Raw genomic sequence first — 72,089 nt, forward strand, 5'->3', positions numbered from 1 at the left:
ATCCAAATGCAACAAAGTTTTCAATATGTAAGAGAAGGTATTTCAGGAATGGGTATCTTTGACTTTCAACGAGGTGCCATCAGACCCAAAAACCACAAAACTGGGCGATTTCCTCATACACTCCAGGCAGCCCCTTTCAACTATATCTCTAACAAAGCAACACCTTATAAATACCATCAATAGACTTTCCAATAAAACTACAATTGGTCCTGACGGTTTTCTCTATTCGTGGTCAAAGTGTGCAGTGCCTTCATTGTGGAGCTCCTTCTGTCAATCTTTAATCAGATATTAAATTCCGGATCAATCCCGACAATATGGAATCACTACAGGGTACAACCCATACCCAAAAGAAGAAACCCTAAGGAACCTAAGGACTTCCGACCGATCTCGGAGGGCTGCACTCTATTAAAAGTGTTTGAGAAAACTATCTTATCAGCACTGATCGAACAATGCTTCTCTCATAAACCCAAACATCTGCATACCGTGATCCCCAAAAGATCTACATATACAAACTTACTAGACACCCTGTTTAAAATTCAAACTGTTCTCAACAGTAAATCTCAGCTGGACGTCATCTTCCTTGATATTTCATCTGCTTATGATAAGCTCTCAATTCCCGCTCTCATCTACATCCTGGAAAAATACTTTGGCCTTACAGGAAGTCTGCTAAAAGCCATCAACCTCATCCTTACGCCAAGACAACTCATCATCAGCCATAAATCCTTCAAACAGGAGCGTGTTATAACGCGGGGAGTACCGCAGGGAGGTGTCCTGTTCGGTTTATGGTTCGCCGCGGCCCTTGAACCTTTCCTCGCAGGGTACACTGATTTCTCATCATATGCAGATGACCTCAAATTATATATAAAATCAAATGACCCTGAAAAAACCCACGTGATAAATCAGCGAGCCGCCGTCCTGATCAACAGCCTTGTAACCTATCTACTGCAGATTGGTCTGGAGCTAAACATATCTAAATCAGCCCAAATCACATTTACAAAAAAGAGAATCAAAAATGACATCACAGCCTATCACAACGGAGTGCAGATAAGGAAAGTGAAGTCTCACACCGACCTCGGCTTGACTTAGGACGAGGGCCTCACTTTTCAAAACCATTTTTCGACCATGAAAACTAAGACTCTTTAGGCGATCTGGGCAATTCGACAAGAGCTGACGGGGTTACTCCACGTCGATGTAGTCGGAGAATACGTCCAGCGGTGCCTACAACCAATCGCACTATATGCATCACCAATCTGGTCTTCTGCACCGACCTCGTACATAAACAGATTCCTGGCAGTCGAGTACTGGGTAATGCGATGGATGAACAGAGTCACGGGCAGCGCATTCACCATCTCCAGGGCTGTTTTATATGCCAACTTAAATATCACTCCCTGGAGAGTTCACATTGCATCTAGGAATATTCTTCTTCTTTCTCGGATGCTTACCGGTGTGATTGACGCCCCCAGTCTTCGAGGACTTGTCTCTACTCCACGTGCTGGACGCAGTATTGACAATCCCTACTTACCGTTGCATTCTACACTATCCAACCTGTGCTGTCTGAAGAACTTCTTTCCGAACAACACAGTCTCCCTTTTCAATACATTGCCAATAGATCCTGTGAAATACTGTGAAGGCAAGCAGTACAGAGTGAAGAGCCTCCCTGAAGCTTACAGCTTGCTTGAACTATAGAAATATGAAGAAGAAGCTTGAATAGGAAGGAATGTCCAAAATATAAAATAGCTGTTGGAGATCTACTTTTAAATGGTACTGTGAATAATTTCCTCTTCTAAAGTTGTCGATAATAAAATTCTGTAAATAATATTGTAAACGTGATTTGTAAATATTGCATTGTAAAAATTGCCACTCTTGCATTTTTGTACACCGTTCTAGCCGGTTGGCTGTGTAAAAGGGGTGAAAGAAATCACTTGCTATTAATAAACGGATTTAATAATAATAATAATACTAATATGTATAGCGGATTTGCCAGCTTTTTGGCTAGGGGACCGGTTTACTCAATAAATGAATGTTCTTAAAATTCTTATAGATGTTTAGAAGTCTGTCGTTAACTTAGAAAAGGGTTGGTGAAAGCAGGTCAGATTTTAAAAAAGTTATTAGAAAGTAGAGGAATCTAGTATTATTAATTACAATAAATTGTTATTTTTTATTCTTCAATTATTTTTTATATGCACATGAAGCGCCAACTTTTATTGTTTCTCTAAATTGGGTGCATTCTACGTTCGATTTTTCTGATAAATGGACACAAAACCTGAGCTTCCGGGAGATAATGCCACATTAACTGCTCCTGGGACAGATTGACTCAGAGACGTTGTAAAAACGTACATAACTTCCTTGCGACATTTATAGGATTCGAAACTCAGCCTTTCCTTCTGGCATGGAGAGTATGGCGATTATATCTGCTGTACTGCAAAGAGGGCTTAATAATATTGCATACGTTGAATGGCTGAAAGATTGTTCACCTGAAAAAGGTTGATTCAATTTATCGGCAGCAGTAATTAACGCAAAGAATTATATTACTTGAAAGAGTATTAAACATCTTTTATTCTCGCTGAACAACTTTTGCACCTCTTCTTGCCTGTGGCGGGTTTCTGTGCTGGCTTCGTTCATCGTACCTGTCATCTGACATATCGGTGATGGCTTGGCTCATGGTACCCGGTCAACTTGACTGCTTTGCATTTATAGGAGCGCGCCACTAGTGGTCAGCTGTGCTGATTGATATTATACGTGCTCTTGTTAAATGAGTTTATAAATATAGTTTTAAGTAGTTTATTTTAATTTATTTTGTGATATTCGGGTATAGTGTCATAAAGTTCATCAGGTGTGACTCAGGTCATCCTCAAGGAAAGGTAATATTTATGCTAAATTTGCAATAATTCTGTTTTGGCATTTATAACATTCTTTGTTCTAACTGTCAATTCCAACTGACTATGCCTTAATATAGTGCTGGTATTTGAAAGTTTTAAGAGCTGCTATTTAAATTCTGAAAGTTATGATGCAGGGGACTTTCATTAGTTGAGAGTTTTTTCACACTGATCACTTACATTCAATTTTGGGACAAAATATCATCTTATCGAAAATATATTGATTTTTTAAAGACCTTGATGCTTAATTAGTTAAGGCATATACAACCATTGTTATATATACACGGTGTCTCAAAAATACACGGCATAACTTCAGGAATGAGTTCCTCATATACAGACAATAAAAATATTTTATATCAACATAGTTCCGGAAATGCTTGGTTTCTGAATTATTAACCGGAATGTATTATCTCCCGCAGGTGATTTCCTTCATCACAAGGTACTGTACTGACAGAATTTGGTGTTTTTCCATTCCGACCACGTACTCAAATCAGGAGCAAGCGGATATATATTTTATGTACGGTTTGACGGACGACAATGCTCTGGAGGCTCGTCGTTTGTACCACGAAAGGTTCCCAGAATGAAGATGTCCAGACTGGAAAAAGTTTGAAGGTATCCATCGCTGCCTTTGTGAACATGGGGCCTTTACACCTCGTGCTGCCGACAGAGGACGACCAAGATCTACGACTCCTGAAGTAGAGGAGGAGATTTTGGATGTTGTGCATGCCACTCCTGGAATCAGCACACATCAGAATACCATTTAAAGCCATTGATGTATTGGACTCCGGTAGCTGATGTGGAAACTCTCCGCAATCGAATTGTGGCAGGTTGTGAGACAATACGCAAGATGCCAGGAATTTGGTGTCGTCTTCGCGAGTCCATGAGACGTCGATTTGAGGCCTGTATTCAGGCAGAAGGTGGGCATTTTGAACAATTACTATAAGGTGATGTGAACAGTTAAGTGTCATAGACAGATCTTCAAAACTCGGAAACCAAGCATTTCCGGAACTATTTTGATATAAAATATTTTTATTGTCTACATATGAGGAACTCATTTCTGAAGTAAGTTATGCCGTGTATTTTTGAGACACCCTGTATAACTGTTTGTCAAATGGAGTCAGAGTCACACAGGGGTGGTCTCATGTGACGAAATTTATGATGTGGAAACAAAGGATGTTGCAGAATTTATGGATTTAAAAAAAAAAAAGGTTGTAGTGTTAGTAGAGACTAATAAGTCAGAAAGTTTCGCACGTAAATTGAGTAAAAATAAGAATTCTGTGCGTAAGGTGGAGTTTCAGGATCAAAATATGTCACAAGGAAAATTGTCAAAGGAATTAAGCAAAGAATCTACTGACGCTTCGATCTCTGGAGGTGCGGGTGAAAAAGTGATGGAATGGGAGAAGGTTCTCTCGGGTAACGCTGTCAAATTGTCAGAGTTGGATAGTAACAAAGATAAGGATGATGAGAGCGCTGCAGATTTAACACCATGTAAATTGTCTGAATATTAATTAATTAATTAATAAATCTTTATCGTGAAGTAAAGTTACAGCACAATATTCCATCACGGCAACGAGCGCCAGGGATTCACATATAGCAGTTAGAGAAAAGCAGAATAAATAGAGCGTACAAATACAAAAGGCTACAAAATACATATTACAAATGCAAAAAAGAAATATAAATACAGCATAAAAACACAGAGCCGAACACATATACAGAAAAACAAATACAACGTGTCAGTGATTCAGGGTTCAAGGGCTTTGATAAAGTTCTGTCTGTCCTGCTTTTTATTTATTATCCTGTCGACGTCCACACAGTTCGGGATGGTGAGCATCTGCTTGGGGAGAAATCTCTCAGTGAGTACAAGCCTGATGTGGTGAGCCACAAGTGCAGGTGCCGACCATAGGCTTGGCTGTGGGATCCTCCAAGAGCAAGCGTTCCAAATATTCGGAGATGATATCTCCGAATATTTGGAATCTGGCCTGTGATAAGTTTGGCTGTGAAGACCAGCCTCTTTTCCACGATCAGGAACTTCATCCTCGGGATGTCGAGTGCTTGTGCCATCATGGTGGTTGTGGCTAGCGGGAGGTAGACGAAGCTTATTATTCGCCCATTTCAATAACCAGTATTCAGCGGTGTACACACGCTTAAAGTTTGTGGGAGCAGCAGAGGCCCATATTTCTGCACCATAGAGAATGGAGGGGTAGATCGTGGAAGTGATGAACCTTTTAGCAGTGAAAGGATGTCGGACGTGTAGCAGCTGCTGCTTTGAGATCCACCGTAGACGAGAAAATTTGGTACTGGTTTTGTCGATCTGGTTGACAAAGGACATCTTTTGATCAAACAGAACGCCGAGGTCTGTGTGCCAGGGTGCGTTTGGTATTCGTACCTCTGTGAGTGACACGTTGAGTAGGGTTGGCACGGATTTAAGGGAGAATGGAACCTGAGCACACTTCTGTGGGTTGATTTTTAGATTGAAGCTTGCCAATACAATTCAAGATCCTTAAGTTGGGAATTGATCCTACTGCTGAGCTGAACGGGGATTTTCGCCAAGGTTAATTTGCTTCAGAAATTTGAGGTCATCGGTATTGCATAAAAGATCATTCATGGAGGCAATAATGGATCCAATTATAGCGTTGAACAGGACACCAGATAGGACACTCCCCCTGTGGTACTCCGGCAGTAATGTCGCAGGATAAGGTGTGTTGTTGCAATTTTAATAAGTATTCTGTGACAGAGCAGAGATTCCAAAACACAGCATATCATCTCGAATATGAAATTTCTCCTTAAGTAGAATGATGAAGGCCGCGATCGACACGGCATAAAAGGCTGCACTTATGTCGAGATATGTGGTTGCCAGCTCAACTCTTTGTTCAAATGCTGAGAGGATGCGTTCTGTGGTGGCCGCCAAGTTAGTGATTGATGATTTTCCTGCGATGGCACAGTGGATTTCCTGTGGTTTCGTCTAGAGGATTTGGTGGGTAATTGTGAGTAGCAAAGCATTTTCGAGAGTTTTCAATCAGATCACTGCGCTGGTGCCTAGTCTCCAGCCACAGCAATTTTCAGAACTTAAGCCTCTCTTGGAAAGAGGATCCCTTCATTCTTCTCACCAATCTTGTTGCCCTTCTCTGTACATGCTCAAGCAAATCTACATCCTTCCTAAAATGAGGCCTCCAGACCTGTACGCAGTACTCAAGGCGTGGCCTGAGCATTGCCTTATACAGATGGACAATCACCTCCTTTTCCCTGCTAGCAAAATTCCTATATATCATTGACAAAACCCGAAGACCTGCCCTGGCAACATGTATGCACTGCTCAAAAAACTTCATATCTGACTGCACAATTACTCCCAGGTCTTTTTCATTTTCTACCAACTTAAGTGTAGTACCACACATTTGGTATGTTTCTCTGGGGTTACTTCTATCCATATGCAGTACTTTGCAATTCTTCTACCCATTTCTAACCATATGCGGTACTTGTCCACTTCTCGGCCCATCTGCCCAAATTATCTAGATCGTGTTGCAGTAGCACACTGCCATTACTGTCATTAACAACCCTGCCAATCTTTGTATCATCTGCAAACTTCGACACTAAGCCTGATATAGCTCCATCAATATCACTGATAAATATACAAAACAATAGAGGATCCAACACCGAACCCTGTGGGACTCCACTAATAACATTAGTCCACGAAGAGCAGCACCCATTAATTACCACCCTCTGTCTTCTTCCACTCAACCATCCTTTTATGCATTGTAGCAACTTACCCTTAATACCATTCTGCTCCAATTTGTACAATAGTCTTCCAGGCGCAACAGTGTCAAAAGCTTTTCTGAAATCCAAATATATGATATCAAAATTATTTTTTGCATCCAGTTCCTTTGTAACCACATCATAATATCCTATCAAATTTGTCAGACAAGACTTTCCCTTAGCAAACCCATGCTGTGTCTGAATTATTGCTGCAGTCTTGTCTAGATGATCCTGCAATACATCTTTAACCAGTGACTCCATTATTTTACCCGGAACAGAAGTTAAACTAACTGGTCTATAATTACTCGTGTCACCCATCGATTTCCCTTTGTGAATCGTGGATACATTTGCACATCTCCATTCCGTGGGAACCTCCCCTGGGTCTAAGGATGCTCTCATAATTATGGCTAAGGGTTTGCTTACTTCCTTTGCTGCCTCCTTCAATATAACTGGATAGATCCTATCCACCCCAAGTGCCTTTCTTATGTTTAACTTCAACAATTTCTTCTCCACTTTGCTTTCAGTTATTACAAAATCATTAAGCACTCTGTTACAATTTTATAACGTTCTGCCATTTTTCTTCCTTAATAACTCCTCATGTGTGAATGTAGATGCAAAATACTCATTCAGTGTGTTTGCTCTCTGAGCAGGATCATCAACAGTCGCACCACCCAAGTCAAGTGGACCAATCAGATTCATCCCCTTCCTTTTAGAGTTTATATAAGTAAAGAAATTTTTGCTGTTTTTCTTAGCATCTTTTGACAAAGATTTCTCGAAATCTGCCTTCGCCTGCCTAACCTCCTTTGTGAGCTGATTACAGACTAGCTTATATCTGCCATAGGTTTCTGAGTCGCTTGATAATTTATATGCATCCCATGCATTTTTCTTCTCTGTCACGAGTCTCATTAGTTAATTTGATAGCCATTTAGGCCTAAACCTTGAACAATATTTCTTAATAGGTATGAAACTTTTAGTAGCATCCACGATTAATTCCTTGAATGCTTCGCACTTAGAATTTACTCTTGGTAACATCGTCAGTTGATCCCACTGTACAGAATTTAAAAACTGTCTGAGACACTGTAATCACCTTTACGGAAGAAAAAACAAAACTCTTTCCATTAGCCCTGATGGTAATTAAATCTTTAAGTAAATCCCACATCAGTACACTGTGATCACTGCCACCTAGTGGTTCTTTTATCTTCAAATTCTTAATTCACGAATGATCACTGCTGATAACCAGATCAAGAGTATTACCCTCTCTGGTTGCCTCTCGAACATGCTGCTGCAGAAAGCAATCTTCCAATAAATACACAAAAATAAAAATTAAAAAATAAATTTTCTGTTTATAATCCGGGACGACCAAACGGTCGGAGGAGTTCACAATATAGATAGAATACAAGAAACAGCACCGCATTCACTAGGCAAGGGCATGAAGTCCGGTCACTCAAAGCACGTGTACTTATGCACCCGCGCGCTTGACCACTTGGCTACGGCGGCCTCGAAGTCTTACTTGTGTGTGAGTGACCAACCCACAAGTTCCAGTCAATATCTGGGAAGTTAAAATCCCCCATTATAAGACATTCCGATTTACTAGTCCACTCGATTTCTCTGTACAATTGTTCATTGTACTCATTCGAGTCATTAGGCCTATAACACACTCCTACTCTTATTTTTGCTTTCGCAGTGCTTATGTCACACCAAACTGACTCAACAGTGCACTGTTCATCTCTATCAACTGGGTGCACTTCTTTTGATTTTATGTTTTTTTTAATTAACAGCATAACTCCTCCTCCCTTCCTGTCCTGTCTATCCTTCCTGTACACATTGTACTCCTCAAATTCCAGTTCTGCATTCCTTATATCTGTGTGACACCACGTCTCTGCTATCACAACAATATCCGCCTTTGATGTCCTGACCAACACTTCAAATTCATAAAATTTATTTACTATACTTCTAGCATTGGTATACATGCAAGTATACATGTACCTGTCCTTATTATTAGTTACCCTAATACATCCCATATACCCACCTGTTTCACGATGACTACCATCAGTCCCTGAAACCCACAGCACCCTCGCCCCAGGTCGCTACTTATTCTAATAGAAGTTGTGCAAGAATCACCTTCACCTCTGCCAGTGGCTACTGTTAATCTGTTAGTCCTTGTATCCTCCCAAGTTAGCAGTTTTCCGACCCACCTAACCTGCCCCGATAGCATCAGCAAATATTCTTGCACCCTTTCTATTTAAATGTATCCCCTCCCTATAGGAGCAGTCTCTCCTCTTAACAAACACACACCACTCTGAAAAATATTCTATCCCTTGAATCTTGCACATTCCCTCCAGGGCCGAATTGATTGACAAGGATCTCATCATGTACTCCCTGCTATTGCGTCTGGGCTGAATTGCAGACACTTTCAAATTTAACCCTAACTCACGACTTTTTTGCAACATTGTCCTGTATTTGTTAAGTAAATCTGCAGATCTGCTACTCTTAATGTCATAATTGCCAACGTGTACGACAATATATTACCTTTTGTACCTTAAAAGATCATATATGCTTTACAACCTCATCAACCTTTGCCCATGGCAGACATACCCTGATCCTGTTCTATCTATCTTTTTTACACAATATATTCCCCGTCTCCCTGACAATAGAGTCAGAGAGACGGGGAAGTAGATAGGTAGTCTTTTTCTTCATGTCACCGAGAGTTATTATGGCGCGGTCCCAGTACATCTTGTAGATTGGAGCTCTCTGGTACACTCTGGAGTTCGTAATTCTAATTGAAGAAAAAAAATCTGACACCCTCCACCGAGGCCGACTAAATCGCCACGTTATGAAAGAGCTTCATTAAAATTCATAACGTCATCTACGGGATTCGAACCCAGGTCGACTTCGATTCTGCCATCTGTGCTACCAACGAAGTTCTATATAAGTCTGGATGATCTCCATTTATCCTGCGGTGATGGACTGGATCGTTTTTCAGAAATCGTCGACATATGTCATTTCTACAGGAGTGAGAGATGACATATGTAGACGATGACACACAATTATCATCTGGCGATGCATTTTCAATAGTTACCAATATTGATTATCTGGTCTTGGAGGGCAAGCAGGAATTCTTCAACCCACATTATTATTATTTTTTTTAAATTTATTTTAACTGATGCAGAAAAGTTTACATCTTTGCGTCATTCGGCCTAACTAATAACCAAGTTAATGTCCACTCTGATCTTACTTGTCAAAGAGTGAAAACCTTCAAGGTCCTATTTTCTTAACATTTCTTTACTCTAATCTAGAAAGTTCTGTTGCTAATTCTATTATACCTCCTTTCTACGAATAACTCGGAAAGTTTTGGCTTTTACTGTTTAAATTGTGATTTCCGAAGTGTATATTTTCTAGCAGTGAAGTAAATTTTCTTGGTACTGTTAAATTTCGAAACTCGAGACGACTTCCAGTACCAACCAGTTGGTACTGTATAGCTAAAAACTTCCGTTTTTAGCTATACAGTACCAACTGGTTGACATTGAGAGGCTTTAACGGTCACTAAGGTTTCTGATTCAGTTTACCTACTAGATAATTATGAGCACACTGCTGCTAGTCCTCATCAAGAGGGCTTCAAATTACACAGTAAATTTTTAATTTTTTTGCTGCGGGGGTGCTACCCTCGTTTTCCCGCTCCACCTATTAAGAACTCTTTCAAGAAGAAAATTTCCCAGGGCGCTACTACCCTGCTCTTTTCCCACCATGACCAAACACTCAACTGTTAACTGACACATATTTTCTGCCACAACAGAACCCTCAACTGTCCACGTTACTAACTCATCTTCGCAAAACACTCCCAAATTCTCAACTCTGTGTCTGTCCCATTTTATAACACGACACAAAAAACTCAACTGCCTGTCCTAACTCATTTTCTCAAAAGCCGACGAAAATCTAAACTTTGTCCTTTCCTAACACATTTCCACACACCCCCATATACTCAACTCGGGGTTCTCATTGTTTCTAACTCATCTTCATAACCACCCACATAAAGCTCAACTGACGGATCTGTCTCTAACTCATTTCTATAACCACCCACATAAAGCTCAACTGACGGATCTCTTTCTTTTCCCCTGTTCACTCCTTTTTGTCATTTCAATCACGTACCGCCCTAGTATGTCAGGTCTGCCCCTTTTTTGTTCTATAACCAATCTTCTCCTTTTCTTCGACTTTCTTTCTGCCTTATTCGTCCTTCGACCTTTCTCAAGCTAATTTTACTATGTACAATGCAACCTCTTATTTTAATAAATTATAATTTTCCCAGATTGTCTGTTCCTTTGAAGCGCGCCGCTACTTTGTGCTTTTAACGAATTTGTTTTACACTATCTTCTAACCTTGCGATCGCCGACAGTCGGACGCCAATTTTAAAATCTCACTTGAGCATTTGACCCCGATTTACCACCTGGCTGGACTCCGGAGGTCCTCGATCAAAAGGAATGTCCGACCGATTGTGTCCTTCTCGTATTGTTCTGTCCTAGCCTAAATTGTTCGCACCTCCTCGTCAGTAGCTAATTGCTACGTTCGGCCAGTAGTCTCCCACGCTAACTTTTACATGTTACTTTGTCTACATTTAATCCCTTTGCCTGTGACCCATTATCTAATTAGTATTTGTGACCAGTACTGTTCCGCTGCCCCATATTGCCATTTCCTAATCTTTATTTTACATTAATCTCACTTTTTTCTAAAATATTAAACATGTAAGATTTTACATCTTACAGATCTAAATAATTCTGAAGATCATTCTAAGAGACAGATTTTGCTGAACTCCTTTGCTAAATCTGTGTCTCCTTCGTTTGCTAAAAAACTAATTATCGTTTCAATAAGGTTTACAAATCTTGTTAGACAGTTCCCTTTAGAAAGCTATCTGACTTCTGTATGTAAAAGAAGACTCACATACTGTTTTTCATTATCCACACAAACGTTTCTAACCAGATGATATCGGTGCACAATGCAATGTATTGCAAGAACTCCAGGACACACTTCATTTAGGTGGGCTATAAAACCTTTGTCTTCCAGCCATGGAGGTAGCACCATCAGTAGCACAGGATACTAAATTTTCCAGTGGTACCTGTTTTTCATCAAACCATGTTTTTACAGCAGCAAAAATGGAAGCTCCATTCATTGCAGCGAGTTTCCAGAAATTTTACAAACAACATCTATTTTTGCAATTTATAATCATCATCGAAATAACGAACATATGCCATCAAAAGGGTTTTATTGCCAATAATTTTAGATTCATATAAATAGAAAATTTTCTCGTTCTTAGTTTATCAATTAGCTGCTCTTCAACGTTAACTGACATCTCATCCATTCGAATTGAATCGTTGCTCAATGGCAATGGTTTTAAAATCCTGACAGCATTTTGATGCAACATTTTTGAATTTACAGTCTCTAATGCGAGTTGTATAACAATCTCAGCAACTGTGTAATCACTACCTGTTTTATAAGATGCAATCGTTCCGTCATCATTTGTTTGTGTGTTCCTCTTAAATAAGGAAGCAACAATGTTACGTTGCTCAAAATTCTGTTTTAAATTTTTAAAATATTCGATATATTTACCAACTTTATCAGGATGTTTCCTTTTTCAGTGAGCTAAAAGTCTTTATGGTATTATAGCCTCGTTTAAAAAAAAAAAAATATTACACATAGACTCCTGAGTCGAATGGACTTTCAGTAAAACAATAAGCTAGATATTCACCCAGATCCTGTCGACACTTCTTCTTTTCAGCACCTGGCATGTTTGTGGTGTGTTGAATAACTACAAAGCATTAAATAATAAAATACAAATCATTTTTCTTTAACTCTTGTAGCCCATGTCCCTCACAAAAGCACTGTGGATCAAAAATAAAAACCTTCCACAAGGAAATAATAAATCAATATAAATTGTCACTTAGAAAGTAGAAAAATAGACTAAAACATTTTCTCATCTCATCCATGCCTCATATAATGACCAATGAAACAAAAACATAAACAAATAAACCACTCCAACCACATCGCCGCCAAGGTCGCAGCTGTCGGAAAGGCGCAAACGCTAAGGAATGCGGAGACATTACCTCTGAAAGCACTTAGGCATACAATGCCTATGAAAAGTAAAGATGATTGAATTAAATCACGCCTACTATCTTCCATTTATCACAATTTCTCACTCACTTCCAAAATAATATATCTATATATTAAAACTAAGTTGTTCCAGGGGAAAAGAAAACCCAATGGGAGAAATTAAATATTGAGCAATAAGATGTTGTCGTGTTGAACTTTGGAGGACAACAAACCATTGCAATACCCATGATTCCCCCCAAACCAATTTTTGTCCCCTTTGAGAAACCCTGATCTATATGAAATGGTCTGTATCCAATCTCCAGCTTAGTTTTATGAGCTCGCTCTATCTCTCACCAGTTTGAATAAGCATTAATGCATTGAAATTCAGCAGAGACTAAGAAAATTTCTTTTTGTCGAAATGACACATTATCCTACTGGTGTCTTTGCCAAATTTGTTGGCTGCAACTTCTGTAAATTCATAATTTCACCATTGTCATTATTCATATAGATCTACGGTATCCTCAACTTGAGAAAAAGTCTCATAAAGTCTAAGATTTCCTGTAACATTTGCAACTGTGACACAGTAAATTCATCCCCTTCCCCAGTGGTAGGCCACCACATGTTCTTAATTGAGTGTGTTCTAATTAAGGCCACACTTGGTCTTCCAACAGAATATTAGAAAAATGCTGAAAACACTCTAGATCTCAAAAAGGGTCCCCAGCTTCTGATAACACATTCCGGCTTTTTCTTAAAATATGAACTTTGAATTTAATTCCTGTTTTGTGTTGATATTTCACGCTGTTTGAAACCACTGGTGTATTTATTTCTACATGGAAATTTGTTCATATACCAGTTCCTAAAATTGGTGATAATCTCTCCTTTCGAATTGTCCTCCTAGTGTACCTATCTGAACATTTCCTAAATTATGGTGAAATTCGTCAAATACCAACTTTTACGCTACCTTGAAACATTCTATCTTAAATTAAATTCTGCCAGTGTCTATATTGGCATGCGTTATTAACCTGTGGACAGATTCGGTGAATGATTCTGCAAAACTCAAGTGGCTCCCTCGATGTCGGAATATAACACGAAAGCTTGCTTCGAAGATATTACCATGAAAGAGAAACTATTCGAATTTCGGTTTATTTTTTTAGATTAAAATGAACTGCTTGAATCTCTCTCTGTTTTTATGAGACAAGTTTTTGTTTTTCTTTTTTTGTAAAATTACTATTGAAAGGATGAAAATGAAGTTTGAGCAGACAATGACATTAGCACTTTTTTTATTTTTCATTCAAAATACATACATCTTTCCTGTTTAAATTGACGAATACATTGCATATGTATTGACTACAACCACGATTGTATTGAATAATTCCTTCTTGATAGATTCACTGTCTTTTAATAACCTGATTTCAGTTATTCACCTAGGAGTATTTGCCGAATCTTTACAACCTGTGTGGATGAAAAGATATCTCTTTTATAATATTGTAATATAAAATGCAGTTCTTCATTAAGAAAAGAAAATAATTTCAAAGGCATATTTCTGAAAGTATTATAATTAAATAAATTCCGTAGAAATGAAATTAATTATCAGTGATGCTTGGAAGAAAGGAAATCGGCGCCAAATACATCAGCATAAGTTTTATAATTTAAGTAACTCTCTCATTTACATTTTTAATTAAGTTAGTTTTGTAGGTTCAGGAAATTCAAAGACATTTGGCTACCTTTTAATATTTATAGTAAACTGTAATTATCCTTTATCCTATATCTGTTGTTTTTGTAATTGGGCAAATGTCTCTTCTGTTGCAAGCTCCTTTACAGTGATTTTCTCGAGGATGCTGCTCAAACCATATAAGCTGTTCTTTCAACTGATTAGATATCATTCTTCTCAAAATGACATCAAAGCGTGTTTAATTTATATTAAAATATATAAGAAGAACGAAGTGCAATTTGCTTAATTTATATATAATGAATATTTTTATTTTCTTTCTGTAATAACCTCAATGAGGGAAGATGAACCTATTGTACACAAAGAACTGCTATGCCTTGTGCAATTCTGTAGAACCTGTACTACTGTGCATGGGCTGAAGGTTAGAAGACAGAAAATACTTTCTGGCATTAGAATTGAATTCCTGAAAATTGCAATTATCAGGAAATACATAAATAGGAAGGATATTCTAGAGAACAGAAGTAGAGAAAAAAACTACTTGTCTCAGTTTGGGGTTTTATAGTGAATGTATTTTGGCTAGTTAAGGTGCGTGTTCGGATTGGGTTCGAAGAGAGCGGTGAAATTCTACCATGAACCAGTTCTTTCGAACTGACTCATTGAAGAATATACAGAAAAGGCATGCTGCATAACTGAACGTTGATGAGACAACGAAAGGGGGGAGATCAATAAGAGAAGGGTAATTAATTAACAAGAATGCTCTCTTCGGATAGAATATATGAGCTTGAGGAAAATTTTGCGGCCACCACTCCAGATGAAGCAATACTCCACCGTAGGGGGTTTGATATTTTCATTGAAGTAGTTGTTAAGGAGATTAGCAAGCGCCCGAACACTAATAATACAAGGAATAACTTCATTTCTTCTAAAATTCCCTACATTTATTTTCCGAGAAATATATCAGTAGGGAATTTTAGAAGAAATGAAGTCATTAGTGGTATTACTGGGGGAAGATGATATAGGAAAGCAAGCTTATAAAGCATCCACCAAAAACAAAACCCTATACACTTTACCCATATATACGCTCCAAGAATTTCTCTAGTTCTTCCTTGAATTTATTCAAACCACCCACTTCCACAATACGAGATGGAAGTTTGATGTATCAACTACGCTCTGGCTAAAGGCAAACTTTCACACAAAAATCCTGCAACCATCCTTTCTCAGTTTGAATTTTGCCCTTCTAGTTCAGCAAGAGGAAAAATGCCATCAACATTTGGCTTACTCAAACCATTCAAGGCTTTAAACATCTGAATCCGATTTCTTCCCACCCCAAGTGCTAGTTTCCAGAATCTGCAGTTTTCAGAACTGAAGCCTTTCTTAATTAGAACACCGATTTTTTTTTTTTAAACTTCACCAATCTGATAGCCCTTCTCTGCATTCCAGCAGATCTACATTCTTCCCAATGCGATGCCTACAGACCTGTATGCATTACTCAAAATGCATTACCTTGTATAAAGGGACAATAACTTCATTATTCCTGCTAGCAAGATTTTTCTATATCATTGACAAAACCTCGTGAACCTGCCAGCCTGTCTGCACTGCTCAGAGAACTTCATATCTGACTGCACAATTACTACCAGGTTGTTTTAATTTGCCACCATCTTGGGTGTAATACCACACATTTAATATGTTAATATGGGTTTACTGTTATCCATGTGCAGTAACTCGAATTTCTAAATGTTAAACTTCAATTGTAACTTCTCAGCCCATCTATCTAATTTTTCTGGAACTTGTTATTGAAACATACCTTCATCACTCTCGTTTACCATCCTGGAAACCTTTGTCTTTGCAAACGAAGACATTAGGTCTGATATACCCTCAAAAATATCAATAATAAATTTTGAAAACAACAATGGGCCCAGAACTCAAACCTAGGAGACTTCAATAACAACATTATTCCTGAAGAGCACTGCCAATTGATAACCACTCTCTGTCTTCTCCCACTGAACCATCATCCCTTTATCCACAGCAGTAACTTGCCCTTGATGCGGCATTTCCTGTTTGTACTGAAGCCCTTTATGTGCAAGAGTATCAGTATGATATAAAAATATTTTTTTCCATCCAGTTCCTCGGTTACCACAACTTAGTATGTAATCAGATTGATCAAATAAGCCGCCCCTTAACAAACCCATCCTCATGCCTGCAGTATAACTGCATTCCTGTCTAGGAGGTCCTGAATTACTTCTTTTACCAGTGACTCCATTATTTTCTCGCGAACAGACATTAAACTAAGAGAGCTGTAATTATTCATATCAACTTTTGATCTCCTCTTTTGAATTGGGGAAACAGTCGCATATCTCCAGTCTATAGGGATCTCCCCTGAATACAAGAACGCTCTCATAACTATGGCTAAGGGTTTGCTTACTTCCCTTGCTGCCTCCCTTATATAATTCCGAAATTTTCCCATTATAATTTTTTTCAGCATGCCTTGCCATTTTCGATGTAGAACTTTTCCATGTGTCTGTGAAATTCTGTTGCAGAGAAGGTAAGAATCTAAAGAATGATGAAATACGGAATCTTGTACGCACCTGTCACTGTAAACGCCATATAGTCTCTGCTCCACACTTCGGATACAGCCAATGAACACTACTGAAATTTCCTTTACATTTAGCTCACTCTTATACACTTATAAAAGGCTTTAAGAATATTTAAAAGAACCCGAGAGGGTGATACTCTTTATATTACCCAGAATGATTAACAGGATATTTTACATTAGGGGAGGACTGACATTAGAGATTACTTAATGAGGAACGATTTCATTTTGGAATACGAACTTCCGCAACTTAATTCACTAGGTGAAAACAGAACTGTTTAAACCAAGAGTATGATATATGGAGAAATGCAACTATGTTCGTTGGTAGAAAACGAAATAATGGTGGAGATTTAATTCGAATTTATTAGCCCTGAGATACACTGCCACCTAACAGTTTGGTATCATTTTTCATTTTTATTAATTTTAAAAGTTTTTATTAAAATAGGACCAACCTGTTTACCAATTTTTATTAAAATATTCTCTATTTGTATAAAAAAAAAAAAAAAAAAAAAAAAAAAACTTAAGTATTTGAGAAATTTCTAGAATATTTAAGAATATTCCCAAAAGGTGTATAGGGCTCTGAATGCTTCAGAACGTTAGAAGATTTCTGATGCGGTGGAATATTGTAAGTTTTTCCTTATGTGTTAAAACATACAGAAGATCCATGATGTGGTAACAATTGTGTAAAATCCCTTATTATTATTTTTTTTTTCCCGTTGTAAATGATTTTTGAATTTATAGAAAACTGAGCGTATTGTCTCAATAATGCAGAAGTTTCCAGTTGATTATAGAATGCTTTTCACTAATATAATTGAGAAGCAAGAGAGGACGACTGCGAATAACAACAGAAGCATAAGATAAGACCATAACACTGATTTCTAAAAGCAATCCACGGTTTACTAAACTATCCGAAATGAGTTCAACAGCAACAGACATTCTCCCGTATTTACATCCACTCTAAAAATTCGTCTTAAACCAGTAAAACGTCGTGGTCGTTCAGCTGTCGGCAAACCCTTATTAAAATCTGAAAATCGAAAGAACCGGTTGGTTTGGGCTAAGAGCCATGAAAATTGGACAATTGATGAGTGTAAAAAAGTACTGCCGAAGAATGAATCCTAATTCCAAACTTTTGTATCCCAAGGTAGAGTTTATAATGAGATAATCAAATGGAAGAAACAATGGTACCATATTGTTTCGTGCCTACAGCCAATCATGGCAGTGGTTCCATTGTGATCTTAGGGCTGCTTCTGTTTTTCTGGAGTGGGTGACATCATCAAAATTGAGAGAATTTTAAGAAAAGAAGACTATAAAAACATTCTTGAACATAATGTAGTATCCTCTAGACTTCGACTTTGTGGGACAAATTTCATATTACAACAAGACAATGGCCGTAAGCAGAACTATAATCTACGCATGGACTCTCTTGCAACTGAATTGTTGAAACAAACTTCCATCTGTTGTTGGGAAAGTTAATAGCTTAAATAAATTCAAGAAAGAACTAGACGAACTGTTGGAGGAAATGGATAGGTGAATTATATTATAAATTATATTTGAATTATAGGATAACCTGGACCATGCAATCCGCGAAGTCTGCCCATTTCACAAAATTTATGGGAACCTTGCGGATTGCTTGGAAAAAATGTTAATGAAGACACAATTATAAAATTAATCTCCAGAATATCACGGATAGTGATAAAATCTCGTGGAGGATATTTCGATGAAAAATTAGTACAGTTGATAATATTAATCATTTCAATAGCTGTGCTGTAAAATTTTTAGTGCTCAATAAAACAAATTAAAATATTTTTAGGGTGTTTTTAATATTAAATCTTACTTACTCATGGCTAATATCAAAAAAATAAAACGAAAATAAAGAAAACTGTTGTCATATACTATGATTCCAAACTTTTATCCACGGGAATGTTTAGGTTAAGTAAAATAGTTCATCTCCATCATGAAGACAAAAAGGATTTCTGCCACAGCCATTACTTAATTTAATAAAATATTTGATAACTGAAAGTGTGAGAAGTGTAAAAGCCAACTGTACGGTCACATAAAAAGAAATTTTACTTACGGAACGTCTATAGCTGAATCATTGAACTGCATTACAATATTTGCGTTGATTAATCCTACTGGTCGATATCCGTATGATACATTTACAAGAATGTTTAATAACATCGGTCCCTGAAACACCAAAACCTTCATTTGTGAAATAAAAAATTCAAATAGTATTTATAATTTTTGTTTTCAAAATCTACAACAACGAAGATAATAATGATCAATGAATCTAAATTTGAAATAAGTACTAACCTCACACCCTTTAGAAAGCACCACTGTTATTAGAAGGGAGCAATTCTCACTTTTGTATTTAGCAGAAGTGTCAATATCGGCATCAATTTCTAGACCATTTTGTGAAACTGTCACTTCCAACTTAACATCGGGATTCTGAAATTTCTCTTCAAGCAATACTAAAGCGGTCAAAAAATGCAAATGTGTGTAAATAAATAAATAAATATACACATTATTAAATGAGTAGTATAGAAAGTAATCATTATTACACTGACATTAAATGACCCTATGTTACACACTAGTCGAGTAACGGAGCTTTAAAAGTAGATATTGACTTTCCAATCGCAGAAATTGTATTTATGGGATAATGCATTTGCGGTAGCAATTGATGCATTACGTCCATAAAATATCGTATTTTTATAATATTATGGGGAAGATTATAGTAAGATAATCCTATTAAGATATATACATACGTATATCTACAGAAAACGCATAGGATTATATAATTAAAAAGTAAGAGATTACCTCAATCTTTTTTTGTGGAATGCTTCAAGCCAATTCTCTCTCATATGTGACGAAAAAAATAAGATGAAAAAAGCGAAATAATTGAGCCCTGTACCTCTGAATTTTTTACTAAGGATTATATAATGTTCAAAGGTTAGTATACAAAAGGATAATATAAATAAAACTTATCGTTGCTTCACCCACAATGTAGGCGACTTCGTCTGGGGTCAACCAGACGAAGATGATAGGTGGAACACGACCAGGGTATGTCTTCCAGGGGCAAAGGTTGATGACGTTGTAGAGCGGATATAATCTTTTAAGGACACAATAGGTGATATAGTTGTACACGTAGGCACTAATGAAATTAAGAGTAGGAGACCGGCTGAATTACTCAACAAGTACAGGTCACTGTTGAAAAAAAGGCGTGAATTTGGGTTGAATTTGAAAGTGTCTGCAATTCTGCCCAGACACGATAGAAGGGAGTATATGATGAGAGCCCTGTCGATCAGTTCGGCCCTGGAAAGATTGTGCAAGGTTCAAGGGGTAGAATTTTTTTCTGCCTGGTCTGTACTTGTTAACAGGAGAGACTGTTTCTACAGGATTGGGATACACTGAAATAGAAAGGGTGCAAGAATATTTGCTGATGCTGTCGAGGCAGTGTTAGGTGGGTCGGAAAACTGCTAGTTGGGGGGGATACAAGGACTAATAGATTAACAGTAGCCACTGGCAGAGGTGGAAGTGATTCTTGCACTGCTTCTATTAGAATGAGCAGAAGCCTGAAAAACAAGATGCAGGATATTTCAGAGACTGCTGGTAGTCATTGCGGTACAAGTAAACACATGGGTTGTGTTAGGGTAGCTAGGAACAGAAACAGGTGCATGTATACCTGCGTGTACACCAATGATAGCAGTTTGGAAAATAAATTCGACGAATTTAAGGTATTGCTCAAAACATCAAAGGCAGATATTGTTGGGATTTCAGAGACGTGGTGTCACACAGATATAAGGAATGCAGAACTGGAATTTGGGGAGAACAATGTCTACAGAAAGGATAGACAGGATAGGAAGGGAGGAGAGGTTATGCTATTAGTTAAGAAATACATAAAATCCAAGGAAATGAAGCCAGTCGACATCGCTGGACAGTGCAGTGTCGAGTCAGTTTGGTGTGACATAAGCATTTGGAGATCAAAATTGGGAGTAGGAGTGTGCTATAGGCCTAATGACTCTGATGAGTATAATAAGAAACTGTACAGGGAAATAGAGTGGGCCAGTAAATCAGAGAGTCTTATAGTGGAGGATTTTAATTTCCCAGATACTGACTGGAATTTCGGGGCTGGTCACTCACACACTATCAAGGCTTTGGTGCATTTATTGGATGATTGTTTTCTACATCAGCATGTTCGAGAGGCAAATAGAGGGAGTAATACTCTTGATTTGATTATCAGTAGTGATTCTTCATGCATTAAGAATCTGCAGATAAATGAACCACTAGGTGGCAGTGATCACAGTGTGCTCAAGTGGGATTTACTCAAAGAGGTAACTACCATTAGGGGTAAAGTCAAGGGTTATTGCTTCCGTAAAGGCGACTACGATGGACTGAGACAGTATTTAAATTCTATACAGTGGGACCAACTGATGATGTTACCAACAGCAAATTCAAAATGGGAAGCATTCAAAGAACTTATCTTGGAAGCTACTAGGCTTTACATACCAACTAAGAAATATTGTTCAAGGTTTAGGCCTAAATGGATGTCAGATGAACTAATGAGACATGGAAGAAAAGAAAAATGCATGGGATACATACAAATTAACACGTGACATAGAAGCCTATGATAGATACAAGTTTATCTGTAACCAAGTTACAAAGGAGGTTAGGCAGGCGAAGGCAGATTACGAGAAATCTTTGGCAAGGGATGCAAAGAAAAACAGCAAACAGTTCTTTACTTATGTAAACTCTAGAAGGAAGGGGATTGTAAGGACCCGTCCTTACATTAATTAATAAAATTTGTTAAATATTATGAGAATTTAACTGTAATACGAATAGTGGTTTTCTGGTAAAAACAACATGGGTTAAGAAGCACTGGAATTCGAAAAATACCTTCCAGTCACTCCCTGTTTAGTTGTAGCTTGTTTGTATGGAAGTTCTTTGACGAGTCAGTGAAAGTAATATACCATGACAAATCCCCATTAAGACAGAGGCAGATGCACCATAGTAAGGGCCAAGAGTGCTTAAGCTGACCCTCTTTTAAATTTCACGGTGAAACGCTATTAGAGGTGGGCGACATCACCAGGTGTGTGCGCGTGAGGTCACGGGAGGAGCTGTGACGCTTCTCAGTTGACCGGAACTTCCGCCTCTCTTTCTGGATTGTTCTCGTATGTTCGAGGCCCACGGAAGTTGGGACACAAAGAGTAAAGAAGACCCGCCCACGGAAGAGGAGAGGAGACAAAATGAGAACACAGGAAAAAGGATGTGCAGATCTCCTATTGGCCAGGAAGAAAATAGAGGGAATTTTGAGAGGGAGATTCTGAAAAGGTTTTCGTGGCATTCCAAAAAAAGTTTTCGTGAGATTCGGAAGAAGTTTTCGGAGCGGTCTGGAGGATGATTTGAAGGAGTTGGAGAACGATACAAAGCAGAGCAGTATTCTAGTTTGGGTGATAGCTGCAGACCTGAGGTAGATGGAAGCAGTGATAGAAATTCTGCATATCCCGACAGCCAGTAGGAATGTTCACCTGGAAACATGGAAGCCGTAGTGAGGAAGAAGGAAGAATCACACCCTGAGAATTATATAGGCAAAGCCAGTCGAATGAGTGGTCGAACCATTGACCTACTCGAAAACCCCGCTATCCATGGAAGAAGAGATGCTGACCGGTAAAGAGTATGCGACACTGATTGATTCCAGCCGTACAGTATCCGGTAGGGAAACACCGTAATCACCGAGATCCCCAAATGAGCGCCCCCGCATTCCTGTACCTGAATGACCGGTATGAAAGGAAGCCGAGCAGGGAGGAAAGTTCCAGGCCAAACACGTAAGTGCTAGAGAGTTTACCGACATAGGTGTACTTAATTTATTAAGGAAAGGACTTTAGGATAAATAGATATATAGTTAAGGAGGGAGGTTTAAGAAATGAATATATGAATAAAAGTGTAAGGTATTTAAGACGGACGTAGCCTATAATTTGAAGTGAAGCTCCTCATATAAATGCTTGCAGGAAGGACAGGGTATAATAGATAACTGAGAATTGTTTAATGTTGGGAAAGGTTTTTATAATATGTATGAAATTGAAGGTTGAAATTTCAATTTATTATGAGTTGATTTGTGGAGAGTAGTTCTGATTTGAGTAGGGGCTAATTAATAAGTGATATATAAAGGTATAGAGGATTAACTGTTCTGAAGGGTAATGTTAAATTGAATTGATTAATATTTCCTGTTGACCTGATTGCAGAAAGGGTGTCTAATTGAATAAATGCAATTTTCTTCCAAATTGAGACACGAACTCTGAAGGTTTTTGTGAGCCAGTTCATTGGCTGGTAGTTGTTGGTTTATTATACAGACTGTTCAGAAGAAGAGTGGGAAGAATCTATGTAAAGTGTATGGCCCGACCTACTGAAGTCCCTGTAAAGAACATGAAGAGACACCATGTCATAATGAATAATAATGTGTATTAGAATAGGATATCTGATGATGAAACAATTGAGTTTGAACAAGATATTTACACATATAAAGGTTAATGAAATAACAAGTCACCAGCCAAATATAGTTTGACTAAATACTATTGCTAGTTTCTGTATGATATGTTAATAAACATTGTTTTACTTTACATTCATGTGTTGGAGTCTGTCATTGCGAAACTCAGCCAATCCGGTAGAAAAAATTAACTAAAATAATTGGGGTCCCCTTTGGGTCTGGTAATCTTCTGAGAACAAACAAGTCAGATGCTAAGTGGGAGGATTGGACTACGGGGATATACATATAAAAAAGGGGATAAATTACAATAATTAAAATATAAAGAAAATTAGGGCAACCAAGAAAAACAATAATACCCCCAGCCCCACAAGTGGCAAGAACAACCCCCACAGGATGAATCAGATTGGTCCACTTGATATCGATGGGTCAACTGTTGATGATCCTGCTCAGGTAGCTAACAAACTAAATGAATATTTTGCATCGATATTCACACATGAGGAGTTATTCAGCGAGGGGAATGCCAGAGCTGTATTCAACTCTGTTAGTAAGCTAGAGAATCTTGTAACATCTGAGAGTAAAGTGCAGGAGAAATTGTTGAAGATAAACACAAGAAAGGCACCTGGGGTGGATGGGATCTATCCAGTTATATTAAAGGAGGCAGCTAAGGAAGTAAGCAAACCCTTAGCCATAATTATGAGAGCTTCCTTGGACTCAGGAGAAGTACCCATGGATTGGAGACGTGCAAATGTGACCCCAATTCACAAAGGAGGATCAATGGCTGACAGAAGTAATTATAGACCTGTGAGTTTAATTTCTGTTCCCGGAAAATTAATGGAGGCACTGGTTAAAGAAGCACTGCAGGATCATCTAGACAAGACTTCAGTTATAGCTCGGACACAGCATGGTTTTGTTAAGGGGAAGTCTTGCCTGACCAATTTGATTAGAAACTATGATGCAGTCACAAAAGAATTTGATGCAGGGAATAACTCTGACATCATATATTTGGATCTTAGAAAGGCTTTTGATACTGTTGCACATGGAAGACTGCTGCACAAATTGGAGCAGTGTGGCATTGGTGGAAAATTGCTGCTATGGATAAAGGGATAGTTGAGGGGGAGAAGACAGAGAGTGGTAATCGATGGACACTGCTCATCGTGGACTAATGTTATTAGTGGAGTCCCTCAGGGTTCAGTATTGGGTCCATTATTGTTTTCTGTATTTATAAATGATATTGATGATGGTATATCAAGCTTAATGTCCTAGTTTGCAGACGATACGAAGGTTGGCAGGGTTGTCAAGGACACTACTGACACTATGCTGCTGCACCAGGATCTGGAAAGGTTGAGGAGATGAGCTGAGAGGTGACAAATGAAGTTTAACATTGAAAAATGTAAAGTACTACACATGGGAAACAGCAACCCTAGATCAACGTATCAACTCTGTGGTACTACACTCACAGTGGTAGAGAATGAAAGGGACCTGGGAGTGGTTGTGCAGGCAGATATGAAGTTCTCGGAGCAGTGCAGACGGGCTCAATGATATATAGGAATTTTTCTAGCAGGGATAAGGAGGTGATTATTCCCTTGTATAAGGCAATGGTTAGGCCACACCTAGAGTACTGTCTGCGGGCCTGGAGGCCTCATTTCAAGAAGGATGTAGAGGTGCTGGAACGAGTACAGAGAAGGGCAACAAGATTAGTGAATGGAACAAGGGGGTGCTCTTACGAAGAAAAGCTTAAATTTTGCAAATTACAGTGTCTGGAGACTAGGCACCAGCGAGGTGATCTGATAGAGGTGTATAAAGCCTTGAATGGTTTGAGCATGCTCAATGTTGATGAGATTCTTCCTCTTGCTCAGAATAATCACCTGAGAGGGCATAAATTCCAATTGAAGAAAGACCGATGCAGGATAGACGTGCGGAAATTTGCCTTTAGCCAGCGGGTGGTTGGTTGGTGGAACAGACTTCCATCCCTTGTCGTGGAAGTTGATAGCCTAAATAAGTTTAAGGCTCCGCTGGACAGGTATTTCGAACGAACAGAGTGGTGAAGTGGAAGTGGTTATTTTTTATTTATTTATTTTTTTTTTTTTTTGGCTGATGCTGCATAAGCTTGCTTTCTTGCATCAAATGTCTCTACTAATGCTAATGCTAATGCTAACCACCCACATTGAAAGTAAAACATCGATAAAGGTGTTCTCTGTTTCTGTGATGATCCATGCGCAATAAGGCAAAATCAATTTTAAGGCTGAATAACCAATAATGTAATTTGGTGTAATATAACATATAATAAAAAAATAGTGAAATAAATTGAATTATTTAAACTAAATACAATAAGAAATATTTTTAAAATACTGCATAGTGCTCATTGCTGTCCCGACAGAGAACGATGTGAGTTTAGAAATTAAAGAAAGAATAAGGCATGTATACTGCGTCCAAGCCGACGAACCATCGTGTAGCCTATACTGTGGTTGTTGTTATTTGGTTTTTAGGAGCATTATCAACTAAGGCCATATTGCTCTCCGGAGATATGCGGTGGCCATTCTCTGACCTTTCAGCATCCTCCGTATTTGATGGTCACGGGCTTGACTCCCGGTCTAATGAAGAAGCGTGTGCTACGTACTGCTGCTCCTGCCCACCTGGCTACGGAGGCGCTCCTATACTATGGTAAAAAAGGAAATGGTATTGTGTCTGTGTGTCAAATGGCACCAGGGATTTCTCCCATCTCCGCGTAGTGTACATTGTGGGTGTGAAACAGAACACTGTCAATGCCAGAGGTTAAAAGGTGTATGGATTTTGTATATGTGTAGTGTCGTATACCGTTGTTTCTCTAATCATTTAGCCGCTGGGTCCCTAATGGGACACAGCCTTGCCCACATTCCGCCCTGTGGAAACAGACAGAGAATACAACAGTATTATAGTTATTTACTCTAGCAGGTCCTACCACCTAATTTGCTGATAATGCAGTGGCTAGTTACGTTTTTGGACGTAGGACTCAAGCAATTTTGAGATGATTCAGACGCTAGTTGTAAGTTAGAGAATGGGGGAGACTGAAGGCTGAGGGTCCATAGAGAAGATAACCCCCCAAGTCAGTGGAACAGGCGTAAGTCCCACCAGAAGGAAATGAAGGGCGGCGAGGGGAGGAGGAGACCCCTGGTCAACTCCCTCTCTCGCCCGGGGATGGAGGACCACGAAAAGGAGCGTGGCTAGCAAGGCCTAAATGCAGAAGCTAGCTGTGCTGGTGGAGCGTCACCATCCAAGACCATGCCCATGCCGGGTAGGAACAGAGAACAGCATGGATGACCTTAGATTCCATAATGTTCCCATGGCCATCCGTCTAACTGGTGAACAGGCTGGAATAGAACATGCAATTTTATATCATTCGCTCATACAATATATATATATATATATATTTTTTTTTTTTACATTTTGTATTTTATAGTTTTTATTATCCCACATTTCAAGGCAACATTTTATGGTTTTTATATTTTACAAATCTAAAGAAAGCTTACACTAATTTAAACAACACGCAAATAATCAAATTTAGGAGAATATTTATCTACATATTTAATTGAACAAAGATACAAAAAACAACACACACACACACACACACACACACACACACACACACACACACACACACACACACACACACACACACACACACACACACACACACACACACACACACACACACACACACACACATTTATATAACAATTATACTAATATTTTTTAAACAAACTTCCTATCTTACTTTTACATTCTGCCTTCGAAATTTATACATTTAACACACACTCTATTTCTCGCATTCATTCACTCATCCAGGAAAACACTTTTTCAGGCTTACATTCACGCAGCTCATTCCAGTCAGATTTCACAGTCATTCGCTCAGCAATACACTCACACTCATCGTTTACTTTCACCAAGTAATTTCACTCAATTTCCACGTTTACTCTTTCAGCACTCACCCTTTCTCACATATTCATACCCAGTGTCATACATTATCATTCACTCACCCTTCCTAGTATTTCCTTTCATGCTCTAGCCTTTACATTCACTCATCTTTTCACTCCAGTTCTCACTCATTCATCCTCATTCATACTAGCATACTTCAAAAACCTGTAGCTTATTAGTTTTTTCCAGCTGACAGGTAATCACAGCTGCATGTCTATTCCAATCTCTTTTAAGTCCTTTCCATGAGTGTTGTCAAGTTTGGAATTCAGTCTATTTTGGTTAGACCTATGTTATGATGAGGGCAGTACCAGCCTACCTTTATTCCCATCAGTCACATTTGGTTAATTTCCTACCTCTATGATTCCCTGGCATGAGCCAAAGGGGTCCACAGAGGCAGGGTGTGAAATCTTGTAAAGTCCGGTTATTTCTGAATCAATTCAGGTATCTTCAGTCATGTAGAGATTTTGTCATTAACTAGGCGTGGGAGGAGAAATGGGCTGGTTATATATTTGGTCTGTTGATTTGGTACAGGGATTGGTTGAAGAGCCCGTCTCTGAAAGTTTCGGCGGATTTTAAAAATATTTTGAGCATACTTGGTGAAGGCCTTGTAAAAGACGTCCTCCATGATGAATTGATGTTGTTGGCCCCTAGGAAGGGGTCCGATTACTGTGATTAATTGTCTAAGCTGATTTGCATAGATTACACAATCATATAGAACGTGTGACCAATTCTCACTTTCGCCACAGATATAGTTGGGGTCATCTGCCATTTCCCAAGAGTGCAATTTAGCTTTAAGGTATGCATGATCTGTCAACAGAAATGTGGTATTAAGTCCTGGAGCATACGACTTAAGTGATTTTGGGTTAACCGTAACAAACTGTCTTAAATCCTTTTTGGTAGTAGTACCATTGGTATCTTGCTCCCATTCAATTTGACAAATCTGATGTAGTTGTGGCAATTTGTCCTTTCTCTGCCTTGTTGCCATTTGGGGGTTATGCCTAGGAAACTGATGGGGATTCCTTTTTTAAGTCTATAATACAGCCTTTTTTTTTTTTTTTTTTTTTGAAATTTCAAGGTGCAATGGCTAGGTACGGCGTTAGTAAGAATTACCATGTAGCAACCTCTGTGTGTTGGACGTAGTAAAATTTGTGTAGAAACGCCTATAAATAGTCAATTAGTTATTATTAAGTTAACGCAAAAAGAAACATGGCGATAGCGAGGTGGAATAAATGGCTAATGGAGTAGCAGTAATAGTACTTGAACTCCATGAAGACGAAGCTATAGTACTGTAGAGTTCTTTGTTAAGAAGTAGTTTGTCCTACATCCTCGGAGTGTCCTAATAATTTCAGAGATATAAAAACGGAGAGGATAGGACAGCTTAAAGTCTGAATCACGATACAATATAAGGTTAGGCTCGGGTAACAACAAAAAATGTCTCAAAAAAAAATATATCCCCGAGAAAAAGATATCATCTTCTTGTTATTATTATAATGCTTAAGATTATTTAAGTATTAATATTAAGATTATTCAAGTATATTTAGCATATCATAATACTTAAACGTTTGATTGTAATTTGTATGATTTTTTGCAAATTTTAATCTTTGATTTTGATATCATTAAACTGTGATTATTGTCGGTAACGTGGTGGTAGTGAACTGATTGGATGATGTTATTATTTAAGTGTTAAAAATAAATATTTCCTTTTGTTTCCTATTTTGATTTCTCATATTTTGTTATTACAGTGAAAATGATGAATATTATATGATATAAATTCGAAAAGGCGAAAAATTCTTAAATGAATTGATTTATACAGATGTCTAACAACAAACAAGACAATTGTAATTATATATAGTATTTATTCAAATAAGAAAAAGTCGAAGCAGAAACTAATACCCTATAATGTGTTTTGAAAAGAAAAAGTAATAATAATAATAAAAGACATAAACCTGAATTTGGAGATTAAAAAATATGTTTAGTGTGACAGGCAGTGGTACAGAAACGAGAAATAAAACAGGGCAAGGGAAGGATAAAGATAGTAAAGACAAAAGAGGCGAAAATAGCAAAGAATACGAAAAGTAAGAATATCCGAATCACCTTCGTATTTCACTAATAGCTCAACGGACGAAAGAAAGAAGAATAGAAAGTAGAAATAAAAAAAAAAAAAAAAAAGAGAGAAAAGAATTTAAAGGATATTAGGAAAGCTAGATGTGTAAATACCTAGATGTGCAAATACCCAACCTCTTAGAGAGGGCCTTGGCTGAGAGAGTTTTAGTTGAAGAAGAAACTAATACCACTAGGCTGTGATATGCTTTGGAATGTCGAAAAAATAAGGCCAAATATAAAAATGAATTCAATAAAGTAGAAATGATGAATATCAGAAAACAATTAAATCCCTGACATTCGTTAAATTATGTGTCATCAAAAGGAGTAAATTCAATTTTAACATTATTTACCTAACTAACTGGAATTCAAATATTTCTATTAAAGTGCATAAAAACATCATCTTGCACCTGCTCTTCGGTTGTACGGCTGTGTGTCTTTGTTGCTCCGGTTAATTAGTTAAATCAACAGAATTATGCTTACGTTAACATGATGATTTTGATGTTGGTGTATTCCTAATTTGATGCTGAACAAGAGGATATCCATTGTGTGGCGACCTGGACATCCAGGTATTTATTATTTATAGTTTTCTCATACTGCAAAATTTGCTATTTTGCTACTCACGGCTGACCAGAGATATCTACCTCTTCCGGCTACAGGCCAAGGTCAGGCAAATGCGCTATGCGTTTGTACTTGCGGTCAGGTGACCATGGCGAACACGTCATTTACTGCGGATTTACTACATCCAACAGTAACAAGTCTAGCCAACTAAAATCAGTTGTAATTTTTGACTTATTTTTGAATCTTATCGGCAAACATATCGGTTTCACTATTTCCCGTATCGCTGGGAATACGATACCTAGGTAAGGCAACTACTAAACACAACTGTAAACTCTTTTCCAGCCCACTCGTAATCCTTATATCTAAAATCTGAAAATGCCTTTAAAGCAAGGTCACCCAAATAATGAAAGCTGTGGAATTTGTTGAATTGTTCCGGACGTAGCTATAAAATGTACTTCCTGTCTCAAGACATACGGAAGCGAATGTCTCGCTTTGCACCTAAAGAGGCTCGGGAAGCAGCGACGGAAAGTATGGCAGTGTCCCCCCTGTAAGGGAGAAAATTGTATGCATTCACTAGGAACAACTGGTGAAACTTTTAACAACGACGTTAACCAAATTTCGGATTCATCTGAGCAAAGGACCCAATTCGAACCTGAGGTAGACACGGAAAAACTGAGATCGTCAGATGCACATGTGGAATTGACCCCTGATTCATTGCTGGCAGAACAAAATGGCCTTTCAGATCTGATCATGCAAAAATCTAGTAGCTCCCAACAGGATAATATCCTATCAAAAGAGATCTCCGCAATAGTTAATCAAGCATCACTCGAACACAGTCCACTCTTTGTCTCGCTCCTCACAAATATCGAGACAACTCTATGTATGAAGCTATTCCCAATTCATAATATCCTCGCAGATCTACTGCTTGAAAACAAACGACTACGAGAACACAATGAATGCATACACAAAACATTGGAGGTGTTGGGGAAAAACTTTGATGACCTGAAGCAATCTGTTTGTGATCTTGCTGTTCAAACTAACCATCATGAGCAGCATCCTCCGGACGGACACTTCCACGCGAAACCGAGAGCTCCTACCCAAACCACCCCATCTTTATTACCACATGCCCCCTCTCCATCCCCCATTCTTACAATATGTGAGTCTGAAGTTGTGTACCCTAAACGAAGCACTAGACCAGTATATGCTGAAATCAAAGCAGATGCCAACGGATACTCAGGAAATACTGCTTCCCAGAAGATCCAAAGCAGTCATCAGGAGCAGGACCTGCCAAATTGCACCTATTCGCGATCACAAAACTCACACATGGGGTCCTCGCGCTCGAAACCGGATAATGCTTTGGCTGCTGAAGTACATAGCAATTGTGGCTCCACCTCAAACAACGTGAGAGGTAAACATTATACAGGGACTACGATTGTATCTAATGTAAAGACCCATAGAGACACTACAACATATGCAATGATTGCAAGCCAACGAACAAAAGAACAAAGAACACTGACCCGTAATCCAACTCTTAAGGAACTGAGCCCCAATCTTAAAGTTATTGGAACCAATTTACACTTCAGCAAGATGCAAATTGCGAACACTGGAACGATGGACAAGCGGATGCGTAATGTCTTGATTAGTAGGCTCTCCCCTGCTACCACAGCTGATGATGTGGAAAACTTTCTTGCTGCATTCAAAATGAATTGTAGAGTCACCAAGCTATCCACGAAATATCTCACCTACGCCTCCTTTAAGATCGATAAAGCTGATGCAGATTTTGAAGCACTCTTCAATCCTGAAATCAGGCCTGCTGGAGCTCTTGTTATGCCATATCTCGGGCATAAGTGGCAGCGATATAGTAGTAATGGAAAGGACTCCCATCAATGGTACCCTGATTCATAGCAATCCCAGATTTCGTTACCGCAACCAGAACCTCAGACACAGAACACCAATAAGCCGAAACCTGTGCTCGTCAGTCCTAGACACACCTAGCTGAATCGAGTAGTGCCATGTCAGAGACCACCCGTCCGTATCAAAGTACCTAAAGTACCTGCCTGCACCATCTTTTATCAGAATGTGCGTAGTCTTAGGAACAAGCTTGACACCATGGAGCAAATTCGGCTCCCCGGATATTTTGACCTGTTCGCCATCACCGAAACCTGGCTCAATGATGATCAAGAATTCCTAGCGGCAGCTGCCCCAGCTGATTATGGGGCCGTATTCACATCTCGGATTGCACGCAAGGGTGGAGGCGTCGCAGTATTCTACAAGAAATCCGCTTTCAAGCTATTAGATAATAAATCCAGCAACTCCCGCATTTATGAAGCAATCCTCGTTACGTTAGGATAAAACTTCGTGACGTTTGACGTCTGTGTGGTGTATATACCCCCATTGCCTTCCCAGCAAATCATCCTTGAAGTTTCCAACAGGTTAATCAATCAGCTGCATCCCACAGCTTCTCACTTAGTTTGTGGTGATTTCAATTTACCTCCACAGCTATCTAATCTGAAAAAGGATCGTCTGGCACACTTGAGATGTGCTGACCTACAACTTATTAATGAAGCTCCAACCAGGGGGAATAACCTCTTAGATCTAGTTCTAGCCTCTATCCCTTGCACCCTTGATTACATTGCAGAAACGTCATTTGACTCTGATCATGTCCCAATACATGTGACTGCATATCTGCCCGTCCCCAAATTAGAAGCCAGAAGGACAACAAAAAAGGTTGACATCACTAGCCCCAACTTACTTGATGTAGATAAGTGCATTAGAGCCACCTCTCTCATTCCCTGGGTGGCCTTAGAGACTTGTGATCCAGAACTAGCTGTGAACATTCTCACAAACTGGGTCAACACGGTTGCCAAATATGCTGCCTCTACAAAAATCACAATCAGTCCATATACAAGACGTTGGTGGAATTATGAACTCAAAATGCGTTTCCAGCTGAAGCAACAGCTCCATCGCACATGGAAACAGTCGCAAAATGTCAATGATCGCATCGTTTATTCAAGGGCACAGGCTCAATTTAACCGCGTGAATTCTGAGGCAATCAAATTATACGTTAACTGTGATCTGGCTAAAGGAAAAATTCCATACAAGAAATTGAACCTTCATTTTCCTTTGCAACTTGATCCTGAATTGTGGCTAGATTTCGTCACAAGATTTAACCGTAATTATATGCCAAACTCAGATCTGGCTCTTTAACAGAGAACACCGAGCAAGAAATGTTGAACACCATTCAGATCATAAAACAACAGCTGATCGTAGCCTTCAATTCTCTACCTGCCTCATCAACCACCGGTGAGGATGGATTTCCCCAATTCATGCTCAAATACCTAAGTCCGTACATTATTCAGCCACTTTTAATTATCTTCAACCTGTTACTCTCAAACCAGATTTTCCCACACCAATGGAAAAACTATCTCATCAAATCTTTAGCCAAAGTTTAGTCGCCATTGGAACCTAAACACTTCCGACCCATCTCCAACTCCTATTGCCTGCTGAAGCTCCTGAAGAAGACGTAACTCCCCATCCTCAGCAAGCACACCTTGCCCAGTAATCCAGCTCAAATTTACTACTCCCTTCCAAACAGATCAACGATCACCAATTCGCTAGGGACGACGAATACTATCTTTTCAGCATTCGAGAAAAGGCACGAACTAGCTGTTACTTACTTAGAAATTGAGGCTTCATTTGATGCCGTCCAAGTAAACCAACTACTCACTCTCCTGGAATGTCACTTCCAGATCACAGGGAATATATTATGCTTTCTCTCCTCTCTTCTGCATAACACTTATAAAGCTTCATACAGGAGATTGCACCCTTACTAGATCCGTCACTGCGGAAGTCCCACAAGGAGGGGTCCTTTCGGGCCTTCTGTTTTCATCTATTATCTTCCCACTGGTTGCACATTCTCGATGTCTACTGAGCTATGTGGATGGTATCAAGATACTCACTCCCATCATCCCTGGTCAAGACTTTGATCTGGTAAAAGTGGAAATTAACAACACTCTCACTGCAGTCACATTTTACCTCTGCCAGTTTGGGCTCAAGATCAATTCTGCTAAGTCCGAATTCATGGTGTATTCATTGAAGCAAACTCCTTCTTCTCTCCAGCCTTCAGTTGGCAACACCGTCATCTCAATTGTGTCCAGCCATCGTGATCTAGGCGTTGTATTCGACTCCAAACTTCGATTCAACGCCCACATAGACATGCTCCTCATACGTGCTTCAAGACTCCGGTGGATAGCTAAACAGCATCTCCTTCATATCAGAAATAAAAAGACAACCGTGAGGTACATAAAAACAGTTATCTTTGCACCTTTACTCTATGTCGCTGAAATTTGGGCGTCAGCGGCACCGTCAATAAAGAAACCACTCTTTGCCACAGAATTCTGCCTCCTAAAGTGGGCCAACAGGAAGCAGAACCTTCCAGCTCTGATTCACACCATGCAGCTTGCGGACTCTCTCTCTCTCTCTCGGGATTCCACGGCTTCCCACCTTAGTCGACGACCAACGCCTCCTAGCAACAGTTACGATGATAACAGGCATAATTGCAACACCTTCATTCTGGGATACCTGTGGCTGGAGGATTCCTCCTGCTGCTCTTAGGGCCAAACCCGAGCTCTACTCGCATTCAGCACGACTCCATCTCTTGGATAGGTTCCTCACCCTGCCAGATGCTCAAGCAAACTCAGGCACTTGACACCGACCTCAACAAATTCGCTGTTGACCGGACTTACCCGAAAAAAATAATGACTAGTAGGACTAATCATCAATAACTGATATGTACCTTGCATCTGTTCCTGTCTAATTGAGCTAGTGCTCTTATCTCGATGTTAAGCCAGCTCAATTAGACTTAACTCTCGTAAGGAGTTCTCTCCTTTGTATTAAAATATGTTTTCGTTTGTAATATTACCTTTTTTGTAAGTAATTGTTCGATTTTCCCGGAAGTTTCCGGAGGCTGTAAACCCCTGGCTTTTGGCCGTGAAGGGCAATAAAGATTCTCTCTCTCTCTCTCTCTCTCTCTCTCTCTCTCTCTCTCTCTCTCTCTCTCTCTCTCTCTCTCTGTACGCAGATTATTCGGCTTGCTAATTTTAGCAGTAATCAAACAATTTTTGCTAATGCTTTAAATTACCTTTGTACTGAATTGGTGAATAACAACGTTCCTATTAACTTCATTAATTGCGAGGGACCGCCAGGAGGCCGGTAATAAAAGTTGTTGGTAAATTGTGCTCTCTAAAGTAACTTAAATTTAGTAAAAAATCTAGGTTATTACCCAATATGATAGACATCATCTTATAGTTGACGCCAAATACTTTCCAATCGTAAGGGTCATGGAGGCACTGGACTTATAGCAGATAAGTAACTTTTAATTTTAATTTGTGTTTGAACAATTTTTTTTAAAGTCGAAGCAAACTACTGCCATTGTCTTGACCGGCTGAAGGTCACTGGTGTGAAGGTAGCTTTTTGTCGCTATATTGCCTTCGGCGGTAGTTACCCGCCCGCGACCACCTGTAGTCAACCCAATAGACTTAAACGCTATTGTTCTTCCTACAACTCTACTGAAGAACAGTAAACTGACTACCCTTCCCCAATTAATGCTTGATTTGGCATCTGCTGCTTATAGCTCTGCATAATGGCTGGAAAAGTAAATGCACATCGTAGAGCTTCACTGCGTTCATGCAGGCAACGGCACTAGTCCTCAGAGGAAGAAAACTCGGAGGGGGTTCCCTCCTCGATCGCGATGACTAGAAACAAAATTCGGACCGCGAAACAACAGGCTTCCGCGGCAAATGAACACGGTATCCCTGCCGCGGACAACTCTCCCTGCGGCGACGATGCCGATTGTAATGGGGTGAACAGTGATTGTGCTCCCGCAGCATCCACGAAGAGACTTCCTACCCTCAAGAAAAAGTTTCTCAAAAGACCCGACGCATCTGGTTCACTTCCCCCTAAACAATGGGAGGATGAAGAGGAATGGGATGAAATGCCGAATTTATTCAGCAAAGATTTTCCCAACCTGAAAATTATACACAAACTGAGAAGCAAAATTGAATACTGTCTCCGTAGCAAAAACAGTAACGTCACCAGGGCCGTATCATTACAAATTTCGCGCTGCTGGGCTCTTTAGAGAAGAAGTTATATGAGGTCATTATAGAAAATGAACAGCTGAAGGCCACCAACGCCCAACTCCAACAAACTAATAAAACTCTATCTAAAGTAACCAAAAATCCAACTATAGCAGCTCCGAATACCGGGCTACCTTCCAACCAAGCTTCTGATGAAAATACTTGGCACCAGTTGTCTTATGCTGCCACGCTCAAACTACCTCAGATCCCCACCACACAGAACAAGCATATGCTGATTATAAAAGCTAAAGAAGGGTGCAACATCCCAGATAGCGATGGAGTGAAGGACACCGTCCTAAAGAAGATAAAACCAAAATTAGACAATCTCCAAATCAAAAGCATTCGCAAAATTCACGACAAAGGGATAATATTGGAAACAGCCACTAAGTCAGAACTAGAACAGATCAAGTCTTGCGGCACAGCTGAAAATCTAACTCTTACCTTTGAAACCCCTAAACTCAGGGGACCAAGTTTAATTGTGTTTGATGTAGATGGCTCAATCCAGAAAGTTAACCTACTGGAGGAAGTATATAACAGAAATCTCTTTGAATCCATGAGCAAAGAAGAAGCCATTAAGGAGATGAAAATTCAATTTTCCACCAATGGACGGACTCGTGGTCGACTTAATTGGGTTATAGAAGTGTCCCTCAGGATAAGGAGATTCCTACACAGCCAGGATAGAATTTATCTGGGCTGGTCATCATACAGATTCAGAGATTTTGTACCAGTCCTGAAATGCTACAAATGTCTTGGTTATGGGCACACCTCTGCTAAGTGTCTTAAAAAACAACCAATATGTGGGCATTGTGCTGAGGCAGGGCATCTCTACAAGGACTGTCCCAACAAAGCCTCGCCTCCTAAATGCTCAAATTGCAAAGCAGTTAACAAACCCTACGCTCACTCTGTGCGGGATGGAGCGTGCTTGTATATAGAAAAGCAGCAGATATAGTACGCAATAAGACCAACTATGGAAAATAGGATGCTGAACCCCCCCCTCTCCCAGACTTCGTATAGCTCAGATCAATGGCCAAAAATCCATCTCAGTGGCAACACAGCTTCATCCTCTAATGGACGAGTGGAATCTAGACATTCTTCTCCTTCAGGAACCATACTGCGTCCGTGGAAAGGTCTCTGGTTGCCCCCTGGCTTTCAGGAAAATCCAGACGACAAACCAATTGTGCCTCGCTGCTATCATCGTCCGCAATCCAGACTTAGTAGTAACACAGATAGAATCACTCTGCACTCCCCACCTAGCGGGGGCTACAATAGAAGGCAGCTTCGGCCGTATTGCGGTCCTAACAGCATATTTCCAATTTGGTACAGATATCCTCCGGCAGATAACTCGACTAGAACAAGCTCTTGACCTCCTGGAGAACACTGATGTCATCATAGCAGCAGATTCGAATGCCCGGTCGACACAATGGTTCAACACCTCTACCGATGCAAGAGGAGATATGTTAGATGGATTCATTGCCTCACGCGGCCTTGAAGTCATCAACAGACCAGGACAACCAACCACCTACTCTTCGGGAACTGGAGAGTCTAACCTGGATATCACACTGACTACTTCTTCTCTTCGCAATAGATTCCTCCATTGGCAGGTGCATGACACGGCCACTACTAGCGACCATCGCCTCATCACTTACAGTGTCACCGATTCTGCCCTCCCTCGTCAAGTGCCTATCCAGGATATTGTAAGATTCTCTACTAAAACAGCGAACTGGGACCAGTTTGACAATGTAATTCAAGATGTTCTTCATGACCCAGCTAGCAACTTCTACCAATCAATGAACAGTGCGCAGAAAACAGACTTTGTGCAGAGTCTGCTCCTCAAAGCTTCAGAGGCTTCCATGAAAAAATGTTCCAGGAAACCAAGATCTGTTCCATGGTGGTCGCAGGAACTCACTAACCTGCGCAATTCTCTGAAGCGCGCTCGGAAAGAATACCAACGCAAGAGAAGGACTGAACCTGCTCACATCGAGAACAGTATAGAGACCGATTCAAAGCAGTCCGCCGTGAATATACTAACAAAATTTACCATGCCAAGCAAAGCTCTTGGCGTTCCCTTGTCGAGACTGAGGGGAACCGGAATCCGTGGGGTTTAGTCCACAAACTCGTGAGGAATAAACTGGGATCCACGGATGTCATACACTCTGTCCGCTCTGATGACTCGTCTGAGACTACACACTGGGAAGATACAATCAACCGGATTCTGGATGAACTAATATATCAGGACAACACCAACTCTGACACTGACATCCACAGGAAGATAGCAGTACAAAATTCCAGCTTCCAGCCAGACATTATGGAGAAACCATTCACAGAGGAAGAAGTCGATGCAGCAATTAAAAAAATAAAAAAAGGTAAAGCTCCTGGTCTGGATTTTATTGAAGGCGAGACTGTGCAACGTCTCTGGGCCATAGCTCCAATAATACTTCTTTAGCTCTTCAACACCTGTCTGAATGAGGGTAACTTTCCATCACGTTGGAAGCATGCTAACCTGAGGCTCTTACCTAAGGATCCCACAGGTACCACCAAGGCATATCGCCCGATTGCGCTGCTTCCCATTCTCGGCAAGGTTTTTGAGAGACTGTTGCTCTCCTGCTTCCAACCCCGACATGAAGCCAGTGGTTTGGCATCCTCGCTTCAATTTGGATTAAAACAAGGGTGCTCCACAATTGATGCTCTATCTAAAACCCTCAAAGTTGCAGAACAGTCGGATGCAACTTATGTACTGGCAATTTTCATTGACTTCAAAGGAGCTTTTGACACAGTGTGGTGACCGGGTGTTCTTCAGAGGGCCAGAGTCTCTAACTGTACTTGGAATTTCTACCACTGCCTAAAAAGCTACTTCTCTAACCGCAAGGTCAGCATCAAAACAAAATATCACTGCATCACCCGACATCTTACCCGAGGCTGTCCCCAGGGCTCCATCCTGGGGCCAGCTGTCTGGAATATGATACTCGACGACTGGCTCCTGAGGGACTACCCACACACTACTCAGCTTTCGTATGCCGACGACATGGTTATCATCATTGAGGGCACCACCCGCGCCACCATAGAAACCCAGGCCCCGGGTTGTTCTCTCTGCTCTGTCCGTATGGGCCACTGAAAATAAACTCTCAGTCTCCACTGAGAAGAGCAAAATCCTCCTATTAAAAGGTAAACTGGACTTCTCCAGACCTCCTACCATACGTTTTAATGGCCGCCCACTGAAAAACCACCGATCGGTGAAGTATCTGGGAGTAATTTTGGACGACAGGAGAACAGTCATCCCCCATATCCAAGCTATCAAAGAAAAGATAAAAAAATTACATCTCTATGTTAGCACGTTTTATCCGCAAGGACTGGGGTCTTAAAGGACCAACTCAACGCCTTTTATACTCAGCAGTATTTACACCAATTGTCACATATGGAGCTGTAGTTTGGTACCACCGAATGACTTTAGTGCATGCTCAACGTAAAATTCAGCAAATTCAACGACTTATGCTACTACAAATGACCCGCGCATGTAGAACGACATCAACTGCTGCCCTACAGCTACTAACAGGCCGCCTTCCTTTGGACCTGCACGTCGTTTTTATCGGACTCTCTAATGCATTTAAGAAGAATAAGGTAGCTGAATTCCTCACTATTCAAACCCGTACCGATACGGACATCAAACAGGAACATAAACGTGTGTGGCTAGAATTGATAAACTTATGGCAAACCCGCTGGAATAACTCCACAACTGGTGCAACTACTAAACTTTTCCTTCCTGAGGTAACCTACATCAACAAACAACGTTCCACTTGGTTCTTCCCTAACGTCTATGCTTCCTTCCTATTAACTGGCCACGGGTCCTTCAAGAGACGCCTTCTAGAGTTCGGCCTAGTCGAGGATGCCCTCTGTACCTGCGGAGAACCTGAAGACTGGGATCACGTGATGCACTCATGCAACGTATACTTAGATCTAAGAATCCAACTACTCCTAGACCTCCACACTACATCACTTCCGCCAGAAACTAAGTTATTGGAATCTAATGATACCTTCCGTGCACTGACCAGTTATGCCAACGAGGTCTTTAGTCGTCGCTGGCATCACCTGCAACTCCCGAACACTACTCCTGGATAACCTCCTCTAGACAGCAACTGATAACCAGCACCGGAAACTTCCAGACAAGAAACTGCAAATGGCGGCCAGCCCTGTCGACGCCGCTCCGTGATTCTAAATTGTGACGATCCTGGACTCTTTAATTTGAACTTTACCTATTCTCTTCTTCCTACCCACAGTCTTTCTCCAGGACTCCCACAACTGCACCTAGCACTCTTCCTGCTCCTTTTCGCCTGGGAGAATGCCTACGCTCTGTCATCCTCGCTATCTTGTCTGTCTTCCACTTTCCTGTCTCTTCTCGGCTCTTTCCTTGGCCTTCACCACTCTCGCTCCTGCAAGAGTGTGGACGGCCCGTCAGATGTCTTTTACACCCTGGTCCGGCTCCTCGTGCCAGTGGACGGATGCTGGGAGGCTCCATCCTGGTGATCGCGCCTCCCAGTAACGAAGAGGCCAGTCAAACAACACAAACAACACTACTCACACATAACCCACACTGACTGGCTTTGCTATGTTAACAGAGTATTTAACGCGGATTTGTGGGAAACCACGGGAACTGCATAACAAAAAACACTATATCCACACACACTAACTAACTAACTTCATTAATTATAACATAAAAAATATGTCGTCATTTATCAAACAAAAATTTGGATTCATTAGGTTTCATTTTCGTTAGTGCTAACTTGATAGCGATGGTGTACTTATAAATAGCAGAGAAGGCATAATTCAAATAGCGAACACTACTGTAGAGAATTATAAAAGGAGCTAGGGAATGATGCCAGCAGTGGGAAATGGAACGCAAATTATTAACACATACAACATACCTGATATCCTTCCTGATGAGGTAGAACATGCGTTGAAGAAAATGAAGACTCAGAAATTCCCGGGGGAAGAAGAAGTTACTGTAGAGTTGTTAAAACTGGGAGGAAGAGACTTGACACAAAAGTTGGCAAGACTTCAAAAAATGCATCAGAAAATTTGTGACGCATAAGGAGTTGAATAATGGAATCATAGTTTAGTTCCATAAGAAAGGAGATTAAACATAAACGGGAAATTATAGACCAATTAACTTGTTATCCCACATCTACGAGTTGTTTACATAGGTCTTCACTAACAAATTAGAAAGAATACTTGATGAGAATCAATCGAAAGAGCAAGCTGGCTTCAGGACAGGATTCTCAACTATGGATCATCTTCATGTAATGTCACAGCTAATGGAGAAAGCAAATGAATATAAAACACCATTATGCCTGGAATTTGTGGATTATGAAAAGGCATTTAACTTCATACAGCATAAGGCAATGTTTTGGCCACTGGAAAGACAAGGATACCCCATATATTATGATTTTGAAAATATATATGAGAACGCTACCTCATTTTTTAGACTAGACAAAAAAGCAGCAAAATTTAAAATTAAGAAAGGAGTTCGACAAGGAGAAACGATATCTCCAAAATTGTCTACTGCTGCCCTTGAGGAAGCTTTCGGAAGATTAGACTGGTCGCAGAAAGGAGTCAATGTGAATGGAGGGTACCTAAACCATTTACGATTTGCAGATGACATTGTGGTCATAATCAACGATCCCAAAGAATTAGAGGAAAATCTGAATCAGTTATGCAGACTAAAGATGAATATGGCTAAAACAAAAGTAATGACAAACAAGTAATGATAAACAAAAAGAGATATAATGATTGAAGGAGCAGTAATTGAAAAAGTGGAGTCATATACTTGGTCAAGTTATTATCTGTAATAATGATAAATGGCTGGAAGTCAAGAGAAGAATAAATTTTAGATGGATAGCATTCAGGAAATATAGTCACATACTGAGGAGCAATATCCAAATTTGCCTGAAACGTAAAATAATGAACCAATGTATACTCCCCGCCATGACTTATGGAAGCGACCATGACTTATGGAAGCGAAACTTGGGCACTCACCAAAACAATGGAAGAGAAGCTGAGAACTACAGAGGGAAAATTGAAACGAATTATATTAGGGATCAGACTGTTAGATAAGAAGAGGAACACATGGATTAGGCAGCAAAATCAAGCAAAAAGACATTCTTATCAAAACTAAAGAACTAAAAGGGTCTTGGGCAGGACACATAGATCGAAGACATGATGACAGATGGACTAAAAAAATAACAGAATGGTACTCAAGAGGAGCTAGAAGAAATCCTGGAAGACAACAATGGAGATGGACAGATGAAATTCACGAGTTTGTGGGTAGTAAATGGATGGGCATTGCTCAATACAGAAGGAACTGGAAAGTTTCTGGAGAGGCCTTCATCCTGCAGTGGATTGAAATGGCCGATGATGATGAACTTGATTGTTGTATAGATGTACATTTTAATGGTTGTATTTCCATTACTTTGTAAGTGAACGCATTATGTGACTTCTCTTTGAACGATATCTATGCTTTTTCACTCTCTAAATCTATTTTCATTTTTACTTTTAATGATCATTTACAATTGAAATGGCATTTTTTATTCTTTTTTTCGTCTGTGGCATGTTGCTCTTTCTCTCTTCTATAGAATTTTTTTTTCGGAAAACAACCTTTCGCATTCATTTTTAAATGTTCTTCGCTTTTAACTGGTTTATTTTTATTCGATAACTCAACTCATTTCTATGTTGCAATAATAGTTATAGAGGGCACTAGTACTTCCTTTTTACATAACCCTCTACTGAGCAACTCCACAGTTGTCACATCTCTTTTCTTCTGTTTATATTCCATTTACGCCTAGCTTGATGAGACATTTATACCTATCTCGATGAAACATAATTAAACGAATGTCAGGTATTTAATTGTTTTCTGATATTCATCATTTCTAATTTATTAAATTCATTTTTATTTTTGTCATTATTTTTCGACATTTTAAAACATATCACAGACTAATGATATTAGTTTCTCCTTCAACTAACACTCTCTCAACCAAGGCCCTGTCTAAGAGGTTGGGTATTTGCACATCTAGCTTGCCTAGTATCCTTTAAACTCTTTTCTCTTCTTTTTATCTTTCTTTTTTTCTTTCTTCCGTCAGTTGAGCTATTATTGAAATACAAGGGTGATTCAGACATTTTTACTTTTCTTATTCTTTACTAATTTCGACTCTTTTATTTTCACTAATTTTTTCTTCCCGCGACCTGTTTTATTTCCCGTTTCTATACCTTTGCCTGTTATATTAAATTTATATCTTCACTAAATTTTCAGTCAAAATTTACCTCTCCTTTTCTCGGTCATGCAAAATTAACCTACTCTTATATACAAGAATTTAAGATATTCATTATCTTTTTTTTTTAATTCACTCGTACTTTAATTTAATTTCTTTAACTTAATTATATACACTGCGTTGGGGCTACCCGACTTATGTTTTTGGAGGATCTATCATTTTCTCCCTTCCCCGCCCCTTTTTTTACCAATTATTTTTGATCTTTCCTCCATTACCACAAGTTTCAATAGAAACGCAGCTGTTTGATTATGATCAGGTGTAGCCCCCCTGATGAAATGCCTGATCTATGTACTAACTTTCTTTATTTTGCATCAAAGTTTTTCTTTCCCTTAGTTATCATCTTTCCACCCTCTGTTTGATGTGTTCACCATTTTTCTTTATTAATAATCATATATTTTTCCTTTTCCTTTTAGCTTCTTCACGTTTAATTGGCTCATTTATTCAGCTTTTAATTTCAGATAATTATATATAATTTTTCTTTTTCTTTTTTTTAATTTCTTGAAACGATTTTTTTTAATTTTTCATTATTTTCTTTCTCTTCTTTTTATATTAGTCTCGGCACCTTGTGTTCAATACCGCTTCATCTTTATGTATTTTTCTATGTATTAATTCATTCTGATTGATCTATATTCATTTATATCCTGTTTTGCAACTTTTCGCACTCAGATGCAATTCCGGTTTTTCCTTTACATTTCCTATATATAGGAAATCTTATATTGATCTGACCTTTTACATCTATTCCAATATATATATATATTGGAATAAATGTAAATAGATTAAGAGCGTATACCGTCTGAATATATATATATATATTCAGACTGTATACGCTATTCACCTAAAAAATCTAGAGGGAATACGGCGTAAACTCGCGTATATACTAAACTACAGCATTGGGTATTACGCTATCTAGTTTTTCGTTATACCTTGCTCTAATTAGTTTGGAATATACGTTATATCTAAATTATCCATCCTTTTGTTTTGAAAATACAGCAGTATACAGTTTTCTGGTTGTTGTTGGTATGCAAAATTTTGATTCTGAATTTGCTAATAACTTGCATTATGTATATAAGGTATATAATTCAGCTTTACTGAGAAGACGGATAAAACAAGAGCTTTTGGGTAAAAACTCTTTAATATCAGAAACAAGTTAAAATAAGTTTAAAATAAAGTAAATAAATTACTAAAAGCTTTCGAACTTAAGTTGTCCTTCCTCAGTTGGGAAATGAACGTTATTGCAAAAATAATAAAAAATATCAGGTGCGTGGCCATGGTGATCATGCGAGGTAAGACGCGTGAAACAGGTGCAGATAAAAATCAGCAGTTGGAAGTTATAGGCTTGTGGGTGTAACATTCAACGCTTCGGTATCCTGCGTGCGCCAACGTTTATCATACAGGGAGATCGCTGCTTCAATGATGGGATGGCTGCTTCCCTCCTTTGTTAAAGGCATAGACAACTGAAAATGTGATTCGAACCGTACGCGACGACGGTAGTGGCGGGATCGGTCGATAAATTTAACGTCGCGGCGTGGGTCGATGTCCTGCTGGATAGACCAGAAGGGCTCTACGATCGCTGAGTGTTCCAAATTCGCGGAATGGATTACTCTCTCGTGATCGGTGGTTCGATCTTCGAGTCTCCTGCCAGATTCACCAACGTAGCAATCAGTGCAGTCACAGCAGGAAATGTAGTACACCAAATCGCTTCGCAAGATATGGAGGAGACCAGTGTCTTTACCCCCAAGACAAGGTCCCGCAATTTCCCGCTTGGAAGCTGCAAGCACTTTATCCGGTAAGTCTGTAAGAGAAAGCTGTTGTGACAGGTCTTGGTAGTAGGGGATAAAGGATGGGTTATCGCTACGTGCGGCTCTAGTTTTCTGCCCGGTCCCGAGCCTGCGGGTCACACTAATCTAAAGTACTGGTAGGGTAGCCGAATTTAGCCAGGTCTGCTTTTACTCTAACGATTTCAGCGTGCCTCTCATACTAAACCCCTTTAACCTCGTACAAGCCAAGGATGTTTTCACATAAAATAAAACATCTTTCGTGCGTACAAGGTACACATGCTGCTTTTCTCGTGAAGAAAAACAGGCAAATCGACCAGAGAAAACGCAATTTATGGACATAATATAATGCACATTAAATGAGAATTTCAGCCTTGATCCGCCCTAAAATGGCAGCTTTTTTTTCACACTAAATAAACACAAACTGTATACAATATTCATGACTGGCTTAGAAGTGTGTTTGCTTCTTCACAGAGACATTCGGCCGGTATGTGAAAATTTCTGGGAATCGCCCAGGCAACTGGCACTGTCCAAACTTTGTCCACATTGTGAATCGCGATATGGATGACTGGTCTAATACACTTAAAATGATAATTTAAAATAATATAATTTAGTATGGAAATGGTAAACGAAATGATAGTCGAAAACTTGTGTATGGCCCATTGCAGTTGAACAAATGCCATTTTAAGAAGATCAGTTTTACCTGCTGTTTCTCCTCCGAATTTAAAGCAAAACACGGACGTACACACACATGTTGTTTTGAGATAAGATATTTGATGTATTTTGTAAAAAAAGCACGTAGTGTGCCTTTTGGCAACGTTCACAAATCAGCATATTATCATTTAAATAAGAGTAATTAAATTTATATCTTATTTGTTAAAATTGTTAAAATTGTACACAAAATCTGTCTAAAGGGTTTTACAAGTTAAGCAATAACGAGAATTGCGAGCACACTATGGAGGCTTTTGTAAATCAGATTTGAGGTATTTCGTCTTAAATATAGAAGAAAATTTTCTTGATTTTCTTTTACTTTCGCAAGGATTAGTACTACAATTCACATTGCATTTGTTAAGACCATTTCTGCTGGATTTTCGATTTCTTAGCTGCTTTATTTTAAATCAGGAGATGGTGTCCTATGAGCTTGTAACGGGGGTACTGTTCTAAATTACGCCAGTAATTTAGTACAGATCCGAAGTGGAGATTCAAAGTGAGTCTCAAAAACAAAAAAGGATTTATCCATAACAACTCGTAGTGGAGACAATTTTTAGAAAATATACGAGTATTCACATCAACTGTTCACAGTTGTGTTATCCTTCGAGAGAGAGATATCATATAAATGTTCTGGTTTATACTCCGGAAAGACCGCCAGGTTAGTGCAGTTTATAATAAATCGATCAATACAAACATTAATCGTAGTTAGTAGTCATGGACTTGATCCCCGTTCCACTCAAAGAGCTTGTGTTATTGAACTCGCGCTCCTGACAACTCCGCTACGCCAGACCTTAGTTTATAACTTTACGCTCCCAAAATTGAGAAACAAATTAAGACGAAGAGAAGATTCTACTGATGAGGGTTTTCTAAAAAGTAATATTTCAAAAATAAATAGCACAGTGTAAGTAAGGGGTTAGGAAGAGGGGCGCCAATGAGGAAATGTTGAACAATACTAAATGGGAAGAACAGATGAAGCCACCAACATAATTGTAACTAATTCTATTGTTTTATTGGCCTAATATTACAGTTACCTATGTTGTCTGCAATTAACTGTTTTTAAAGATAGCCAGGTAACGTTCAAAAATTACTTTCGCCATTAGACATCGAAGATATATACAGTGAATATATATGAAAAGTTTACGCTGATTTACAAAAAAAAATTACAGCGGAGTTATCCTTACTAGCAATTGGTTTGCATTTAAAAATGAAAATATACTGGCCTTACTGGAGAGAAAAACGAATTCTATAAATAAGATTGCCAATTTGAATTAGCGAAATAGTGTTTTTTCGTAATGGTGTTATGCATACCGGGAACTCGGGAGCTACGTCATGAGTTCGAGAACGAAACCCATGACCAATTTCTAACTGCGTTAGAACAAATAAACAATGATTTTCAAGGTATTTACGAACTAATTTTAAATAATTTCTAAAAGTGAAATTCATTATCAGCATACACTTCTTGCAGTTATACTACTTACGTGACTTAAAGCAGAAGACGATCTTGGTCCCTTGATGAACTGTGCAATCGGTTAAGTTTACGCAGCAATCAATGAAAGCGCATGCGCTGAGGTCAGCATAATTCGTGAGAGGAACCTCGAAATCGAGACCTAATACCAGAAGCAGAGAGAAATATGTATTAAATATTACGGTATTCAAAATGTCCACTATACAGTGTTAATGAATAATGTGGATAAACTATTTCAAAATATGCAGTTTACGCGAAGATACGTATCCATGGTAAAAGCTGGTTGAAATACTTACATGGCTGTGTGTCCTCAGATCGGACGGAATGGAGCAGTATTAGAATTGCCGTACATATAACTGACTTCATGGTTGCTGTTAATGATCGTGGTGAATCTTCTTTTTGAAGTCTTCGTCAAAAGTTCTCTTCCCCCACAAGCTGCTCCGACTTTTATACATAAAAGCAGGTGACGTTCAGCAGATGAAACTTCTCGAATGTTTTGATGACTCAGTGATCCACCCCGTCATGCGCAGTGGAACACCAAAAACAACAATAATTCGTAATATTTTCGTCAAATAAGAACGTGAGCTGATAACCAATCATGTTCTTACTTCAATATTTTAATCATTAAGTGACGGAAAGCAGCTGGCAGTCATATGCATCCATCCCTTGGTAAAACGTTTAGTGTTTCTGTTCTTCAGCAGACATGAGCACAAACGCGTCCTGCAACAGTGGCACATACACAGAAGCGTTTAGTGGGTCCAAGTTCTCTCTCTGCCCACTGATTTCGATAGCTAATCGCCACTGGCTAACGTATTTCCAGAATTTCGAGTGCTACTTTAAACATGTTCTTTGCCATGTTCTTTCTGTTTTAATAATAATTATGCGTGGTTGTGAACCCCAACAAACTTGCGAGTGCTGCGGAAGAACTGATAAAGTTTTTTGATCTGTAATCGCTCATGCAAAAGTAGCATGGGGGAGCGTTCTTCTGGCACATCTATGATTCCAAAGATTAGTGGTAGACAGGGCCTTGAAAATAGGGGATGCATTGCTTGTGCCGCATCAGGGCGCCCGATCTAGGTGTCCCAATAAAAGGAGCCATCAAAGTCTCGACTTAAATAAACGAGCCCTCTTAACCCCTTTTGCATCCGGACCGTTTAGTACCTTTACACGGCCATGGTGCTACGGCCTGAGTTCGATATATCTACAGCCAGTGCAAAAGCAGTATCCCAAGCGCTTGAAGAAACAACGCGGAGAAAGACAGCACAACTAAGTAGCTAAAATATCTTATAGAATCATTTGCTATCATTTGAAAGAAAGGCAGCCCGGTTCGATAGCGAATAAGGGTTAATATTTTTTTGGCTAGTATCTGTAATTCGTTGCATAAAGTACTTCTTGGTATATTCAACTAAAATGCGTTGAACTTCTACAAAGTACGATCACATCTCGAGAACATTGTACAACAGTGTTTATGTATTACAATTCATGTGTTCATTGTTTTTGCACTGCTAAATGCTGCATTATATTTAAGATACCTCTATGTTTAGGATACCCCTGGCGCCTTGTCGTGACCTGTATTGTCAGCTATATTCCGTACATGAATCCATTTCTGCTGCGTTGCACTTCTAAATATGGTGTAGTTATTAGGAAAGACTGTCCTCACATGTGAGGAGTTTTGCTAGCTCTGATATGTTTGATTTTATGATTTGGTGGTGTCAAGGGATCCAGTTAATGTTCTGCAAAATATTCTCCCTGAGGTGGTCTATTAGTTGTCACATGTTAAGTCAGGGCGTATTAAGTACTACAACTTGAGAAACGCTTTCAGATATTAGGAATTCAGGACTACCATATCACGGGACATACCAGGAGACCAGGGTGGCACCTTAACACGAATTGCGTAAGCACCTTGGAATGATGGACAGCTGTAAGCGTTTGTTTATATTTCCGACAACTCCGAGTAACTTTTTCTTTGAACCTCTCTGATAAAGGTTATGTAAAGGACAGCTTATCGTCTTAAATGATCCGTAATTCTCGTCGACGTTCCTTTCTATTGATGGATATTCATATCGTTGCCTTCGCAAGTGACAGAGCGAATATAACCACCGTCCTCCTACATCGGATAGAAGAGAACTTATTTCTGATACTGTCAATCACGGAAGAAATTTTTCTGGGCTTTTTTCAACATGTTGTGCGTTAGAGGCAAAGGTCGAATTCACTCTCTCTCTCGGAAAAACTTGGATTTTGCTCACCAACCAGAAAACCCAATGCACAACACAGATAATTACAGATACAATGCATTGGCAATTTATAGATTTCGTTTCTTCAGCTTAATGTACACTTCCACATTTTTTTTCACATCGATTATGATGTATCGTTGTGTTTCTGTTAATAAAATTATTTTTGGTACATATATTCTGAATTCCGTTTCTAGGTCTGTAGTTCGAAAAATTTATCAGTGCTGATATTTCTCAGAAATATAAGATGTATGCGTTTCTTTATCGGTACCATAATGCGGAAAGGAACACGTTTAAGTTTTCTGCATAGGAAATAAATTTTATATGATATGAAGGGATGTAAAGCTTTTGAGAAAAGGATTACGGACAATGACGTCCCTGTGGAATCCCTCTATTTAATGTAAAATTCAGGGAGTACTTTCTTGCTTCACAACAACTTGTCGGTTTTAAAGTCACTGTTTAAGTATAGAGTAAATCACCAGTTATCCGGACGTGCTTTTCTAGTGTTCCATAGATGAAGTTGACACTAAGTTTTCCCTAAGCAGCCCTGTTGTCTAAAGAAATGACATCGAGCTGATTCTTATCCTGAAGAATTCTATGTATCATAAAAATTTATCAAATGGAGTGTAAATTGTGTATTTGATATATATTTACATTTTTTCACTGAGTGTAAATAAACAGGACTCTGACCGAAACACTGATCTGCAATGGGGCTCTTCTCAAAATTTTTAATAAATTGCATTTCACAGACACCGGTCTGAAATACTTTGCTCAGTTATATTTTGGAATAGGTTCTGTAAAATACAGTTTCTAACTGCAGAGATGTGGGCCGTCATCGAGAACTTGGTCGAAAATTATGTAAATGGTTTCAAACTCGTAAGGATTAAAGGATCGTACTAAATATTGAAAGGAGCTCTCGATTTTAACCGTGCATTTGTAGGGAAGATTCAAAATGTGCACGACTGATAACGTAGAAATCATGAATGAAGAAAAGGCTGGACTAAATGTTTTCTGAAGGCCATCATTTCACAGGTGTACTCTCTAATGCTAATATTTTGGCTGCGCGGAATGCAGCTCTTGTCTGGTTAAATCCAGTAATATTCAGTTCCAGGGGATCGCTCGCTTCGTGGGATCCTGGTGAACGCATATATTTCGTTATCTATTTTATACTCTGTCTCTATTAGCCTGTTTACGTTCAGGTATTCCAATAGACTTAATCTGCTTCCTTGGCGTGTCTGCGGGTAATTCCGTTTTCTTTAACTGATTTTAATCGATTGAGAATCACTTTCTCATTAAGACGTTTTCGAGAAAAGCTTTTTTTTTTTTTTTGCTTACTAAATAGCTTTAAGAGCAAGATCTCTAGAGGTATAAGATAGTGATCAGAAGAAATCTTGTTGAGAAAACTGCATATAACTCCTTATATTACGTGCACGAGATCTAACCCTTGCAAGCTTCTAGCAGTGGAGTCTAAGAAAGCATTAAGCCAAGGAACGACATGAAGTTGGCCGATGCTTTTTACGATAAATTCCTAACCCTACTTGCAATGCTGATTGATGCAGCCAGTCATGTCATCTACTGCCCGCCCACCAAATCTGACGAAACTTGAAAAATTCTTATTTGGAAGACACTGTTTCTTCTCGACAAACTTAACTAATTACATTCCTCACTTCACGTTAATCTCGTAAAGGATCTGAAACGTTCATTAGGAATGATTTCACAATCAAGCATTCAGTCAGCTTCATTTCGCCAAATTTTCAAGGTTTCTATCTCCCTTAGGATTAATGTCAACGTTTCTTTTCTGAAGTTCTAAAATTTGTACTGCTCACCAAAGACATCATCAGCGAGTAGTGCCATGTCAGAGACCACCCGTCCGTATCAAAGTACCCAGAGTATCTGCCTGCACCATCTTTTATCAGAATGTGCGTAGTCTTAGGAACAAGCTTGATACTATGGAGCAAATTCTGCTCCCCGGACATTTTGATCTGCTCGCCATCACCGAAACCTGGCTGAATGATGATGAAGAATTCCTAGCAGCAGCAGCTGCCAGAGCTGATTATGGGGTCGTATTCACATCTCTGATTGCACGCAAGGGTGGAGGCGTCGCAATATTCTACAAGAAATCCGCTTTCAAGCTATTGGATAATAAATCCAGTAACTCTCCTAACTATGAAGCAATCCTCGTTACGTTAGGATACAACTTCGTGACGTTTGACGTCTGTGTGCTGTATATGCACAGAGACTCTTAAGGTATGTGCAATGTAACTCTTGCACATACCTTAAGAGTTCTTATCTGTTACCCCCAACTGGACGTATTATTTAGATGTTCTGGGGGCAAAGACGTTTCACGTGAGCGGGGAGCTAATATCAGGGAAGAGAGCCTAAAAAACTTCAAGGGTTGTGTTAGGGTTGTTAAATAAACAAGAACAGTAAATCTTAATTGTTTATACAGTAACGTTAGAAGTGTCGTCAATAAAATTAGCGAATTCGAACTGCTGGTTAAAACAAGTAACGCGGACATAATAGGGCTTACAGAGACGTGGTGCCACCCGGAAATTGGGGATGATGAGTTTCAGTACGGCTTGTATAATGTATTTAGGAAGGATAGGTTAGATAGAAGGGGTGATGGGGTAATGCTTCTTATCAGAAGCAGCCTGAGTGCGACGATAGCTTTCCCGGATTCAGACATTTCACATGCTAGTATAGAGTCTGTATGGTGTGAGATAGTTGGAAACAAAGGTATAATGCGAGTAGGAGTAATCTACAGACCACGTGATTGTGAAGATTATGACAAAAGCCTCTACATGCAAATGGAATGGGCAAGTAAGCGTCATTGCCTTATTATGGGTGATTTCAATTTACATCTAATTGATTGGAGTAAATGGGAAGGAAACTCGACATGGGGAACAAAATTTTAAATCAACTAGACGACTGTTATTTGTATCAACATGTCAGGGAAAGTACTAGAGAAAAGAATATCCTAGACCTCATCATCACACATGAATCAGATGACATAACAGGGCTGACAGTAGAGGAACCAGTAGCAGGAAGTGATCTCGGAGTTCTACGGTGGATGATGACGAGAGAGGTAGCAGAAGTAAAAGGCAAAGGAATGGGTTTTAATTTCAGAAAAGGAAATTACGATGCCTTAAGGTACTACATAGCCTCTATTAACTGGGTAGATATCGCGCAGAGAATGAATACAATTGAACTGTGGTACGCTTTTAAAACATTAATCACAGATGCCTTGAATGCGTATATACCATTAAAAAAATACTCCACGAGAAGGGTTCCAAGTTGGATGAATAGTGAAGTTGCCGCATTACTTGAGAAGAAAAAGGTGGAATGGAAAGGTTACAGAGCAATAAAAAGTACTGAAGCCTATAACAGCTACAAGATGATGTGTAATAGAGCCACAGAAAAGGTTCGACAGGCAAAGGCAGTTTATGAGAAACCACTAGCAAACAGAGCAAAGAGGGGAGGGGGGATAAAGAATTCTACACATATATAAATGCCAAGAAGAGCAGGACAAACCAGATCGGACCTTTACGTAAGGGAAAGGGGATAGTAATAAATACACCAGCTGCCGTTGCAGATGAACTCAACAGTTATTTTGCATCGATATTTACAAATGAAAAGCCTTTTGTGGCAATGGGAAATTGTGGGAGCGAAGTTAAAAAATGTGTAATTAATGACACTGAAATTTGGCAAGATTATTTAATGAAAAAATTTTCGAGCCTACAGACCAGTAAGGCTCCTGGAGTTGATGGAATATACCCTATAATCTTAAAAGAGGCGGCAAGCGAGTGCATTGAACCACTGAGGCTAATTATGCGAGCATCAATAGACTCTGGAGAGATTCCCTTGGATTGTAAAAGTGCAAATGTATCTCCCATACATAAGGGTGGCTCTAAAAGTGAAGTTGGAAATTATCGACCTGTCAGTCTGACTTCAGTAGTAGGGAAAATCATGGAGGCAATGATCACGGGTGGAATTCAGAATCATTTGGATCGAATTGAAATTCTCAAGGATACTCAGCATGGTTTTGTAAAGGGAAAATCATGTTTAACAAATCTGGTTCACTATTTCGAAAGGGTCACTCACGAACTGGATTTAGGGAATAATTTCGACATTGTTTATTTAGATTTCAGCAAAGCTTTTGACTCAGTCCCACATGAGCGGTTGCTTTATAAGCTGGAACAGGTTGGAATCACTGGGAAAATCCTTAGATGGATAGAAGGATGGCTTCAGGGCAGGAGGCAGAGGGTTGTGATAAATGGCTATTCCTCAGATTGGATTGATGTAAGAAGTGGGGTTCCCCAAGGATCAGTATTAGGACCACTGTTGTTTTTAATTTTCATAAACGACATTGATTAAGGGATAGAGGGCGTGATGTCTAAATTTGCAGATGATGTTAAAATTGGTAGAGTAGTTAATGATCACTGTCAAGCTGAGCTTCTTCAGAGAGACCTAGATAGACTTCAGGAATGGTCAGAAAAATGACAGCTGTGCTTTAATCCAACAAAGTGTAAGGTATTACACCTGGGAAACAGTAATCCCAAAAAAACTTATTCACTTGGTGGAATTCAACAAAACCCAGTACTGGGGGAAAGGGACTTGGGTGTTACGATACGGTCAGACATGAAATTCTCTGAGCATTGTAAACAGGTTGCAAGGAAGGCCCATGATGTCCTATCGATGAACCATCGAACTTTTGCAAGTAGAGATAGGGACGTGATAATCCCATTATATAAGGCTTATGTTAGACCACACTTGGAATACTGTGTTCAGGTATGGAGACCGCACCTAAAGAAAGACATCGAGCTTCTTGAAAGGGTGCAAAAGAAGGGTAACTCGCCTGGTGAGATCGGCAAAAGGGCGTCCTTATGAAGAAAGACTTCGAATATGTGGGTTGCAGAGTTTGGAAACTAGACACCTTAGAGGAGATTTGATTGAGGTGTTTAAGGCTCTGAGAGGCATCAGTAAAATGAATGATGACAAAATTTTGAAGATTATAAATGATGCTAGAACTAGGGGACATGAGTTCAAGTTACGGGGGGAAATGTTTAGATTGGAATGCAGGAAGTTTTATTTTAGCCAGCGAGTTATAAATTACTGGAATAAGTTGTCTTCATGGGTGGTAGAGGCCGACAGTTTGGGGAAATTCAAAGGTCATCTGGATAGTACTTTCGGGTAAGGGAAGCGCATAGGACGATAGGTTTAATTTTTTTTTTATTTTATTTTTTTTTTATTTATTAATTATTATTATTTAGTTACTTATTTTATTTATTTATTTTTTTTTTTTTGTTTTTATCATTGTTTTGTTCGGATTTTTTTTTTTTTTTTTTTGTCTGGTGCAGCATAAGCCATAGGCTTTCTTGCACCATGCGCCCGTTACTAATACTAATACTAAAACTAATATACCCCCGAAGCCGTCCCAGCAAATCATCCTTAAAGTTTCCAACTGGTTAATCAATCAGCTGCATCCCACAGCTTCTCACTTAGTTTGTGATGATTTCAATTTACCTCCTCAGCTATCTAATCTGAAAAAGGATCTTCTGGCACACTTGAGATGTGCTGACCTACAACTTATTAATGAAGCTCCAACCAGGAGGAATAACCTCTTAGATCTAGTTCTAGCCTCTTTCCCTTGATCCCTTGATTACATTACAGAAACGTCATTTGACTCTGATCATGTCCCGATACATGTGACCGCATATCTGTCAGCCCCCAAATTAGAAGCCAGAAAGACAACAACAAAGGTTGACATCACTAGCCCCAACTTACTTGACGTAGATAAGTGCATCAGAGCCGCCTCTCTCATTCCCTGGGTGGCCTTAGAGACTTGTGACCCAGAACTAGCTGTGAACATTCTCACAAACTGGATCAACACGGTTGCCAAATATGCTGCCTCTAAAAAGATCACAATCAGTCCATATACAAGACTTTGGTGGAATTCTGAACTCAAAATGAGTTTCCAGCTGAAGCAACAGCTCCATCGCACATGGAAACAGTCGCAAAATGTCAATGATCGTATCGTTTATTCAAGGGCACGGGCTCAATTTAATCGGCTGAAATCTGAGGCAATCAAATTATACGTTAACCGTGAGCTGGCTAAAGGAAAATTTCCATACAAGAAAGTGAACCCTCATTTTCCTTTACAACTTGATCCTGAATTGTGGCTCGATTTCGTCACAAGATTTAACCGTAATCCTATGCCAAACTCAGATCTAGCTCTACTAACAAAGCCCATCCAGCAAGAAGTGTTGAACAACATTCAGATTACAAAACAACAGCTGATCGTAGCCATCAATTCACTACCTGCCTCGTCAACCACCGTGATGATGGAGTTCCCCAATTCATGCTCAAATGCCTAAGTCGTACATTATTCATCCACTTTTAATTATCTTCAACCAGTTTCTCTCGAACAAAATTTTCCCACAGCAGTGGAAAAACTATCTCATCAAACCTTTAGCCAAACTTTAGTCGCCATCGAAACCTAAACACTTTCGACCCATCTCCAACTCCTCCAGCCTGCTGAAGCTCCTGGAGAAGGCCTTACTCCCCATCCTCACTAAACAGATCTTGCCCAGTAATCCAGCCAAAATTCACTACTCCCTTCCAAACAGATCAACGATCACCAATCTGCTAGGGACCACGAATACTATCTTGTCCGCATTGGAGAATAGGCAGGAACTAGCTGTGACTTACTTAGACATTCAGGCTGCATTTGATGCCGTCCAAGTAAACCAACTTCTCACTCTCCTGGAATGCCACTTCCAGATCACATTGAACATAGTATGCTTTCTCTCCTCTCTTCTGAATAACAGAGTTATAAAGCTTCATACAAGAGATCGCACCCTTACTAGATCCGTCACCGCAGGAGTCCCACAAGGAGGGTCCTTTCGGGCCTTCTGTTCTCATCCATTATCTTCCCACTGGTTGCACATTCTCGATGTCTACTGAGCTATGCGGACGATATCAAGATACTCATTCCCATCATTCCCGGTCAAGACCTAGATCTGGTAAAAGTGGAAATTAACAACACTCTCACCACAGTCACATCTTACCTATGCCAGTTTGGGCTCAAGATCAATCCTGCTAAGTCCGAATTCATGGTGTATTCATTGAAGCAAACTCCTTCTTCTCTCTAGCCTTCAATCGGCAACACCCTCATCCCAATTGTGTCCAGCCATCGTGATCTGGGCGTTGTATTCGACCCAAAACGTCGATTCAACGCCCACATGGATATGCTCCTCACACGTACTTCAAGACTCCGGTGGATAGCAAAACAACATCTCCTTCATATCACAGATAAAAAGATAACCGTGAGGTACATAAGAACAGTTATCTTTGTACCTTTACTATATGCTGCTGAAAATTGGGCGTCAGCGGCACCGTCAATAAAGAAACCACTCTTTGCCACAGAATTCTGGCTCCTAAAGTGGGCCAACAGGAAGCACAACCTTCCAGCTCTGATTCGTACCACACAGCTTGCCAACTCTCTCGGAATTCCACGGCTTCCCACCTTAGTCGACTACCAACGCCTCCTAGCAACAGTCAAGATGATAACAGGCATAATGGCAACACCTTCATTCTGGGATACCTGTGGCTGGAGGATTCTCCCTGCTGCCCTTAGGGCCAATCCCGAGCTCTACTCGCATTCAGCGCGACTCCATCTCTCGGACAGGTTCCTTCCTCAGCAGATGCTCAAGCAAACCCAGGCACTGGACGCCGACCTGAACAAATTCGCTGCTGACCAGACTTACCGGAAAAAAATTATGACGAGTAGGACTAATCAGCAATGACTGATGTATACCTTGCATCTGTTCCTGTCTGATTGAGCTGATGCTCTTATCTCGATGTTAAGCCAGCTCAATCAGATTTAACTCTCTTAAGGAGTTCTCTCCTTTGTATTATAATATGTTTTCTTTGTAAAATTACCTTTTTGTAAATAATTGTTCAATTTTTCCAAGTTTGGGAAACTGTAAGCCCCTGGCTTTATGGCTGTGAAGGGTAATAAAGATTATCTCTCTCTCTCTCTCTCTCTCTAAATTTCTCAGTTTTTGATAAATCTCTCTCGCTCATTAAAGTTGATACAAAGTTACTTCCTCTGTCAGTCAATAGGGTCTGCGGAATTGCATGTCTGTCTGGCACCAACACAATTTACAAAAGCAGTTGCCACTTCCTCTGCTTTTCGTGTCTTCAATGGTATTGCTTCTGTGTATCTCGTAAAACAGTACACTGCAATCAACAGGTAATTATCCCCATCTAAACTAGTTGGCAAAGGCCCAAGGATATCCATACTCACTCTGTACCCAGGTGTTTTTCCATCTGAGTGAGTATGGATACTCACTCAAATGGAACCCGCATCTGCTTTGCCTTTGCTTTCGAATTATATCCTCTTTTCTCCAAGCATGAAGTACTAGTGTCTACATAAATTTCACATTACTGTACATGTTCACCCCAAAAAACTTTTCTAATTTTCTGTAATGTTTTGTCAAATGTCAAATGAACGCTAGAGGGACTACTGTGGCAAGCACCCAAAATCTCACATTTTAATCCATGTAGAACCACGATTTGCTCAAAAAGCTGATCTGGAGTTGATTTTGCATCAGGTAGAGTGTAATGGTATAGCACTCCATCATTTAAGTAATAGGAATTTGGGATCTTAGATAAAGCTGGGGTTTCACTCTAATTGAGTGAGCATTGAGTTCAGCTTGTTTTCTTCCCTCTGTAACGACCTCATCAACTCTTTAGTGGCTTCTTTTGGCATTAATAACGCTTAAAGCATGATTCCGGTCGACATCGTCGAAACTTCTTCAGTACTAGGTTTCTTTGGACTCTTAGGCTTAGAATCTTCTTCTAATACTGGTCGAGATAAAAAGCCTGCATTTGAATGCAATTTACCTGGGCAGTATACGACTTTGAAATCAAAGTCTTGTAGCATTAAGTTCTAACGAGTTAAACTAGGAGTACGATCTTTTAATTGGAGAAGGTATCTCAGTGGTGCATGGGCTGTGATTAGCTGAAATTTGAAACTGTATAAGAAAGGTCTGAATCTCGAAATGGAGAAAACGTCTGCCAAACTCTCTTTGTCCACTGTGCTGTATGACTTCACAGGCTACTTAAGCACCCTGCTTGCATGCGCAATTGGCTGTCTTGAGCCATTTAATTCCTGTACCAAAACCCCTGGAATTCCTCTTCCAAAACCGCAAAAGCATTTGCGTCGAAGCTAACAAATAATGGTTTTAAAAATCTGAATATATTAATAAGGGTTTTGTTATCAAAGGAGATTTTAAATTGTCAAATGCAGACTGAGTTGCTTCATTCCACTCAAAGGGTGTATCCTTTTTTTGACAGTTTGGTTAGCTTTCGAATATCCAAATATAAGATATCAAGGTTATTCCCTGCATCCAGTCCCTTTGTAACCACGTCATAGTATCTAATCAGATTGGTCAGACAAGACTTCTCCTTAAAAAAAACCATGCTGTGTCCGAGCTATAACTGAAGTCTTGTCTAGATGATCCTGCAATGCTTCTTCAACCAGTGCTTCCATTAATTTCCCTAATAGTTTAACATCTATTTCCATCGGTTTAACCGATGGAAATAGATGTTTAACTAACAGGTCTAACTCGTGTCTGCCTTTGATCCTCATTTGTGAATTGGGGTCATATTTGCACATCTCCAGTCCATCCGTACCTCAGCTGCACAAAAGGTAGCTCTCATAATTATGGCTAAGGGCTGGCTTACTTCCTTTGCAGCCTCCTTTAATATAATTGGATAAATCCCATCCATCCCAGGTGCATTTTTTATGTTTATCTTCAACAATTTCTCTTACGCTTACTTCTCAGTATTACAAAATCATTTAGCTCATTGCCAGAGTTTGATTAACCTCTGGCATTCCCCTCACTGAATAACTCCTCATGTATGAATGTAGATGCAAAATATCAATTTAGTTTGTTAGTCACTTCAGCAGGATCATCAATATCCAGTGGACCAATCTGATTCATCACTTCGATTGTAGAGTTTCATAGGTAAAGAACTCTGCTGTTTTTCTTTGCATCATTTGCCAAAGATTTCTCATAATCTGGCTTTGTCTGCCTAATCTCCTTTGTGATTTGGTTACAGTCCAGGTTATATCTATCATTAGGCTTCCATGTAACCCATTGATTTATATATATCCCATGCATTTTTCTTCTCTGCCATATGTCTATTAGTTCATCTGACATCCGTTTAGGCCTAAACCTTGAACAATATTTCTTAGTTGGTTTCTAAAGCATAGTAGCCACCAAGATTAAATCTTTGAAAGCCACCCATTTTGAATTTGCTATTGGTAACATCATCAGTTGCTCCCACCATATAGAATTTAAATACTGTCTCAGGCCACCATAGTCGCCTTTACAAAAGCAAAAACTTTTCTCTTTACCCCTGATGGTTGTTACCTCTTTGAGTAAATCCCACTTCAGCACACTGTGATCAGTGCCACCTAGTGGTTCCTTTATCTGCAGATTCTTTACTCATGAAGAATCACTACTGATAATCACATTAAGAGTATTACTCCATATAATTGCTTCCTGAACATGCTGATGTAGAAAAAATCATCCAGTAAATCCACAAAAGCCTTACTAGTGTGTCAGTGATCAACCCACAAATTGCTGTCAATATCTGGGAAATTAAAATTCCCCATTATAAGACTCTCTGAGTTACTGACCCTCTATTTCCCTGTACAGTTTCTTATTATACTCATCCGAGTCATTAGGCCTATAACACACTCCTACTCTCAATTTTGATCTCCCTGTGCTTATGTCACACCAATCTGACTTGACACTGCACTGTCCAGTGATGTCGGCTTGATGCACTTCCTTCTATTTTATGTTTCTTAACTAATAGCATAATCCTTCCTCCCTTACTGTACTTGCTGTACACATTATCCTTTCCAAATTGCAGTTCTCCTTTAAATATATCTGTGTGACACCACATCTCCGATATCCCAACTATATATGTGCCTTTGATGTTTTGACCAACAACTCAAACTTATCAAATTTATTTACCCAGCTTAGCATTGGTGTATACGCAAGTATACATGCACCTGTTCCTATTCTTAACTACTCTAACACAACCCATATGTTTACTTGTACCAGAATGACTCGCAATAGTCTCAGAAATACCCTGCATCTTGTTTTCTAGGCTGCTGCTCATTCCAATAGGAGTAGTGCATGAATCACGTTCACCTCTGCCAGCCCCTACTATTAATCTATTAGTCTGTGTATCCCGCCTAAACTAGTAGTTTTACGACCCACCTAACACTGCCTCGATAGCATTAGCAAATATTTTGCACTCTTTCTGTTTAAGTGTATCCCATCCCAGCAGAAGCAGTCTTTCCTCTTGACAAGCACAGACCAGGCTAGAAAAATTCTACCCGTTGAGACTTGCACAATCTTTCCAGGGCCGAATTTATCGACAAAATTCTCATCATATTCTCCCTCCTATTGTCTCTAGGCAGAATTACAGAGACTCTCAAATTCAACCCGAATTTACTTATTTTTTACAACAGCCTTCTATGGACACAGGAGATGGTCTCTTAATATTTACTCGCTCCCTTAAATGTTAACTTCTTTCATATTAGCACATTCTACCTTGACAAGGTCTGTTCGATTTGATAGGTGCAGTGGCTTAGAGGTGAAACGTTTGCCTCTGCCACAGACATCTTTCTCTCTTGAGATAACTTGTCTAATGAACATCTAACAGCCATGTCATTACTGCATAGATTATAATTAGGTTCTATTATCACTGCATCTTCAGGAAAAGTGTGGGTCGCACTGTACAATTAATACTGTCTCAGTATTAGGTGGGATAATGTGTTTAGATATTAGCTTTTCTATTGTTTTGTGTCACCTAAAATCTTCTCTGAGACCCCTATTTCTCTCATGCAAATGCCAAGTGGCAAAGATTTTAATATTCGTTTTCCTGAATCTAAGGTAAAAGATCGTCTTCGTAAAATGTCTGATTGGAGAACTACTTCGTATTTAAGGCTCAAGGCATCTAAGGCCATGAAGACAATCTCCGTATACGTCTTTCCATCTAAGGTTAAATTTACTGCAATTATTGTGCATAAGAACACAACATTACCTCCAATCCCACGAACAGTAAACTCAAGCAGTCTGTGTTTCAAAGATTTGTCATGTCGAATTAAATTTTTGCACTAATTAATGATATTGATGCACCACTATCAATTAAAGATTTATTTGGGATACCTTGAATTAAGCCAGCAACTTGAAGTAAATCCATGTCGTTTTCAGCTATAAAAGCACCACGTTCTGCGGTAGTGTATCTAAAGGCGCAATTCCTCAGTGGAATTTCTCCTTTGCTACTTGTTTCCAATATTGCCTCTTTCAAGGTGTGCGACTATGTGCCACAATGTCGCATGCGGAATTTGAATCCACGTGTCGCATGCGCTATGTCGTCTATGCTTTGAAGCATGCCTCTCAACGATTCCATGGAGGCAACTTCAGTTTGGTGCATCATGTCTTTACAAACAGTCGCGGCAGCTGCATATTTGGTAATAGCTTTGAATCATATAAAAAAAAGAAGAAAGCCACGGTGGTGGAGAAGGGAATTATATATTGGTGTTGAAGAATCGCAGAATGAATTTTACAATAAATTGGTTGCTGACGATGAAGCATTATTTCGAAATTTCACACGAATGAGAAAAGAAGATTTTGAGTACTTGCTTGAGAAAGTCTCACCTATTATAAAAAAAAAAATATATGATACCAACTTTCGTGAGGCAATTCGACCTGGTGTGAAAATGTTAGTAACATTGAGATATTTGGGTACGAGTGATAGCTATCCATCCCTTATGTATCTGTTTCGGATATCTGTGCCAAGTATTTCTCGAATTATTCCAGAGGTATGCAGAGCTTTGATCGACGTTCTACATGCTTTTGTCGAGGTAAGCAAAAATATTATTATGCTAAACATTTTATTTATTACAAACATACATATATTATTACAAGATTTCAAGTCAATTCGGCAGAGTCTTCTTAGTTAGGAATTCAGAAAGTACTGGAAAAGTCAAAAGGTTTTCTGAGCTGTTGGATGGCTCGGAAAACGTCGTTGCAGATGCTCCAGAGGTAGAACAGTGAACTACTACTTTCATACTCGTAGTTGTGAGGCAGATTCTCGGCCCGAGAGGATAGAAAAGAGCAACCACTACTTTCATAGTTATTATGAAGAGGTGTACTAGTTCGAATAGGCACATTTTCGACATCATATTTGCCCATGGCTGCTTCAAATAATGTATTATTTTTATGTGCTTAACCATTGTTCGTGCTCTAGAGCTTAAATTTCGCAGCTCATTAGCCACATAGTCTCCATATGTTGAGCAATCATCTCTTTGACACGCATTTTTTAAAATACTATATGCTTCCTCTTCACGATCCGAAGGAGATAAACGCTTCCGTGTCTTTTTAGGGGAAATGTATTTTTCATTTTCCTCTTCACAGCTATTTCTTTCGCGTTTATTGGACATTTCATGATGATTTCAAGGCTCATTGACTTCTGCTTGAGAATCTTGAGTGTGTCGACTGCCTTCTTGTTCTTCTTCTTCTTCCTGCAATTACAAAAATGCAATTACCAGATAACTAAATTTGTTTCGAATTTTTCCAGATGCCGTACACTGAAGATGGGTGGAGAAAGATAGCAAAAGATTTTGAAGTTTCCTGGAATTACCCGCATTGTGTTGGAGCTTGTGACTGAAAACACGTAGTCATGCAAAACCCAAAAAACAGTGGCAGTATGTTTCTCAACTACAAGGGACTTTCAGCATTGTTTTGATGGCCATTGCTGACGCAAACTATAATTTCATATACGCTAATATTGGCTGTCAAGGCAGGATTTCTGACGGAGGTGTTTTTCGAGAAACGTCATTTTATAAGAACTTGGCCAAAGGAAACCTACAATTACCTCAACCACAACCACTTCCTTGTAGCAATAAGTTATCACCTTATGTAATATTGACGGATGATGCGTCCCCTCTGCAGGAACACATCATGAAACCCTTTAGCGGCTACCACGACAAACGCCCTAGTCAGAGTCAATACAATTATAGACATTCTCGCGTTCGCAGAGTAGTGGAAAATACTTTTGGGTTGCTAGCATCTGTGTTTCGTGTATTTAGAAAACCACTAATTATTCCGGGATCATGGAAGGCAGTTATCCAAGGCGATACTGGTCTGCAGGATTTGCAACATAGAGCACGGAGGGCAACTTTTGAAGCTAAAGAAGTGAGAAACGAATTTATGAGATATTTTCAATCAAATGAAGGACGGACCTTGGCAGGACCTTTATGCCTAACTTTTATATGTACTATTCAAATATATAATTATTCAAATTAAGGTAATTAAGTTTTAAATTTAAAAGAAACTCACCTCAAAGTCCTCCTCATCACTGACAGCAGTTCACAATGTTGATCTAGGCACATCGACGTCCAATAAAAAACTCAAAAGCTCAAATGCGAACCATTTCCCTTTTTTGCTAGGAGATGAACCACTCTACTTTGATTGTAATTTTTTTTTTTTTTGCTCACGATGGAAAGCTGAACGCAAATTCTTGATTTTCTTTTTCACATCAGTCACACTACAATCGTATTTACTCGCTAACTGCTTCAGCTTATCATTTTTTACTCTGTTGTCTTTATAATCACTAATTTTATTATTCCGTAACTCCGGTGAATTATGATAATCTTCAATAAAAAAGGTAGTTTTTTAATATTCCACCCCATGTCACATGATACAAGCCGCACCGATCCGCCGACTGTTGGATAACGACGACATTGTGCGACACGTGGAAACTTGTCGAGAGGTGACGCATGCGCCCCGGCAACAACAATCAACACGTAGCATGCGGCAAAGATACTTGTTTCTTGTCGCTTCGTGTTCCTTCGATTGAAAGATTGTGTGTGTAGCGTGCGTCAATGTCGCATTCTACATGTTGCTTAAATGTTGCCTCAGTGGAATTCCACTTTTACACCCTGTTTAGGCGAAAACTTTTGTTGTCAACTCAATTTATGATTAAACCTGCAGTGTGAATCAACTCCCATATGGTTTACCTGCCTCTGATTTATTACTCTAGTTTCGCTATATCCCACTTTATTCCCAGATAACTCCTCTCTAAACCTTGCATGAAAAATATTCGAATTTTGATATTTTGAAAGTGGTTTCTCACCCTTTTATCAAAGAACTTCCCAACTTCTGGAGCACTAGTTTAGTCATTTCTAGCTACCCTTTGCTGTCGAACAAATGGTCTTTTGCTTCTGCCCGAAATTTCACAATCTCCCATTAAAATTTTCGCCTCTATTACTGTTTACAGATTACCGAAACGATCGCTGTGGCCTACTGTCAGGCACAGTGCTTCTCCAGTTAAGAACTGGATTAACTTTGTATAATTAACTGTGATTAACATGATTTTTGTAGTTACAGTTGGCGGTTTTTTTTGTTTTTTTTTTAAATTCTGGAGTGGGTCCCCAGAGTGAGTGAGTGAGTGTGTATGTGTGTGTGTGTGTGTGTGTGTTTTAATATGAATTTTTTTTCTTATTTTCTTTCTTTTTTATTATTATTTTTTTCATTTTGTCTCATAAACAGAGTACAGAGTAGAGAGTATTTTCTGTTCGAATGGCACCAGGGATTTACCACATCCATCTGGCTTGTTGGCCGCCGGACCCCTGATGGGATTTGACGTTTACCTACTCCGCCACATGGAGGCCAGCCAGGTGTTCCCTAAAGTTTGCTCTGGCAGGTCCTGCCACTTACTTTCTCGAGATTTCAGTGACTAGGACCTAAAAAAAAAAATTCTTCTTTTCTTTTGGGCACAGTTGCGATGGTATATTATACGCTGTTTAGAGGGACTATAAGGGATATGCGCTGGAAGTGATAATATTTCCTAATAGGTCAGGCATGAATTTTGGTGTTTTAAATTTGGACGTGTGGGGTAGGTGCTGTGTATGGGGAAGGAGATGGGAGCGGAGGCGAAAGACTGGGGGGTTGGAAATTTTATAATAAGTGGTCGATAGGGAACATGACTCCTGTTGAAATAGTGGGGCATGCCCATGCCCCATCATAGGAGAAAGAGGGGTGGCAGGAGGGGGAGGGACAGCAGGCCGTCTCCTCCCCCCTTGACAGGGAAAGAGGAGTAAAAAGCAAGCTAGTCAGAGTGCCTAGCCGAGGAGCCATATGGCTGTATGGCATCATAAGATGCAATATTAACCTTTGTGCTAGTCCAGTGGAAATCCGAGTCCAAGTTGTAATCTTCATCTTTGCGTTAGTCTGATGGAGATCCAAGTTTAGAAGTCAGGTCCAGTTCGTCACTTTCATGTGTTGTATCTAATTTAGATGGTCACTAGTTCAGACTTTTGCAGTCATTTCTGGTAGTCACGTCTGTGTTTTCATAGGTTAGTGATGACGTGGCAGTGATCTTTGTCTTTCAAAGAGTTCGTGGGCAAAGACGGTGAAAGCCCTGTAATTATCTTCTACTTGCAATATTATTTCTTCTGGTTCCTTAGCAAGGAACCAGAAGAAATAATGATGAAATATAATGAAGAAATAATTGATGTGTGTGTATAGCTTACATCTGAGGTCCTCATGGTTGTCACAGTCGTGGATAAGGTGTTCCCAGGTTTCCTGCCCACAGTTACAGATCGGGTTGTCGGAGATTCCCAGCTCGTAGAGTTTCCCTCTCAATTAGCCGTGTCCCGTTAGAAAGAAGGTGGTGCGCAAGCCGGAAGAAAACTAGGACGGGGATATAGGATATACCCTGCTGAAATCGGTTATAAATTTTTTGGTGACTTCCCTTTTTGTGGTGAGATTCCATCTATTTTTCCAATAGATTGCAGATATTGCGTTAACTTCTTATTTTCTGAGGATTTGCTTTTCTGTGGATCTGTTGTGTAATCTAGATGAGATGTCGTTCTTCCTTTCGAATGTTGGTGCAGCAGCCCACAGCGCATAATCTCCAGGTCCAGAGGAAGGAAACCCGCCAGGACCTGAAGCGCATGGGTGCTCACCCTGCAGCAGGCTCTAGTTGTTGTAAATAGTATTGATCGGTGGATCGACTCCAGCTTTTTCTTGTTGACTGCTGTGTTTACTTTCTGATACTAGACAACTGCACCATAGGCCAGGAGAGGGATGAAGAGAGCTTTGTATAGAAGGGAAAGCGCCCTCTTCTTTAATCCCCAGTCCCTCCTGGTGATTTTGGTTATCAGAACCGAGAGCCTCCTTGTTTTGGTTCTGAGGTAACAGTGATGAGATGTGAAGTTCAAGTTTGGGCTAGTATTATTCCTAAATATTTTAGTTCCTGTTTGTGTTTGATGGTCGCTCATTTATTTTGATTAGTGGAGGTCTACCAGGGTCAACAGTACCCCTGAGGAGTAATGAGTTTGTTTTTTCAGTTGATATCGGTAGAACATTGCTCTTGGCCAAATCCTGTAACATGTGTGTGGCATGATTGCCTATGCCCTCCAGTTCAGCCCTGCTGTCTGCTTGAAGCATCATAATCAGATTATCAGCATGTGCCTATGTAGTGACATTTGGAATATCCAGATTTAAAAACTCATCGAGCACCAGGTTCCACAGGAGCGACCCCAGGACGGATCCCTGGTGGTAGCCCTGTAAACCGGTCTGGATACAGAAGTAAAGGGAGTGCTGTCTGTGATTCTTCGGTTTTCCAGGTAAGATTTTAAGCAGAGAAATATATTTGATGGGATTTGTCTCATAAACAGAGACCAAATGCGACCCATCTACTGGACCTGGCCCAACGTCCCGTGCTGTGGACGAGTATCTGGAGGCAGGCTTCCCGGCGATCGCTGCTTCTAGGTAGCGAAAAAGGCAGCACATCGCAACAACACAATATACATAAAAGAGACAAACATGACACTACTCCAAGTCTGGTCTAGTTTATAGAGTCTGTTAAAACCTACAGTTATACGAGGCGTATTAGAACTGACATTCTAGGAGTCGCCCTAACAATAACACATGTCCAAGTACTTACAATATGTGTGCTAAGTATTTGACAATATCGTTAGTCTCCACATCAATAATAATGCTTTCTTGACTTCCCACAATTGCTGTTCTCTGCAAACGCATCCTGGTTCTGGTCCACTTATCTTTCTTGCAAAAAAGTATTGCCCGTTTTCCAGAATAGTCTTTTACTAAATTTCCTTCAACCAGAGCTGTATGCACTTTACTATTCTGTTCTGGGGATCCGATCGAAGGTATGTCACTTTGCAGGACACGAGATACTTAAGTCCTTGATGAGCTCCAATTTACATTAGTTTGTAGGGCAAGCTCTAGTTTTTTCAGTGACTTTATTCAATTCTAGTATTGACAGTTACAGTCAATACTTTCAATTTTTGCTTAGCTTATTTTTTTAAATTTTAATTATTATTTTTTTTTTTTTGTTAGCAGATCGGCTTCTGTGGCCATAATGCACCTCTCAAAGTTTTTGCATTTTACTCTGATCCAAGCCCGAGGCGGGATGCGAACCTGCGACTTTTAGGTTGCCAGACAGGCACTTTACCCACCTAGCTAGCTCGGTCGGTGCTTAGCTTATGGAGAATAGTGTATTGGGTAAGCAGAGAGAGCGGAAAAAAGCGATAAACGGTGTATCCGAAACTGAGACAACACCTGTAACTCCTCTCTTTAAAATATAAATTTTCTTTATGGCTATTTTTACTAAGAACTGATTTTAAATTAATTCTACTAGTACACCACGATAAAACAAATTTATTCAAAAGCATATCGATTCAGAATATATATCACGTAAATTTACCATAACGCAAAATTTAGAGTTAGAATACACCGACGCCTCATGGCCATTGTTTCTTTGGAGCTTACAGAAATAATTGAAATCTGATCGTGACAAAGATGCAGCCCAGTTCGATGGAATGGCGTGTTTCCAGTGAAACTAAGTTATGAGGACTATACATATTCAAGAGAAACATCGGGTCAGGTGATAATCTGGAAATATTGGCTGCACTCGAAATAGCTGCATATATAGTTTGGCAAGACTTCGAGACACACTCAGCATGCGCACCACACTGGAGTTTTCATTATAAATGGGTGATTGATAACTATGTTTTATTGAGGAAAATAAAATGAAAATATGTCGTGTAATCACTCAACAAATAATGCATTTATTTATACAGGTTTCACAGAATTTTTATTTTTTAATATGCTCAAAAGTTGCGATTGTTTCACTTAATACAGTAAAGAAATCAAAGTGGACTGCTTTGTCAAATTTAAAATGTCCGAATAACACATTCCGATATCAAACAATATGCTGGAAATTCGATTTCGAAATGAAAAATATATTCAAATTTTACCGACATTAGAGGCGTGGCAACAAAACACGACAGCGAAAAGGTGGGACTCGGCAGTTATACGAGGAAACGTGAAAGAAAGAATATGCATTTATATTTCCTATTCACGTAAACGTATGGCACTGCACCAGACCTTCCTGCTTCGCATTGGAATTCCTTTCCGAAGTACGCGACGCAACTGCAGTTGCGTCGTGTTGTTCAGAAAGAAATTCTCTCTTGCCAACAGAGAAGCTATTCGTAAAATGTCAAATTGAATCATTAAGTAATACACGCTTAATGAAGTTGTTTTGGTTGTTGGTGATTGCAGGATAGGATCTCAACATTAAAGCTGCTCTGTCAACCTTCACTGACGGTGCACCATGGGACCCATCAGAACGAATCCTGCGCATAAAGTATTGAAGTTTTGCCTCTGCACAGAAAGCGAATTGAAAAGTATATGAGCATTACCACCTCCTAAAGACTTCTTAAACAGCATATTAACTGTGCATTCGGACAACCTGAAAAATGAAACATTTCAGCCTCCACTCCACTCCACTCCATGGGATTGTTTATTGGAGTTTGGCTTATGGTTTGTCAAGCATATAGTAAACCCTTGACCAACCAAGAGAATAGCTGCAAAAACACTTAAGAGTCACCAGCAATAGGAAAGCATGATGGATCCGATCTCTTAGTCAGTCTTCTAGAAAACAAAGCAAGCCCAGTGGCACATAATTTATTTTGCAATTTGTGTAGTTAAAATTTTTTTTTAAGCATTTTCCATTTGGATTTCGCAAACTGATACTGCTAAACGAAAGCAAATTGTTTAACCTTCTCACAGATTAGTCTGATGTTTTTCTTATTCTTACCTATGTTCGAAATGTTGCAAATTTAATTCTCCCTTTAGAGCAGAATTAAATTCATACCAAGTGCTTCTAACTAAACTTTACTTTACATTTATTGTATTCAATTAACAGTAATTCTAAATAATATATTTGTTATTATATATTTCTCTGATCAAGTACTTTTATACACTCTGCACACAGTAAATGCGTATTATCATGTACGAGGAACTCTAGCGGGAGACATAAATTAACACAAGTTCGAAATGTACGTACATCAAGAAAATTGCAAAGTTGACATTTTAATTCCTGTACTCTCTGTATGATGAAAATCAGATGCGAGGTTTCGTAAACATCCGTTAAACTCCAATTTGTGCCTCCTATCTCTAGAAAGAATCATCTATTGCCTCGCATATCGCATATATTAAATGGAAATAGCCCCAATAAAAGTTAATTACCAATTCATGAAAGGGGTGCAGAGTCCAAATGAAGGATATCTATTCATATCAACGAACGTCAAGTACACTAAGCGGTTACATCACTAGAATATCAGTCAGATAGATCAGCTGAATCAGTTGGAAACCTTCCATTTGCTGTAATATATCCAGTAAAATAAATTTCCTGTTTATACTCCGGCACGACAACCAACTCAGTAGAGTTTACAATAAATCGTCGATACAAATATTTAGCGTATTTAGTAGTCACGCGCCTGTCCACTCAACGAACGCGTGTTAAGCAGTCTCGCTCCTGACCACTGGGCTACGTTTCTCAATCATATACAGTGTTACTCTGTTATCTTTACTAGTTCATAATCATAAATTAAACCTCATACAGTTCTACGTTAGAGCAGTTTAATTTTAATACTGAATTATTGTGCAAATGACTTGAATTGTCCTTTCTTTTCTCCGATATTTTCTCTCTCTCTCTCTCTCTCTCTCTCTCTCTCTCTCTCTCTCTCTCTCTCTCTCTCTCTCTCTCTCTCTATCTCTTTGTTTTTTTCCATTTGCTCTTTGTCCTTCTGATTTGTTTTCTTTTTGCTAAGTAAATTTCGAAGTGGAATGTTAAAGTGTTCACGGAGATCCATCCTAAACGGCACGATGACCTAAGGTTGGGTCTCTGCGACTATCCTTAATAAAATGAAATTTCTCTGTACACAAGAGTGTTCTTGCACTTGGTGTGAAGGATTAAAGTGTGTTGTTTGGGTAGCTGCAATTTGAGCAGCCAGCTATTGATTCAGTCAATGGCGGACTTCGACAGTTACTTTGAATGAATATGTCAGTTTCTCTTGGTAAAACTATTACTTTATAAAATTAACAAATAATAAATTAGTTATTAATCATATTTTACTTTTAAATATTATTTTCTCAACTACTCGCATAATTCAGTGTCGTTTCAGAAGTCATATCAATACTAAACTTTTATTTTTCGTTTCCAAAAACAATCTTGGTCTCTGATGCGGGAGGAGATGCAGAGCACCTGTAGCATCCGTTCCACGTTTAATCTCCCTACTAGGGCTTGCATAAAACCGAGAAATTTCAAAACCGAGTTTAACCGAAGTTTACTCTTAAAACCGGTTTTAAACCGATTTTCTCAGACTTAGGGAAAATAATTAAAAGCTTATAACACAGGTATATTTATTTTATCTTGGGTAGATTGTACAAATCGTAATCAAATCTTTTAAACAAAATCTATCACCTCTTATAGTAAAAAAAATAAAAATAAATAAAATGCTCCAAAAAAGTAACCAACTTGAGATTATACAAAATTACAAATTGTATTCAAATCCTTTGAATAAAAACTATCTTCTAGTATAGTAAACAAAAAAATAATAAGCCCTATAATAATAATAATAAATAAATAAAAATAATGTGAAAAAAAAAAACAGCTTGGGGAAATTACTTTACTATTTATTGCTCAGCATTTTTCTGAAAATGATCCTTTAAAAAACACAGTATATTAAGCATTTTTCCTGATAGACTTGACCTTATTTTTGTGTTAAAGAGACCAGTGATCGAAAACACTCTCTCAGATTGGACACTTGTTGGTTTAATGGTCAGCAGTGCTCTATAAACTTTCTCCAGCTTTTCACTTCTACTGCTAGTTGCCTCCAAAATTTAAAATTCTTTGCTGATTTCCAATTCACTCGGATATTTTGAAGGCTCTTCAGTTAATATCTTTATTCCACTATCACACTCTCACATGAATGTATCTCCAACA

The 72,089-nt window shown here is 39.3% G+C and overlaps 1 protein-coding gene across 1 annotated transcript; it reads right to left on the minus strand.

Annotated features, from left to right (window-relative positions):
• Positions 1-14,018: 14,018 nt before the first annotated feature.
• Positions 14,019-47,872, minus strand: LOC150077981 (uncharacterized). Its single transcript, XM_090385044.1, has 5 exons — positions 47,748-47,872; positions 47,465-47,593; positions 19,271-19,428; positions 19,035-19,144; positions 14,019-14,156 (listed from the first exon to the last, which is right to left on the minus strand). Exons 1-5 carry the CDS (start codon positions 47,815-47,817, stop codon positions 14,150-14,152), a joined length of 474 nt encoding a protein of 157 aa, XP_090241170.1. The 5' UTR covers positions 47,818-47,872; the 3' UTR covers positions 14,019-14,149.
• Between the last annotated feature and the right edge of the window lie 24,217 nt (positions 47,873-72,089).

Source organism: Mastigoproctus giganteus, chromosome 11, assembly GCF_048544385.1.
Source record: "Mastigoproctus giganteus isolate SK-2022 chromosome 11, ASM4854438v1, whole genome shotgun sequence".
Classification (NCBI taxonomy): Eukaryota; Metazoa; Arthropoda; class Arachnida; order Uropygi; family Thelyphonidae; genus Mastigoproctus; species Mastigoproctus giganteus.

What these genes read in the sequence shown, in the direction of transcription:
- LOC150077981 (XM_090385044.1), bottom strand. Translation starts at nt 47,817, where the DNA reads ATGAAGTCAGTTATATGTACGGCAATTCTAATACTGCTCCATTCCGTC. An exon ending in ATCTGAGGACACACAGCCAT is followed by an intron (nt 47,594 to 47,747) that starts GTAAGTATTTCA and finishes TTCTGGTATTAG; the next exon opens with GTCTCGATTTCGAGGTTCCT. An exon ending in CGTCTTCTGCTTTAAGTCAC is followed by an intron (nt 19,429 to 47,464) that starts GTAAGTAGTATA and finishes TGACCGCTTTAG; the next exon opens with TATTGCTTGAAGAGAAATTT.